The following is a 66668-nucleotide window of genomic DNA, read 5'->3' as shown; positions in this document are numbered from 1 at the left end:
CACTAACACAAAAATTCTATGATACATTTTACCCTTCATTAAATACAGTATTTAACACAATTGAGCGAATTCTATTTGCATTGCTCTGGTTTGGCACCAAGTGAAATTCATTCTGGAAATATTATGTAATAAAAGAGACACAGATTATATCATTTCAAAGAGAATAGAAGAATTCGTAGGTTAAGAAAGAAGTACCTTCAATATGAAGATTACAGGAATTTGTTAGCCCAGAAAAAAGAAGACAAAGTGAAAATGAAAAAAAGTATTGAATAATATATAAATGGAAAATTGTACTAGTTGTGATGGTTAAGAGACTTTATAAGCAGAGACATGGACTTGAATCCTACCTCTTCAGCCCTACTATCCGCAGAAAAGAGAACATGACTTGGTAAGTTACCTCACCCTCTAAATTTCCTGATCTGTAAAATGTAGAAAATAATAATATCTAGGTTTGTAGGGTTCTTATAAGAATAAGCGAAATAATATATTCTGGAGAGTTTACATTGGTCTCATTTTTTTGTTGTTAAGATAATTTAGTTACAGTAATGTTTTTCTATTTTTTTTAAGTTTATTTATTTAATTTGAGAGAGAGCCCACATGAGCAGAGGAGGGGCAGAGAGTATGGAGAGAAAGAACATCCCAAGCAGGCTCTGCACTGACAGAGTGTGGGGTTCTATTGCTATGAACCGTGAGATTATGACCTGAGCTGAAATCAAGAGTCAGACACTTAACTGACTGAGCCATCCAGGTGCCCCTACAGTAATGCTCTTCTAAAGTGAAAAACAGGAAATACTAGACTACATCCCAACTGTGGGTTATTTTAAAACCAAGTCATTTTTTCCCAAAAATAAAGGGAATGATCTAAATCAGATTCCCAAACTTGCAAACAAAGCTTGTTTAAAATATTTTATTGTATTTCACAAGCACCTTTTGTCCTTGGGGCTACAGTTTGCTCTCACTCTTTTTATCTTTTGTGCCTTAAACTTAACTTCTAAGATTTCTAAACTTAATGTGTTATTTCCTACCTAAAACCTTTATATCCTCACTCTTTTCTCATTCTTCATACATATAATTTGAAGTCTACTATTTCCAGTGTCTTTCCCAAAAGGCCTACATTTCTTGTCACTTCCCTAACCACATCGATCAAACGTTGGCTGTCCTGAATTTCATAGGAAATGTGAGGCACTCTATGAGGGGTAGGACATTTGGTGAAAATCTAAATGAATAATTTCTAACACTATAAAAAAATTAACCATTTCATGTATTTTATTGTATATAGTTATCAGAAAGGTTTTCACGTATCTTTAGGAGATTTTACTAAAGAAAGGCATGGTTTTTCTAATTCACTGGACACCTAAGTGCCCACAGGGGAGAGAATATGATACATGGTGGGGGGGGGGGGGGGCGGCAGTGAATATGAAATCAATTCTGATGAGCACTCAGAAGTCTTTCATGATTCACGAATCCTGTCACTGAGACCTAGAATATCTAAGGTGTCAGATGAAGAAAAACTTGGCTCCAATTTCATTAAAATAGATCATTTAGTAATATGGAAGCTGTTATGAAAATGCTTACATAAGAAAAAACAGTTCAGAGACCTCACCTGCATTCTGAAATAAAATTGATTATTCAAACACATATTTTTACATGTGACTTGAGAATTCAGGGTTAGATACAGCAAATATCTTGATGTCAGGCATGAAAATATTGAAGAGATTTTCACTAGGAAGTCTAACAAAAATCTCGAAGCTAATAAATCCAAAACTAAATCCCCCAGACAAAATTTAACTTTACCTGAGCCCTCTGCTTCCACCCTTTTGCATTAAAAAAAAATGGGTAACCACCCTACACTCAAATATTCCAAGATAATTAGGGGTGCCTGAGTGGCCCAGTCGGTAAAGTGTCAGACTTCAGCTCAGGTCATGATCTCATGGTTCATGAGTTCTAGCCCTGCATCAGGCTTTGTGCTGACAGCTCAGAGCCTGGATCCTGCTTCAGATTCTGTCTCCCTCTCTCTCAGCCCCTCCCTGACTCGTGCGCGCGCGCGCGTGCTCTCTCTCTCTCTCTCTCTCTGTCAAAAATAAATAAAAACATTAAAAAAATGTTTTTAATAAAATAAAACAAAAAAATATTCCAAGATAATCACCTCCACCCTTCCTCAAGGACTCAGGTAGCAGTCTTCTCCATCTTTGCTCATGACTCCCATAAGACAACCTGATGATTCCCTTGCCTTACCTGCCTCTCCTTCAAAGCCCCTGTCTTTTCTTTGAGATGGTCCTCATTAATAATCTTTCTCCATATTGCAACAGACTGAATAAAATCTTCTCCCTAATTGTCTGGTGCATTTTCTCTTTCACACACCAAAAACCGGTTCCAACTCTTGGCTCAGTTGATAGTAATCCATCCTGATGGTGGCTCAGGCTACAAGTCTTAGAGTCATCCCTGACTCCTCTCTTTCTCTCAAAGATCCCTGTCTGATTTATCAAGAAATCCTTTTGATTTAAACATCAAAACATATCCAGAATCTAGTCACTTCTGAATAATTTCTTCACTATCATTGATCTGAGCCACCAGCATCTCTTACATAGATTATTAAAATAACCATCCCACTGGACTTTCAGCTTCCACTTTGCCTGGCTATTGTATATTCTCAACCAAACAACATGAGTGAATTCCTGAAATTTAGATCATGTCATGCTCAAAGGTTCTCCAAAGCTTCTTATATTCAGTCAGAATCCTTACAGTGGCCTACAAGTTCTCTGCGAACCAGGCCCCCGTAATATCTCTGACCATTCTCCCCTGCTCACTCCATTCTGACAAAACCGGCCTCTTTTCTCTTTCTTGAATAAGCCAAGCATGCTCCTGCCTCAGAATCTTTGCATTGGCCATTGCATCTGCCTTGAGCTCCCTTCCTTCAGGTAGCTACATAAGCCATTCAGTAGGCTCCTCCAAATGTTTGTGCAAATGTCACTTTCTCAGTGAAGCCCACCTTAACCACCCTTTAAAAATTGTGCAAACAGGGGCGCCTGGTCGGCTTAGTTGGTTAAGCTTCCGACTCTTGATTTTGCCTCAGGTTGTGATCCCATGGTTTGTGGGTTTGAGCCTTGTGTAGGGCTCTGTGCTGGTGGTGTGGAGCCTGCTTGGGATTCTCTGCCTCCCTCTCTCTCTCTCTGCTCCTCCCCTACTCACTCTGTCTCAAAAATAAACATTTTTTTTTTAAGTTTTGCATGCAAACCATCTTTCCACATCTCACTACCATGTTCTGTTTTTCCCAGAGCACTTTACTTCTCTTAATACACTCTAGAATATCTTCATACCTATGTTTATTCTCTCTCTCTCTCTCTCTAGGAAGGAGAAACATTTTTATGTTTTATTCATTGATGTACTTCTTAGTCCCTACCTATTTTCTTTTTCATTGATATATTCCTAATACCTAGAAAAGCATTGGCACATAGTAGGCAGTTCAATAAGTATTTGTTGAAAGATTGATTGGCCAGGTAATTAACTTGACTGATTGAATGAATAAGTGGACATAACAATACTAGCTATCTGTCTATAGTAATAATGAGTGCAGTGATGAAGCTGTGCACTGATGACCTGGATTATTTTCATTATGATTCTGTTTTAAGTTTCCACATCATTACCCCTAGTTCTCTTTCCAGGTTCTGAATGTGGTAAGAAACACTAGTATTACTGTGTATCTGGCAACATGGACACTACTTATGCATTACCATAGCCACACAGTCCTAAATAATAAGGAAATGGCGTAAGCTAAGTTGTGAATCAGGCAAGAGTATGCTCATAAGATAATTCTGTTTGTGAATTCACTAGAAACTTAGAGACCTTGGGGCACCTGGGTGGCTCAGTCAGTTAAGGGTCTGACTCTTGATTTGGGCTCAGGTCATGATCTCATAGTTTGTGAGATCAAGCCCTGAGTGGGGCTCTGGGCGGAGCCTGGAGTCTGCTTAGGATTCTCTCTCTCCCTCTCTCTCTCTCTCTGACACTCCCCCTCCCCTCATCAAAAATAAATAAATAAGCATTAAAAACATAGAGAGAAACATACAGACCTCCCATTAAAGGAATGTGTATCAAAACCTGTACATCCAAGATAAAACCATAGGCTACTGGGCATTTAATCAAGCCAAGAATGTTCATTCAAGTTTTGATAAGAGCTGTACAGAGTGGCAGGATGTGAGGTGGGGAAAAAGAGACTCCAGCTCTCTTCTCTATTTGAGGAGAGAAGGAGAGATTCTTGATTGGGCTGGAAGAGGACCACAGGTTTTATTTAAATTTTTTTAAAAACAGGGGCGCCTGGGTGGCTCAGTCGGTTGAGCACCAGCTTCGGCTCAGGTCACGATCTCGCGGTCCGTGAGTTCAAGCCCCGCATCGGGCCCCTGTGCTGACAGCTCGGAGCCCAGAGCCTGTTTCGGATTCTGTGTCTCCCTCTCTCTGACCCTCCCCCATTCATGCTCTGTCTCTCTCTGTCTCAAAAATAAATAAAACGTTAAAAAAAATTAAAATTTTTTAAAAATAATTCTTAAGGTTTTTTTCCCAGCCAGTTCATTTTCAATTCGCCTATTAACTATACTCATTTTGTCAGTGGCTCCAAAACTTTAGGATCAATCTCTGAAGACTGTCCAGTAAATAATATAGAACAATGAAGTCCAATGGAAACAACTGGCTTTTAGAATCAGAAAGATTCAGTTCAAATCCTGTACCAATCATTCATTACGTATCTTTGGCCACGCTTTTAAATCTTTTAACGTAGTTCCTCATCTAGAAAATGAAAACAATGATCTGTGCTTCAGACAGAGGTTGTGACAGTGCAGTTAGAGCTCCAAATACTAGATGTCGCTCATACTAGTAATTAAATAAACACTATCTCCGGGGCTTTTTTGTTGTTGTTTTTTTGTTTTTGTTTTTGTTTTTTTCTCTTCCTGAGGTTTAGAACCAAACAAGAAATCTCCCTTCATTCAAATGCCAATTGGGAATTAAAGAACTCTGTTTAAATTTCTAAAATTCTCCCAGGTTAAGGTACTTTCTGCCATAGGTTTTTCTGTTCCTTGAACACTCCAAGATTGATCATACCTTGAAACTTTGACCTCTGCCTGGAATCCTTTGCCCCATTTCATTACAGGCCTTCATTACAGGTGTGATATCTTAGAAAGTCCCTTCCCTCAATGGTGGCTCCTTCCCACGTTTATTACTCTATATCACAGCACCCTGTTCCTCAAACTCTACAGCATTATTAAAGCTATTTTGTTTATTAACTTATTTAACCCTTTATTCTCCCTCCACCACCAGAATGTACTTTCTAAAGAGCCTTGTCTGAATTGTTTATAGCAGTATCCAGAGGACTTAGAAGATTGCCAAGCTCATTAGTGAGTGCTCAAAAATCAGCTGCTTAATGGAAGAATTAAAAGGATTTGGGGGCGCCTGGGTGGCGCAGTCGGTTAAGCGTCCGACTTCAGCCAGGTCACGATCTCGCGGTCCGTGAGTTCGAGCCCCGCGTCAGGCTCTGGGCTGATGGCTCGGAGCCTGGAGCCTGTTTCCGATTCTGTGTCTCCCTCTCTCTCTGCCCCTCCCCCGTTCATGCTCTGTCTCTCTCTGTCCCAAAAAAAAAAAAATAAAATTAAAAAGGATTTGTATTTAGTTAGTATCCTTTCTTTAAGGAGGAGCAAGTATCCTGGGTGCTGATTGCTTACCAGGGGGCTGGGGCTTGCATTCCCATCTCCCCCATGGAACCCTCCCCGAGAGGCAGGGGAAAGGGAACTTCATCTATTTCGCATAGATGCCTGTATCACTCATACATTCCTCACATTCTTTGTTGATGGACAGTCCCAACTCGGACAGCTGAAGAGCATATTAACAACTCAGCAGCAAGAGACTGACCTCTGAGAATCCTTTCCTACTCCTAAAGGATCCTCTTCTTTTGAAACAAACCCCACTCCTGAATTCAGCCAGATTTATTTCACTCAAGCTTCTGACAAACATGCAGTTTTCATCCCTGGGTTCATTCTCAGGCTTGAGTCTAGCCTTGTTTCTGGCGCAAACACGACCCGAGCCTCTTTATGTGGCTTGGACAATTTGAAATGATGGGATGATGAAATATGAGAAGAGAAGAAGGAAAAGAATACTTACTATTTTTGTACTTGTGATTATTTGAACAGATTCTTTTGGTCCCATTATTGTTCCAATCTACTAAATTGAATTAAAATGTATGCTTGGGGAATTTTCTCTAATATTGGTAAAGTATAAGCATATATCATCTATTATATTAGAACACAGCACTTAAAATTCTTAATTGGTAGTATTGACTATTAGAATACATGGTATCCAATTTCCCATATATCTTAGATTTCATGGAATTTGAAGGATTGTAGTATATTCCATTCTGTAATGTTTTCATAACCTTCTTGCCACTGTGTATACAGGTGAGTGTCTGAATAGAGATTTTGCCAATGAAAGAAACTATGAATTGCCACCATAGATCTAAACTAGTTCACAGAAGAATAACTTTGCATTTGTTTACCTTTCTAAAAAGACTATTTTCCAACTGCTGGAAGTTTATTTTTTTTATAGAGCAAATGTAATGAAAAAGAGTGAATATTTGGGGGGTATATATATTTAGCCTCTTAAAACTCATATTACAAGACCCAGAAAAGATAGCATGTGTGTATAATGACTGCAAGTGAAATAATCAACAAATACAATAGGAAAAAGGCCAGTCCCTGTAGCTTCATGTCTACTGTTTTACACTGTGCTGAATGGCTAAATGGTTCATGACAAAAGATTTTCTAATGCCAAGCCGACCAAAAAATATGGCTTTTCTCCTGGCACTTCCAGGAGATTATGGTCTATTTGTTTATCACATATTTTTTTCATGAATATTGACTTTATAAATTTAATATGCATTCATTTACCTGTTTTATTATGCACATATGTAGGAGTATTTTAGAACTGCAGGATTTTTCTAGAAAGTTAGGCTTACATTGCTGAAAGAGCAAAATAGTTTTCACATTCTGATATTCTTTTATTTATTCAACAGCTATGTGTCCAGAGGTTCCATTTTTAAAATTTACAATTTACCTGAATTCTTTACCTTAACCATCATATGTGCTGATGGTTCAAGACAGCTGTCTTACATCTTTATATAGAGGGAAAAAGGCATAGCAAATTCTCACCCTTTTAAAAGTAAAAGTAGGTCTTGGATCCTTTATGTTATTACTCAATTTAAACAATGATCCTCCAAAATAAAAAAAAGAGATCTTGAGGAACTTCAATAATATTTAACTACAGAAGGTATTTTTATTAACCACATGTAGAAAGTAGCATTTCTCCTAGCATTATTTTATAAATATTCCGTTTCTTACCAATATTATTATAATTACTATTAATATTTAAAATAGTGTAATTCAATTAGCAATAATAATAATTCTCAAACATGATGAGTACATAAAGGAATTATCAAATTGAGAATCAGTCCGAAACTAGAGAAGACTTTCAACTAAATATGCAAGAAAACCAAAACAAGAAATACTAGAAAACAGATTCATATGCTACTTGATATTTGAGATGATTCCCCCAATTTGCAAAAGGAAAAAATGAGAAATATCAAAAGTAAACAAGCTATGACCTTAACAACTGGAGAGTTGGATGTATACATTAGCTGAACATTTTAAAAGCTGAAGTTCCATCACATTTAAGTGGAAAATCAGAAGGTGGTGCAAATACACATTGCATCATCAGAAGGTTTTTTAACAGCACAGAAATGGTAAGTCGATTTTACTAAAAAGTGATTTCTTGTGCCTTTTCTATTCCCATCTTTGGTGTATTTTGGTTGGTATGAGAAAAAAAAAGGAAGATTAAAGTGAGGTAAGAGAAAAAAAAGTCGTGGAGCATTGAACAAGATAGAATTTGGGGAGAAAAAAAGCTATGTCCTTTTACTAATGGAACATCCAAGGTCCAATCAGAAATATAACCAGTTTTAGCTTGTATGAATGGAACCATGGGCAGGGGTGACTAATACATATGAAAGCAACCAAATTAGATAAGTTCAAAATATTTTTCCACCACTATTGTTTAAAGAACTTTTTTCCCCCAGTGAAGGTATAATAAAGAGTTTTCTTTAGTGGATAATTTTTTAAAGTGTGCATTGCTATGAAAGCTACGCAATTCTGAAATTTTTATGAAATTGAAGAAGCAAGAGATTTTTAGGTCAAGAATTAATACTTCATTATGAAATTTCATTCAAAAGAAATTTCATTTCTTTTGTCTTGGTTTCAGAAAAGATTCCACAGAAAACAAACAGCTAAGGTTGCCCAGAGGGAGAACTAAGGCTCCGTGTTCCAAAGTGGGTAGTGAATCGAAAATCCTGGGAAGTATCATGAAGCTAGAGAAAAGGTATTGATTTAATGAATGCATGTACATGATGATCGACAAGTTAGCATCCAGGTTCACTGCCCAATATTTATGGGAAGGAGTGGGGAGAAGGGGATTCTGGCAGCTTGTGCCTACTATTTCTGTAATGTCTAAAACAACCTTAGCAAGGGAGTGAGCAAGGACTGGGTCTGCATTAGGAAACATTCTCTGGGTTCGTGAGGCTTGCTTTGAACTCTTTTTCACCACTATGTGTCAGCTTGTCTTTGTGTTGGTGGAAGGAAAAGGAAAAAGAAAAACATAAGACTGGCCTTTAGGTTCTAAATCAAAGCTCTATGCTGCTGATTGTTGGTGTGGCTTTTCAAAGGCAAAGCGAGTGGGGGACATTAAAATTCCTTGTTTCTATGAACCAGGAGCTGAGAGGCTTTTTAGTTTTTTGGTTTGGGTTTTATTATTATTATTATTATTATTATTATTATTCTAAGTAGCAATAAAAGGATTTTTCAATGTATCTTACATTTACCTTAAAATATCCCTAATATTTATTTTTCAATTTGATTGGCACTTTGACAGGAAAAAGCAAGGTGAGAAAACTCTTTAAAAGGGAACCTAAACAGAGTGTGAGGAGGCTTCCCTTGTCACGTGATTTAAGAACCAGAGGGACCATTGCCCCTAACACAGTTTCTTGATAGTGACCCCAAGGTTCAAAGACAGATCAGTCGCCCAAGACTCCCACTCAGAAAGTCATGACAGGACCCTCCTCCTTGGATTTTCACTCTGTCCTCTTTATACTGCCCTATGCTGCCTCTAGCGTTAGATCAGGAAACTTTAAGGGATATTGAGGACAGGAGAATAGAAGAAAGCTGGAGAGGGCAAAGGTACTTAAGTGATTTACCTAAGTCAAGATGCTTGAACCTTTGCCTGGACAAGAAGAAGCAGCCTGCTCGTGCCAGGCAGTGAACGCACAGAGCGATAGCTAGCGCTGAACACCTCTGATGCTCATTTTCAACATTGGAAGATCAGCCTAGGGGAAGAAAGCTAATCGCTTCCCTCTTGCCCTCCACACCTTCTACTGGGATTCAAATAACTGTCCTTCCTCAAACATCTTTGTGGGCTTGTTCTCTATAACATAAGTCCTCACCTGTGTCTTAGGTGCCTCTTTAAATTCTCCGTCCCCTCACAATTCGCAAATCATTATCCTGGGTATTCGTAAGCTGTAAACTTTGCCACTTTGGCACCTCAGGTGGACAGGAAAGATCTCTAGATTCCTTATTTCAGCGAAAGTCCAGAGGGCCGTTCCTGCCACTACCCCAACGCCTTACACCAACCCCCGCCCCCGCCCCCACACATACCCACTATTTATACACGCTAGGAAGACCCTCAGAGATCATTTATGGAGAAGAAGGGGTGCATTTTTGTGGCTGCTGGTGCACAGTTACCGAAAATCCTGGAAAGGCGGGCGCGGGACCGCATCCGTGCCTGTGCCGAGGCGCAGAGCGGGAACAGCCTGCACGTGTCCGCTGCCGCCCGGCCCCGAGACGGCTGGCACGATCGCCAACCGGGAATCGGTTGGTGCCGAGGGTGGGCAAAGGCAACACGACCCGGTGGAGGGCGGCGCGGAGGGTGGCGCTGGCGGCATGAAAGGCCTCTTTGTGCGGGACTTGGGGTGAGGAGGCGGTGAGAACGGCGAGAGCTGAGCCCGGGCCTGGAGGCTGGGGCTCGGGGACGCCGCCACCCGCCACTCCTCAGCCGCGCTGGAAAGATCCGGGTAGTGCCGGCAGGGGGCGGTGTGACACCGGAGGGGGTGAGGTGAAGGCCCCCGGGTTTGGTCTTCTTTGAGACCTGAGGGGGGAGAGAGACGCTTGGAGAAAGCGGGACGGAATTGAGAGATTTGTCTCCCCGCCCCCTCCCCTGGGTGGCGGAGACAGCGCGCTGGCTGGAAGGGTGCATCCCCTCTCCGGACGCTCACTCCGCAGTCTAGGAGGCGAGAGAGCGGCCCCCGAGGCGGAGCCTCCCTCCTGCCCCCGGGTATCGCTGCCCCGACCTGGGGGAGAGAGGCGGGCGCCGCGCTGCCCTCCCTCTGCGCCCCCGCCGCGTGGCTTGCGGCTTATTTTCCCAGCTGGCAAGCGTCGCGCTGCAGACAAGGGAATGCCTGTGGTGAGTTGTTTATTTTGTCGAAGTTTGCGGTGGGCCAGGGGGACGTGGGGGGCGAGCGGCAGGCAGCAGCCGGGACTATTTTGTTTAGGTCTTGCTCCACCTGTGTGGTATAAATCTGCCAGCCTCAGGGCGGCAGGGGGCCAGGGTGAGAAAACCCCAGGGCTCCAAAAGGCCTCTTTTTGCCACTTGCAGACCCAGAACTACATTTGAATTTTCCACTCCTGGAATCGGCTAGATCCTAGCTTACACTACGCCCCATACCTCTAATCACTGCTTCACGTACCCGCTGCGGACAGGGCTTGCGCTGTAAAGGACGGTCAGCGCCCATGGCCCAGGGACAGCTGGCCGTAGAAGTTCTTCCCGGGTACCCCTCCCCATTTCTTGAGGATAGGAGAGCTGTTTAATAGGAGGGGCGCTCTTCAAACTAGTGGGAACTTGTTTGGGCTACTTATGGCACGAAGTCCGTTCAGGCGTGTCGGGTCTACTAGTACCGCAAACAGATCCAGGTTGGCCAGAGTTTCCCAGACTTGAGGCTGGGGGTCGGTAAGCGCTTGCCTCCCAGGCGAGCCCAGAGGAATCCCCCAGGGCTGATGATGACAGTCACCACCGCGGCTGCGTTTGCCTGGAAGAAAAGCCTAAATACATTAGCGAGCTGGTAAAGCTTTTAAGGCCTTCTCCGGAGTGAGTGGCTGGCTAATGAGAGGTTAATTTTGTTTGGAAGGGAAGGCTGCGCTGGTTTCCTGAGATAAATGGACAGGAAGCGCATTACCTCCGCGCGCTGGCAAGCGGCTACCAAATGCTTTTTGCACCTGCCGCTTTGAGCGGTGCGATCCGCTGCAGAGCCCGCAGGGATCGTGGGGGCCGGTTGTGTACGCTCGGGTGATGAGCCCCACTCAGGCCCCGGGCCCTCTCCTTCCGGGGGCGCAGCGCTCACGCCAGGCTCTGGGGTCTTCTCTCACACCCAGGTCCTGCGTGCTCAGGAGCTCAGGGGCCCCCTGATCCCGCCAAGCCCCCTCCAGGAGCGGAAGGGTTAAGAATGATGTAAGTACAATCCACTAGCTGCTTTCTGCTGGGCTGTGGGACTCAGGGCTATTTTAGCCCCAGTTTTGCGTCCACCCTGGACTGGGGAGCAGCGAGGGGGCCTTTACTCTAGAATGGGTTGAACAAATGGCTACCCTGGTAGCTCCTCTGTCCTAGGTGATCTGTTAAGCAGAGAGACCCCTCGTGTTAGATTTATGGAAATGGAGATCTATTAATGGGAATAGTTAAGACATCATGTATGGGTTCAGGTAAATAAACCTGTAATTCTCATTTAGAACCCATTAATGTTGCTGGCATGTGTTTTAATTCTATCCATTCGCACGTTCATACCATGGGACGTTTTGCTGTGACCCCTAATTGTGCTGTTCTGGTCTCATCTTTTCTTCCTGAAAAAGATGAAGGGAGAAAGACTAGAGATGGCAAGGAATAGGGTGCGTTTGTGAGTTGTGTGAGCTGTCACTTCACGATTTTTTTTTTCTGATTAAAATGTAAAACTTTTATAAGTCATTGATTTTACGGGGGGGGGGGGAATACCCAGATTTTTCTTTGTGTAATCTTAAAATTCTCCTAACTTGCAGCATTCGAGCTGGAGGAGTGGATGCGCTATAAGCGACCATTCACCACGCTCTTACTTTCCAAGCCAATTCGGGGGATCTTGCTAACCAGTCCGAATTAACCCTGCGAGTGTGTCAACTGACCTTAAGTCTTGAAAACAGGAACCACCTTGCGGTTTAATTGTGAAAATTAACATTTTACTCTAGCCGGCTGAACACTTATGTGGTAATAAAAAATGAATTGTTAGGCGTATAAATCTTGAGCTTGTCAAATTTTACAACAGATGAGCAATAAAGCACCTTAGAGAAAATGAAGTTTTCCTTCTAAAGAACAGTTCCATTCCGATGCCGAATTTGTGGTGACTCGAGGACGCCCTCTATTGATAAGATAGTTTAGAGCAGTGTGTGTCTAAGGAACAGGATATGGAGGTGGGGAAAGTGGAGGCTGGGGGCAGGGTGGAATCATAGCAAGTAATGACAGCGAAAAGACCCCAACTAAACTGAATTTGATCCCTAACTTCTGGTTATGTGTTCTGAAGTATGGTGAATAAATTGCCATGCTTTTTTCATAAGGGTCAAATTAAATCTTGGGTTAAGGAAAAAGAACCATCTTACTGTTAGTAGTCTTTGTTGGCAACATATTTTGCAAAACTGTTCACATTTGATTACTTTAAAAAAATATATGTTGACCAGTATTTCATTAACTTTAGTTCTTTGATTTATGTAGTAATTGCAAGGGAGTAAATTTTTAGTCCCATAGTATTTACTCCATAATATTATCTAAAAATCGTATCAGATAACTCCTCCTGCAAAAAAAGTCATTTCTCCAGGCAACTCTGAAGCTATTATTAAGCATATTATGGATATACACAAGGCTTGGATTATATCTTGGGCAGTGAAAGGTGTGTTTACCACTTGAGTCATCATAGTATGTAATAAGTAATGAAAAGTTACAGTAAAAATAGGCATTCTTCTTTAGGGACCTAGTGGTTTGTACAGTTCATAATGTGTCTAATGAGTAAGCCGGAATGATGTAAGGTTTGCCCTCAATTATCCTAGTCCATTGATTAGCACATTGTAACATGTGGAATATTAACGTGTCCGTGGTTGATACAAAATTACCAATTAGAGATTATGAGTAGCGAGCGGGTAGAATTGCAAGCTACAATTTGACTATAAGTGAATTTAAAATGGCAGCCCTGAGCCCTTTGGAGGAAAAGCAAAGGCAAGGGCAGTCGAAGTAACTCCGAGCCTTTGAAGCCATCTTTTAGATTAGATACCACTTCACACCTACTGATAACAGATTGGAACCTATCATCAACCTCACAACATGCTTTCCTGTGTCTCCACTTGCCAACCTCTTTTGTGGCACACAGTTGGGGTTTCTTCCTCATTTATGGATACATCCAAGTGGCAAAAGTGGAAACCGATCTGCCATTAAATTAATATACTAAGACCACGAAAATGTGTGGAAAAGCCACCAAGCAACAAGAAATCATGGCATAATTACTCTACACTGCATTAAAAACTCACTATCCTCATTAATCTAATTACACTGTAACAACACGTTGAAGTTCGCCCACTCTCAGACTCCTCCCCGCTGCTTTCAGGAAGGGAAATGTCAGAGGAACAATAACGCCAGAGCCTCGAACAGCTGCTAGCGAATTCCACCGGGAGCTGGTGGGTACCTTCCCAGCCCATCCGATCTATTCCGGACCGCGAGTTACAATCGGATTTTCAACGCGGTGGGGTGCTAGTTTTACCAAACGTCCGGAAAGGGCTCGGAACACGGTTCCGCAGAGGTGATTGGCTGCGAAGAGACCTGCCGCCAGGCGCCTGGTAAAAGCGCCCACTTCCTCTCAGGAGCAGGAGCTGGAGCGGGAGTGACAGACTGGGGGTGACTTAAAACACATACGCACACAACACCTTAAAGGGAAGCCGAACCCAATCACATTAATTAAAAGGAAAGCCAAAGGCCGCTTCCTTTGTAACGCCGGCAAGAGAGAGTAGCCGTTGCCAATTTCTGTAGGACAGGAGGAAACAGTAAATCGCGGAAAGGGGTGAAGGGAATAGAAGAGGAGGGAGCGCGAAGGAGGTTGGGCCCGGGCGCGGCGGACAGGACTCTCAACAGGCGGACGCGGAACTCAAATTACAATGAGCAATCTGAGGGTGGGAGCAGGAGCGGGGGCGGGCGCTTTGTCCCCTGCGAGTGGCCAGCTGAGCCCAGTGGACCAGCGCTTGCAGCCAATGGGGTGAGAGGGAGGGGCTAGGTCGGGGGTGGAGACGACGCGGATTGGCGCGCGTGAGGAGGGCGGGGCGGCAGTGCAAGGCTGAGATTGATTGACCGCGGGGTCGCGGCACAGAGATATCCGGGCTGCAGGCGGCTGCTCGCTAGGGCTGGGCGCGCCTCCAGTGGGTCCACGCCCGCTGAACCCACGCTGGCCGGGACCAGGGCGCCCGCGCTTTGGGGGCCGGGCTCGGCACTAAGCTCACCGTCTTTGTGTCTTTTCTCCCGCCCCCTCTGCCCCGCCTGCCGCCGCGATGCCGCTGCGCCCCGTTGCCGCCGCCGCCGCCGCCTCGCTCCGCCCGCGGCGCGCTTTTCGCTGCGGCGGTGGCGGCGGCCCGTATCCGACGCGGGCCTGAAGGAGGAAGAAGAGAAAGCGAGGCACGTCCCCCGGTCCATGCCGCAGCCACGGCCCCGAACCCGCCACGGCGCCCGTGCCGCCGCCCTCGCCGGAGCCCACGAGACCTGCATGGACGGGCATGGGCTTGAGAGCAGCACCTTCCTGCGCCGCCGCCGCCGCCGCCTCCGCCGCTGCCGCCGGGGCTGAGCAGCGCCACCGCCCCCAGCTCTGCCCGCCGCCCCTGGCGTTGCTGCTGCTGCTGCTGCTCAGCCTCGGGCTGCTCCACGCAGGTATGAGGCGCGCGTGCGAGGGTAACCAGCTGCAGGTCCAAGTGCTTTGTTCCCAAACACTCCGGCTCCCGAAGGCACACGTTGGGGCAGAAGGGCGGCGTGGCGTGGTGAGACGGTAGAGGCCTCATGGGCTCCAGCCCTGCACCTCTGCCGGGCTCACGGCGCAGCGGCAGGAACGCACCCGCAGGTCGTGCGGCGCGCCCAGGGCGCAGAGGAGAGGCCTCCTCCCCCTCCCTCTCGCGTTTCCCCGCCTTCAGCTCGGACCGTTGATAAATCTTCCCAACAGTCGCTTATCGAAGATTTAGCGGGCGGGGGCGGCGGGGGCTGTGCCCCCGAGACAAAAGTTCCGGATGCTTTATTGCTCGCTGCATTGGTGTTTACTGAAAGTCAGGCTGGGATCAGGTTTCCACCGCCGCCGCCCCCTTCGAAGCGAGACAAGGAGCCTTGTGCTGCTTCTCTGGAGTTGGGGGTGGCGACGAGGGGAAGAAATCGCACCAGATGTCAAGATTTTCACCGGAATTTGAAAACCTGGGGGGTTAATCTCGAAGTAACTTAAACGTCTTTAAACAGGGATTTCTTCGTATTTGCCAAAACTGCTTTTAGTTCAGTTTTTAACCTCTGTGGAAAAACTGGTGCTTTGTGGTTAAGCCGCGTGTTTTCGGGTTCCCGGAGGGGTTGACACATCTCCCTGCTTTCTGGAGGTCGGCGCTTCCCCTGTGGAAGCGGAGTGAGTTCTCTGTCCTTAGCCAGGTAGACCTACAGATGAGCCTTCTAGCAGGTGATAGTTATTTTTGTTGTGAAATAAGTTTCACTAATAGAGTGTTATGTCGTTTGTATCTCAAGGGAGGGGGTATCTAGGATGCTCTTTATAAATAAGTGCTACGTCTAGGAGTTTGTCTAAAAAATTTCTTTAGTGCCAAATTGAAGCTAAATTCTCTTAATTTGAGAACCAACTAGAGCATTAGATAAGTTTTCCTTTGAGATCTTTTTGTCCTGTATTTTATGACAGCAGTCTCAACGCTGTGATCTGGAGAATCGTGAACTGTAATGCCACCCAACTGTGTGGAGTAGTATTTATTTATTAAGTCATACCAGCCTTTCTAAAAATCTGGGAGGTCTTTTAAGTAATGGAAAAAAAAATGTGGCATTTGAGGAGACTTAATTTACTTTTGGTAACTTTGCATTGTGATGGAACAGCTGCATTTTAACACTCACTTGGGGAAACATAGAGTGTAATAGTAAGTTTTACAATGATTAAGGCTTTAAATGACTGACTTTAGAACCTTAGAAAATAATGTCAATCTGCTTATGGTTCCAAGAAAATTTTCATGATGTGTCAAAAGTTACATTCATAAGTGTTTTGTGTGAACACTATATGTTCATAATGTCAAAGTGTAGGTTTCTTGAAATGGAAATTGAAGTACTGGGTAGGACTGTGTGTCCCTCTTGACTGCTTGGAATATTGTTTCCCTTAGTTGCCAGAGAGTTCTATTACAGACCTGGAATGTGGTCCTTGAAGATTTTTCTGGCCAATAATGAAAGCCCTAAGAAGTTGTTTTAATGTTTTTGAAAATTAAGGTGCCTTATTTCAAAAACTTGGAATGTGAAACTCCTCTCAGTATCTTAATGTGCCCTCACTTAAAGTCACTGCTATATTCTACCTAGAGTTTCTGTGGTGAGTGATATCTATGGACAACTTGTTGGGGTTGGGTGATTAATTTGGTTATGGAAGAAAGGGCTCCTTTTGAAAGATAGCTTTGAAGCATTTTTCTCTTGATCATACAAGGATTGTTTCTCGGAGAAGGGAGCCTAGCCGAGTGCTCTTTGCAGATGGGCTACCATATGTTTTATGCCTGGATCCATATAATTTGCCACAGCACCCCATATGTCCCTGCATTTTACTTAATTCAGCTTCAGCATATCTTATTTCTTTTATTATAAACTGGTGATTGTGTGGCAAGTTCACACGTGCAGTCCTGGCATCAAGGAAATGGGTCTTGAATGGTGAAGTCTTTGAATCATTAACCAGAGCTCTAGACCCACAAATCCTTTAGCACTTTCATTAACTGGAATGAAAATAGTACCACACCAATCATAGATGACCTGGCTCCAAAAATGAAGAGATCTGTAACTGCAGGTTTTGATTTCTGCCCTTAGGAAATGAAAAAAGAACTTTTATATTTTGCTCCCTACCTCCCCCCCCCATCCCCCACTTTAAGCAAATCTCTACAATTCCTGAATGGAGATCCAATATGGGAGTTACTTGCTTACTCATACACTTCATGGCCTTGTTGGCTACATCCTTGAGATTGTTTCTGCTCTGCATTTTCTTGGCATTTTGACAGGAAGCTTACTTTACCTCCTATAACAGGCAAAGTGTGCACTGTCATTATAAATTCATGAAGCCTGGATATTTCTGGGTGTATGCTGCAAATTAGTCATTATACGGGAGCCTGCAGTGGGGCTGAAACTGCTGACCCAGATGCACTCTCTAGTTAGCCCTCCTCTTTCCCATCATCTCTATTTGAAAGGCTGTTAGAAACCTCATCCCAAACAAAAGAACCCAAGGAGTTCTGTTTTATGTGTCATTTCTCAAAAGAATCAGCACCTGCCTGCTATAAAAAAGGGAAGGAGTGGGGGGTGGGCGGCCTGAGGGAGGAAGGAAAAAGGAGGTGGGAATCTAAATTATTTTCTGAACAGTTGCATTTGCATTTCATGCTCTTACTTTGGAATATTTTATGACTATTTGAAATAATTATAAGTAAGTGTATGCTCGGATAGATTTTATAGACCATAAAAAGAACAAATAGGCCCTGGAAGTTTAGCGGAAAGTTCTTGTGCTGTCATTTAAATTGTAGTCCAGGAGCTCTTCATTATTGAGTGATCTTGGCCCAGTTTTCATTTCCTTGCTTTCTGCTTTCTGCTTGACTCTGATTTAAAAAGAAAAACATAATTGATACAGTAGTTGCTCAAGTCTTTAAGCCATCAGCTACTGTTGTGTGAGACTCAGGAATGTGGAGGAGATGTGATATGAGGAAGGAAAACGGGATTTGAGGAAAGGCATTGCGCCCTGGGCTTTGCTCTACCCATTTGTGATCCAGCCAGGACAAGGCCTGTAGTTTCCCTGTGTCCTGAATTTCCTAACTGTAAAATCGCTTTAATGCTTTTGAGTTGATTGGGTTTTTTTGAGTAAAAACAGTTGAAAATGACTTGATCTACTTTGGAGAGAGGAAATGTATAAATACAGGAGCTGCTTTTTACCAACTCTGGAATGAGTAAACATGAAATATGCCAAACACATGAAGGTGTGCTTGTGATTTTTTTTTTTTTTGAGTGTGATTTAGTGATAGCTGTGAGTCCATAGCTCCAAAATATTAAAATACTGTTTTGTTTTGTTTTTTTAATTCAGGTTAAAGTAAATGCCCTATCTAGACTACATTTTTCTCTTCTTGGTCTTTGAAATTTAAAAATGGTGGGGAGGTGGCTTAAGAGGTTGTCATCTTGCAGTCTTTTCTGCTGAATTCAAGCTAGAAACAGATTACAGGCTGTTTCATTCAGGCTTAAAAGTACTTTAATACTGAAAAGATTAAAGTATCTTTCTGGAACGTTACTAGGGTTAGTTTTAAGTCTTCATCAGATGAAGTCCTAAATCTTGATAGTATCCTGAAGTTTGTGTCCATGTCTTAAAATAATTATATACTTAATGATACTCTTTTTCCCCCCCACATCTAGAATAGGAATTGTAAAATATTTTATGCTTGTAAAAGATCATGAAGTTCTTTTTAGAACAGTCTCCTCATTTCTCAGCTGAGGTACCTAAGACTTGAAAGGATTGAAACTTCCTCCAGTGCAATGACCTAAAAAGAATGTGGAAGTAACACAAAATATGTCTTAGTTAGTTTCCATAAAACTTGAGGTGGATGATTAAGAAAAGTACTTTCCTTTTCAGTAATTCTAGAGTTCCCACTTTAAGGACCAGAATATTAAACTGTTTGGCACATACAACTGACCTAGTATTGGCAATTCTTACATCTTTTTATGCTTTGAGAGGTTTTTATTTTTTTATATGAGAAGCTAGTGGCAAAACATCATTTGAAAACTGTGAAATAGTAGGGCAGTAGTAGGTGGTTTTTCATTACTTCATTTTAACTTTGCTTAAATCATTAGGCATATTGGAACTGTCGACCTAAGGAAAAAAGTCATTTATGTATGTTCTAAGAATTCTGTGTGCTATGTTTCCTTGGTTCTGATAAAACACACTTGGTGCAGTCATCTGCCTGTGCAGCATGATTTCAGTGTGGTGTCCTTTTTGATTCAGTGTACCCTTCCTGATGAGCTGCTTGGGATCTGGGATCCAATGGTGACGGGTGTTAAGGGAGAAGTAAATCTGCAGCTTGGTTAAACGATCAACTTTATTTATTTATTTATTTATTTATTTATTTATTTTAACATTTATTCTTTTTTTTTTTTTTTTTTTTTTAATTTTTTTTTTTTCAACATTTTTAATTTATTTTTGGGACAGAGAGAGACAGAGCATGAACGGGGGAGGGGCAGAGACAGAGGGAGACACAGAATCGGAAACAGGCTCCAGGCTCCGAGCCATCAGCCCAGAGCCTGACGCGGGGCTCGAACTCACGGACCGCGAGATCGTGACCTGGCTGAAGTCGGACGCTTAACCGACTGCGCCACCCAGGCGCCCCAACATTTATTCATTTTTGAGAGACAGAGACAGCACAAGTGGGGGAGGAGCAGAGAAGAAAGGGAGACACAGAATCCAAAGCAGGCTCCAGGCTCTGAGCTGTCAGCACAGAGCCTGATGCAGGGCTCGAACTCAGGGGCTAGAACTCCCTGACCGTGAGATCATGACCTGAGCCAAAGTCGAATGCTCAACTGACTGAGTCACTCTGGTGCCCCTTGACTTTATTTTTTTAAGAGAACATTTACACTTTGTAGCATCCAGGAGATTGTAGGTTTATATACAGTTTGTCAATAAACATCCTTAAGGAAATGCAGAATAACTTAGTACCTGGATTTTCTCTTGATATTCTTACCCTATAGCTGTACTAGAATCAAGTAAAGGTGTTTTAACTAATGCTATAAATTTAGGGATCCCTACCTAATGTGTGGAACCTTAATCATGGTTTTGTACTTTGCAAAGCGAATGAGTTATACACTTAGCAAAATCAAAACAAAGTTCACATCTTTAACTTGGCCTTAGAGCAGAGGAATCTTTCTCAAAATCTATAAACAATAGCAAAGTGATCAAATACTCCATTTAATTTTAACATGAGAATACTGGGCTCAGACTCATGTTCCCTCATAGTGGTTCATGATTTAAAATTTTAAGGTAACTGCGTGCACTTTTTCTCCCGGTGGCTTAATTTGTGAGGGAAAAAGAAGCACAATGCAACCCTAGTTCTGAAGGCTTTCTTAAAATAGGAGTGTATGGAATAGAACAAACTGTTCCCAAAGGACAGTGTCATTTTCTCATGTAGCTCAGGAAGTTATGAAGCATTTAAAAAACATTTGGTGTTATCTTTTTTCTCATAGGTGACTGCCAACAGCCGGCCCAATGTCGAATCCAGAAATGTACCACGGACTTTGTGTCCCTCACTTCACACCTGAACTCTGCCATTGACGGCTTTGACTCTGAGTTTTGCAAGGCCCTGCGTGCCTATGCTGGCTGCACCCAGCGAACTTCAAAAGCCTGCCGTGGTAACCTGGTGTACCATTCTGCTGTGTTGGGTATCAGTGACCTCATGAGCCAGAGGAACTGTTCTAAGGATGGACCCACATCCTCTACCAACCCCGAAGTGACCCATGACCCTTGTAACTATCACAGCCATGCAGGAGCCAGAGAACACAGGGGAGGGGACCTGAACCCTCCCAGTTACCTTTTTTGTGGCTTGTTCGGAGATCCTCACCTTAGAACTTTCAAGGATCACTTTCAGACATGCAAAGTGGAAGGAGCCTGGCCACTCATAGATAATAATTATCTTTCAGTTCAAGTGACAAATGTGCCCGTGGTCCCTGGATCCAGTGCTACTGCTACAAATAAGGCAAGTATACTTTTTTCTTTCTTATAACTTGCAGATGTTTGATTCTTCAGACAATTTTTGAAGTATGATACAAAAGACAGTTTAAAAGGAACGTTTTCTTGTTCTTGGCATGCAATTAACAGGGTGAATGAAAGATTAAATGAAAATCATTTAGTAAAGAATTTCTCTGGAATTCTAGGCTTATGTAAAATGTGGGTCTTAGTACAACTAAGCAGTGATATGCAAAAAACAAAACAAAAACAAAAAACACCGAAGTTGAGTTCTCTATAGAAAAGGCAGGCCTGTTTAATGGGAAAATGTATACTTTTTTTTTTTCTGTGAAGTCTTTTGAGTGTGACTCTTGTTGAAGAAATCCATGTTCCTATTTATCAGATGACCAAAGTGGGTGTTCCAAGTAAAGAAAGCTATCAAACCTGGGGCAATAACCCATCAGGAAACATATTTTATTGGAAATTTGGAAGCTATAGTAAAATGTAATGGCTATAAGCCAGCTTCCCAGTGGCAAAGCCACAATTGTGTTTTAGTTATTAATGTTGCCATGACCAAGGAATTTTAGAATTGGCTATTGTGGAGCAGTGATGTATAATCCCTGTTGTAATCTCAGGATAACATTTTAATTAAGCTGAGGGGAAAACTGACAAAATTAAGTTAAGCTTACCCTGCATAGCTGCCCTTGTCTGCGTTTGTGTGTGTGTGTGTGTGTGTGTGTGTGTGTGCGCGCGCACGTGTGTGCGCACGTGTGTGCACGTGTGTACTTGCGTTAAAGAAGCTAATGCCAAATGGAGATCATCTGAACCAACTTTAAGGCACCACTGTCAGTGCAACTAGGTGAAGGGCTATGAACTGGATTCCCAGTTGGCAGTCAGTGCTAATTCAGGCATTAGTAAGTAAATACAGAGGTCAGAAAAGGTTTTCCAGAAAAAAAGGCTGTCCCAAATAACCAGCTCCTTCCCTGTCTCTCCCAACTACAGAATCACACATACAGGCTATCTCATCTTGTTCATTTTCCTTTATCTGTTCATCAGTTGGTTTGGACTGAAAGATAGTTGACAAGGATCAAGCTTTTGTAATAGTTATGACGGCTCTTTTGATTCCAGGACACCCTCCCTTGCCTCTAAACACGTGTGGCATATTTTTAAGTGAATTTAAATGATTTTACTTGGCATTTTGTGGAGGTAATTTTACAACCCCTCCAGAGATAGCTGGAGACACCCAGGGGTGTCACAAATCTAAGATTAGAAGTCATTGCTCTGAACAAAGAAGTCTGTTACATTAGTCCAAACATTTTAGGTGGACTCAAAAATGTTTATGCTTTAACTCCCAATAAAAGCCCAGGCTTGCCTTTCCAAATCCTGCAAGTAAACTTTACCTCCTCTGGTTTTTATAAGCATGCAAATAATTTTTCTTGTCTATATATTAAAATGCTGTAAGTTATGGTAGACAGGTACACAATTATGAACTTACAACACAAATCATGGCCAAAAATCCATCATTGCTGCAGAGTCATAGTGCATAAAACCTGGGGGTAGTCTTTGGGAAAATATGAGGCTGAAGATTCAAGAAGGCACTTCCACTGGGAATGGAGAGAGTCATCATTGATCGTGTAGATAATTGAGGGTTTAGAGGGCCTTCACAATACCTTTGAGATTAGTAAGTGCTTTGTGCACAAGAAAATATTGGTTCTTTTCACAAGCCCTAAATTTAATTTTCCATGCCTTCCATCCAATCACGTGTCACGTCTACTTGTTACTTAGCCTTTCAAAATTCTATACTTTCTACTGATTGTGGTGAAATATTTGGGGACAATGAATTTTGTTATGAGTATTAATATTACATAAATGGAACAATTGACACTGAAGTATTTTAGGTCATTCCATTTCAGTTGTGATTGAATCTGTCATAGTTTTTAGCAAATAAATAAAAAGTACAACTTTGCTTTCTCCCTCAGTTTTGTAATGATCAGAAGTTTCACCCATTCCAAAAAGGATGTGGGAGAAAAACCATCCTCTGACTTAAATTCAAGCAGACAATGAGAACGTGTGGTCTTTACGTGCACTGCTGGAAAGTAGTTCCCCACATCTGGTGACCATGCTTTTCAGCAGCAGATGACTCCATGGCTTTGCGACCTCTGGTAGTTCTGTTGTGTTGTTTTGTTTTGTTTCCCTTCTACTTTTTTCAACTCTCTGCAAAGCCCCCCAAAATATCTGGAAGGTTACTGCTGAAGATCTGTCTCAATGCTGATATGATCTGTGCTGGTGAAACACAACGAAGGGCCTAAAATTTTGCAGCACAACTTCCTTTTACCTACCCAGGGCCAAAATAAAACCTTTAAAAATTTTTAAGCAACGAAAAAATGATGGTAATAAAAATAAAAATGCTCTGAAGCAAAAAGAACATAGGAAATAAGTTCCAAAAAAGATCTGATTGTTTTTTTTTTCCTGATGTCTACTGTAATACTTTCTTAAAAAATCTTTCAGAAGATTTTTTTGCATGAGTCTCAGCTTTACTGAGACCTCAAAGAGGTACATATACCAGCTCCTTAATAACTTAGCACTGCACATTGGAGTTACTGTATCATCCTTGGGGTCAAGCATTTTTAATGACGTATGTGCACAGTGTCACTAGACTTAACAGCTGACCAATGCTATGGTAGAGGCTAGCCAACTGTGCTGCTGAAATTGTTGTATGTAAGCACTCATTCATTTCACTGTCTTCAGCTATGAACTGAAGCACTGACCCCAGTGTTATGCTCAGTGAGGGCCTAAAGATAATTTCCTCAGTCCTGGGAACCTGGCTTCTTAAGCAAGCCATCTGGTAGTCATCTTTTTGATCTCTACCTGCCCCTTAGTACCTTTCCATCCTCACAGAAAGACAATATGTAGGGGGAAAAAATCTAAACGCAATGAAAGTGAAGTCATCTCTATTCAAGGGGTCATTTATTAGCTAAGCCTTTTTCTTTGTCCACATAGCAAGCATTGAGTTTAGGGCAGCTAGACTTGCAGTACTCAACAATGTGGCCTCATCCACCGTCATCTGCTTTCTGTCCTCCTTCCCTGGGAAACTTAGCGTGGTTTTCCAGTTGATCATGATGGGCACAGATATGCCTCCTCCAGGCCACTCTTGTTAGGCCCTCCACCAGCCCGTCTCCCTCTCTTCAGAGGAGTCTTGTGCGGTCGCTACCTTGCCAGGTAGGTGTGTGTGTCGCTAAAGGGGAGGCCAGGGCTAGCTTTTTATCCCCACCCAGGGGCTTGAGGGGTTTCTGGCACAGCTGCATGCCTTGGCTGAGATCCACACCAGCTCAGAGCTGTCTTCCCCACCTTTGGCTGTGAGAGGCGGCTTCAGGCCTGCAGGCCCTGGAGAAGAGAGATGAGAGGGACAGGCTTAGAACTGGCAGAATTGGCTAAATAGGGAGGGGGGAAAAAAAAAAAAAGCAGTTTTTGTTTTGGGGGAAGAGGCGGCCACACTATTTAGGCTCCAAAAAGGACACATGTGCATAGCTCTCCTGGGCCTCAGACAAATACGCCGGATCATCTGGAGAGAATTCTGTTCAGTACCATCTCTTGCCCATTCTCTTTGCCAGCTCCTTCATCTCCTGTTCACTCTGTGTATCTGTGTATCTCTGTTTAAGTGGACTTAGGCTTTGTGCCATGGTTACAGAAGGCAATTTTGGAGTAAATTTGATGAAAAGATTCTTTACTTCACAAATGTATTCCTAGTAGCCTAAACAATGGGAATACTTTTTTAAATGATTTCTTACAAGTACTTTGGATACCTTAGCTCCATTTTTCAATTTAATGTAATCTTGTCTTTGTGCATCACTCTGGCTTTGTCATCCTGTCCTTCAGTCTCAATAAAACAAAATTGTAAGTAGGAGGGGAGATTGGGGATGACGGCAAGTGCCTTTATAGACTGCTACAGAATTTTCCATGTTTCCTCCTTTAGTGAGAGAAGGCAGTTTACCTTAAGGTGTTTGCATTTGGGAAAGAGGTATGTTCTTCGTCTTGGCCAAGCCAGGTGACTGTTGGCCAGGTGGGTGAGCACCCTGAGGTGCCTTGTACGTTCTGTGAGCTTCCAGCTCCTGGTAATCCTGTTGGCAGTAGTACTTAGAGCCTATCCAAAGCATGAGAGGAAGAGGCCATGCCCAGCAGCTACTTATTTATTAAAGTCCATAATTATCCCTAATTCTCAAATTCCAGCTACTTTCTGGGAAATTCCTAAAAACTTCCACTGGTTGATGATACTAGAGATATAGGAAGACTTAGATTGTTGGGTTCATTCTTGCTTTCTGTCTCCTTCAAACTATAACCCAAGGTGCATCATTGAGGTAAAACATACTTGCTTGTGGGGCCCTAGAGCATGGTTTGGGTCCTCTCCTCTCTGACGCCCATTCACATGTAGCTGTTGTTTCACAGCAGTACGTGGGCACGTAAACCAGTGTTCTGGATCATTTTCTGTTGGTTACAAAATCAAAGCGAGATGTGCCTGCATTTCAAAGGCTTTCAACTGTCATGTTAAACATATCTCTGGATCAAGGTCAGGAAGACTGTCCTCTTTTGAGCCCAGGCCTAGTACATCTTTGTAGCCAAGTTTTTGCCCCCGACCCCACCCCATTATGTTTTTAGTATCTTTACAGAGATAGTCTGAGCTAAACAATAATGATCATTCTTATTTTTATTGACTAAGGAAGATGCCTCATACTCCCATAGGCAGGATTGTATTTTGAATATATGGACACTGTTCTTGCATGCTGGCTGCATTATTAGAGGGGACAGTGGCATTTTCTTTGAGAATATAGAAGCCTTTGCTTCCAGAGATGAGAAACTTCCTTGCAGGTGACTAACTTTTAAAGGCTGAAATTGCTCTTTATTTTGTTGTGATTATCTTTTATGCAGGTAATTCTTGCCATCTCTTTAAGATTGCTCCTTGTCCTAGCATTTGCAGAAATGCTGGGGGGTTGGGGAGTAAGAGTGATTGAAGCATATTGGGGAACAGATGGGAAAGAAGTTTGCAGTTGTAGCTCCCTGCTCAGTGTAATCATTTCTCTCCTAAAGTGTATGATTAACTTGGCGCTGCATTTGAACCACCGAGCTTTACGGGGCCTACCATGGGGTGGTGAGGGAGATGCAGAAGTGGTATCAGTCTCTGTCTGGGTGTAAGCACATAGCACATCAGCCGTTGGTGGAGAATTGTGGGGCTTGTGTGTAGAACTAGCCACTCAGGGTTTCTTTCTAGAACATCAGTGGCCCACATTCATAAGCTGGTTGCAGATGTTCCTACTTAGCAAGTTGTCACAGGTGTCAAGAAGGGCCAGAGAGGTGGGCTGCTCGCTGTACCCAGGGCATACCCCTTCCCCTGGTCACTGTCACAGGTCACCGGTTCTACTCCTGGTATTTGGCACAGTCTCCCTTTCCACCCACTATCGTCAACGTGGCCCCTCTCTTGAACCTGCATTTCCTTATTCCCTTATACCCTAGAAGGATCTAGAACCCTGGCTGCCACTTTTGAAGGTTGTTGGTCTTTAATAACCAAAATAACTTTCCAGAGTTTTTTTAATAACTTTCCAGAATTTGACATCAGAGTCACCAATTCTTAAATTCATTTTTCTGGGTCCCATCTCCTCTTTAAAACCCATGAAAGCATATCTTAGATAACCTTCTCCTCCCTGACTTTATTTACTACTTGTAGAAACAAGATTGAAACAGTAAACAGGGTGCCTGGCTGTCAGTTAGATGTCTTATTCTTGATTTGGGCTCAGGTCATGATCTCACGGTTCATGAATTCAAGCCCTGCATCGGGCTCTGCGCTGATAGTGTGGAGCCTGCTTGGGGTCCCCTCCCTCCCTCTCTCTTTCTCTCTGCCCCTGTCTTGCTCTCCATCTCAAAATAAACTTTTTTTTTTTTTTTTTTTTAAGAAGATGAAAACAGTAAATAGTTTTTAGAAGAGAAGTCAGCTATAATTCCAGGTGGTTGTGTTCTTCCTTTGTCCTTTTCTGTTTCCTGCCTAGCTCCTGTTTGTACTGGATTATAAGGTCTTAGGCCCAGGAGCTACTCAACTTTGCTTCATACGGGTTCAGCGAATTTCTTGGAGGGAAACGGATTTCCAAATATATGTAAGGGGGAAAAGAAGAAGGAGAAGAAATTATTAGCTGTATGGTTTATCTTTTAGTGTAAAAGATCATTCTGTAAGATGAATGGGCCTGCCTTGGTGGTTCTTTATGCCATTCTTGCCATACAAGCTACATCATCCTATTGTTATGTGCATTAAAATCCTCTGGGTCCTAATCTTTTACTATCTCTGTTCTGTAGAATGAAGAGACTTAGAAGATGTTAGTAGAAACCATCTAAAATTGTATAAAGTTTGTACCTGCATATCTATTAAGCCCTGTATTTTGAGTCATCCTTCTCTGTGCCCCTCCCTCTGTCCCAGCTGTGGTTTAGGAGGAGCAGACCTTCAAAATATCCTCCATTTGTAAATGAGATGAACACAAGTCCTGTGCTAGCTGGGCAGGACTCCCTGCACTGCTTATGGGCCTCTGCTCCTTTCAAACAGATCCACGATCCTCCACAACTTAAACGAGAGGCCAAGTCTGATACACAACTGACAGAACTTCTTTTACTGTCACATTTCTAGCTGCCCTGTTAAATTTTCTTTGGGTCAACATTTTGAGAGGAAGGGGCGAGAAGGAAACACCGGATGGTTGGTACTTTTTTGTTGGCTTCAATTAATGCTACCCAAACAGTTTCTGCCTATGTGGAATGTGGCACCTAAAAAGAGTTACTCTACAGTGCCGAACAATGAAAAATCTACCTTACCCATCTTGTCTTTATTTGTTTTGACTGCAGTAGAACTTGCTCTTCCACTGTTTTGAATTTTGTGTTCTCCTGGGTGGGGTAACTTCAGGACTTTGTAAAATGCTCAACTTAAGCGATAACTAACAAGCATAGCAGCACACATCTGAGGTACAGAACTGAACTGGACAGGCTTCCAGTGAAAACACAGTGCTGTTGATTGTAGAAAGAGCTTTTGGTGAAACTGGGTTTCTGGCAAGACGAGTTCTTTGTGTCCTAGTGAGCCGGTTATTTTAAGAGTTGAAGCTAAAAGAATGTTTGGCTAATTCTGGTGGGGTTCTGTGAGTGTTAGAACGTTGCATGTGTGCTACGGTAGATTGATAATGATGGCATTTAAACACTAAATGCTCCTCAGCTCTGCATTTCCTCCTGAAATGAGGGGTCAGGGTTTAATCTTTATACCTAAAGGTATGTTCAAGTGTGCCCGCGTGTCCAAGTTTGCGCTCAGTGGTGTTGCTGACTTCCTCTCTCCTGCCTCACGCACATGAAGACCAAGGCTATTGCTTGTAGCATTTCAGTTAACTGACTTCTTGAAATACATGGTCATCACCTCCAGCCACCTCTTTCATGAATGGGCTTTTTCTTTCTTTTTTTTAATAGCCCTGGGAACTTGAAATTGAACCTAGAAGTGGTAGAGAGTGAGTGTATTATAAAAACCTTCAGACCCTTTTAGTTTTCAAACTATTTCTCAGAAGTGAAAAATGATCGGAAGCTGTGATTTCCTAATCCCCATAGGTTTGGGCAATAACTCTGCTGAACCAAGGCCTAGGGCATTGGCCAGAGGTTCTGCTCTAGGGCCTCAGGATCTATGGCACTGCCCCCTCCGCCTCTTTGGAGGGCAATCCCCAAAGGCAAGACCTGCTAGGGCAGATTCCTGCCCCTAGAGTTACGCCTCCAGCCCTGGCTCTCACCTTTCAGAATACTTCTGGCCTCTGGTCTGAAGCACAGTGGCAGTGGAGGCCTGTAACACTGTCCACACATGCTTAACTTCACATCTAGAAACATGACTTCTTACACTTGGTGGCCTCATCATAATGCAAAATCTGAATACAGCAACCAACAAGTGCCATGTTGAGTCCTCTGAGTGGCTAAGACTTGAGGACTAGATGCCCTCCCTCCTCATGCCCAGCCTAGCCTTGCTCTGCTCTGTACCAGGAAGCTGGCCTATTTCACTGTCTAGGAGCCTATTTATACTTAGAGCCTTCCTTGTTTTAAGTACACAGAAGTTACTCTTTGGAAGTCTACATTTTTATGCCTGTCTCTTTTATGTGTCATCCCTGGGCCTGCTTCCCTTTCACCCTTGCGTATTCTTTCCAGCCACTGAGATTAACGCTTCTCCCCTGGACCACCCTAGCAGCCTCGGCTGTGGGTGTCCTTCGCCTCTGGTTTGGTTTCTTCTTTCTCCATCCGCTGCCAAGAACCCCTCCAGCAGCCAAGGCAGCCCTTGTTCCTGCATGTATTACCTGGGGCAACACTGAAGAATAAATAAGTCTGATCCATTCCATTTCTCTGGAATCCTGGAAGTGCGCCTAGAACAGAGCTCTGTGGAAAGAGATTCCGAGGGTAGAGAAACCTATTTTGATACCTCTTTTGAAGGTAAGAGGCCTCATTCCAGCCCTAAAAGAGGAGTCCGCCACCCTCCTCTTATACATGTATACTGTCTTTCTGCTAGTACCTAAAAAAATACACTTTTGTAGGTCTTAGGTTCAGCTTTCTTGTATGTAGATACTTGATGTATAGGTTAAGTCGTCATTTTAGAATTACATATCAGTTACTGACCATCTCAACAGTTTCCCCTAAGTACTGTATATAATACTCTCCTGTGTCTTTTTTAATTCAAGTATACTTCACATACAATGTCATATTGCTTTCAGGTATACAACATAGTGATTTGACAACTCTATACATTATACAGTGCTCACCACGATAAGTATAGTCACTATCTGTAACTGTACGACGTTATTACATCCTTATTGACTGTAATCTCTTTGTTGTACTATTCATCTCCATGAGTTACTTATTTTATAACTGGAAGTTTATACCTCTTAATCTCCTTTATATTTCACCCATCCTTCCACTGCTACCACCACCCCACCCCCAGCAACCACCAGTTTGTTCCTTGTATTTTGAGTCTTTGTTTCTTATATTACAGGTATAAGTGAAGTTACCCAGTGTTTCTTTCTCTGACTTATCTTACTTAGGGTAACACCCTCTTTATCCATTCTACTTTCAGTAGACACTTGGGTCACTTCCAAATCTTGTTTATTGTAAATAATGCTGCAGTAAACATAGGGGTGCATGTATCTCTTTAAATTAGTTTCCATTTTTCTGGAGTAAATACCCAGCAGTGGAATTACCAGATGGTATAATCTTTTAATTTTTTGAGGAACCTTTATACCGTTTTTCCACAGTGGCTGTGGCACCTGGCTCCACCAGTTTACGTTCCCACCCTTTTCTCTCCTACTCACTAATACTTGTTAGCTCTGTCTTTGTGATACTAGCCATTCTACCTGGTGTAAGGTAATCTCTGTGGTTTTCATTTGCATTTGCCTGATGATTAGTGATGTTGAGCATCTTGTTATGTGTCAGTTGGCCATCTGTACGTCGTCTTTGGAAAAATGCATATTCAGGTCGTCTGCCCATTTTTTAATAGGATTTTGTTTTTGGTATTGACTTCTATAAGTTCCTTATATGTTTTTGAAAATTATTCTCTTACTAGATACACCGTTTGCAAATATCTTTTCCCTTACAGTAGATTGCCTTTTCATTTTGTTGGTTTCCTTCACTGTGGAAAACCTTTTTAGTTCGATGGAGTCCCAATAGTTTATTTTGGTTTTGTTTCCTTTGCCCAAGAAGACCTACGGAGAAAAATGTTGCTAAGGCCAACATTCAAGAGATTATGGTCTATGTTTTCTTCTAGGAGCTTTAATGGTTTCCAGGCTCACATGTAGGTCTTCAATCTATTTTGATTTTATTTTTATGGTGTAAAAAGTGGTCCGCTCTTCCCAACACCATTTATTGGAGAGACTGTTTTTTCCATTGTATGTTCTTGTGCCACTTTGTTATACATTAATTGTCCATATAAGCATGGGTTTCTTTCTGAACTTTTTTTTCTGTTCGATTTATTTGCGTGTCTGTTTTTGTGCCAGTGCCATACTGTTTTGATTACTACAGCTCTGTGTTATAGTTTGAAATCAGGGATTGTGATGCCTCCAACTTTGTTCTTTTTCAAGACTGCTTTAGCTACCCAGGGTCTTTTGTGATTTCATACAGATTTTAATCCTAATTCTGTGTAAAATGCTGTTGGTATTTTGGTAGAGATTCCATTTAATCTGTAGATTGCTTTGGGTAGTATAGACATGTTAACAGTATTCTTCTACTCCATGAGCATAGTATATCTTACTGTGTATTTACTTGTTGTCTTCAATTTCTTTCATCATTGTTTTACAGTTTTCAGAATAGAGGTGTGTCACTTACTTGGTTAAATTTATTCCTAGGTATTTTATTAATTTTGATGCAATTACAAATGGGATAGTTTTCTTAATTTCTCATTTTGAGAGCTTCTTAGTAGTATATACAAAGGCAACGGATCTCTGTATATTAATTGTGTATCCTGCAACTTTATTGGATTTAATTATTCTAATAGGTTTTTGGTGAGATCCTTAGGGTTTTCTATACATAGTATCATTGTCATCTGCAAATAGTGACAGTTTTACTTCCACCTTACGAATTAAGAATGACTTATCTTTCTTGTCTGATTGCTGTGGCAAGAGTGGACATCCTTATTTTATTCCTGATCTGAGAGGAAATTAACCCTGAGAAATAAAGAGTAGATATTTTGGACCTAGAGATAGAGCTTGTGAATGTTTTCCTTTGAAGCATGTACCCTTATTGGAGTGGTTTATTTTTGCTCACACCAGAGGACTTAATGTAGAGGCTGTGTGCCAGTTTATCTAAGTAAGGGTAAAAGGGGATGTGAGCAGTGGTTCTCTTATCCTCCCTTATAGGTGCCTTTTTTTTTCCAACCTATAATTGCACCCAGAGGATCTAATGAAGCAGACATATCAGCTGATGATGCGAAATAGAATTAATCTTAGCTTCCTTTAACACAAACAGAATTTTAACCAGGTACTTATCAAAATTGTGTTTCTCTGTGTTCTTTCCTAATTTCTGGGACTATTTCAGTTTCGTTTGTTGGCCCATCTTAATCCAAGAGATAGGAGTCCCTTGATCTGAGAGTCCAGTTCTGGCATTTGAAGATTCTGGTAAGGTCCTGCACTTACAGTGCTGAATAGCCTGACTAAACGCTGATGGTTGTTTCTTCCAAAATACAATAAGCGCAAGTAGTTAAGTGTACAGCCTTAAGGGAATTCTGCTGTTTGAAAACCTATGCACAGCACTTCGCAAAGCTGTTGAGCCTGGTGGAGCTCTTTCTCTATCTTGGCAAAGCTGGGCCTGGGTTTTCCTTTGTTGGTTACCTCATTTTCTTTTAATGCATTTTCTTTTCGTGGTGGAAAAGAGAGGCAGGTGCCCCTAAAGTTCGATTTTTCACAGCAAACCTTAAATCTGTATATCACATGTAGAAAGGTTGATTTGTAGCTGCTATCTCTGTCTTCCTAATAGACCTTGTGGGTGGTAAAGATCTTAGGGAGTGCAACATTAAAAATGAATGAGGAGTACTGGAGTAGTTTGTCTGAGGTAGGGGTTGAGAGGGACTTGGTGGGAAAGGTTTAACAAAAGGCATTGATGTTTTAAATGCACAGAAATGCCATCCATCAATAATAAATGGTGTGGCGTAGAATAGATGTGCCAAATTGAGTTATTACAGCATATGGATCAGTTCATGGATGGGGAAAAGTAAGTACTATAGCTGGTGTTTTTAAATTCTCTGTTTGAGAGCTTTAGAATACAGTTTTGAATATCCTGTTTTCACCCTCTAATAGCTGCTAGTTGGCAGTTGAAAACATTTGGAATGTCCAAAAATTCTGAGGTGTTTTTTTTGTTTTTGTTTTTGTTTTTTGTTTTTTTTTTTTTTAAGAATAAGAATTGGGCGCCTGGGTGGCTCAGTCAGTTTAGTGTCCTACTTGGGCTCAGGTCATGATCTTGCAGTCCATGAGTTCGAGCCCCATGTCAGGCTCTGTGCTCATAGCTCAGAGCCTGGAGCCTGCTCCAAATTCTGTGTCTCCCTGTCTCTCTCTCTGACACTTCCCTGCCCACACTCTGTCTCTCTCAAAAATAAACATTAAAAATATTTTTAAAAAATAAGAATAAACAAATTTTGTTTTTCTAAAAACAAGATAGAATCTGAAAATTAATTTCTGGCTCCTCACAGCTGAGTGCCTTTTTTAAGAGCTTGAGTTGTAATTGTATAAGGAATGAAGTTACATTACAAAATATAAGTCACGTACAACTGTTGCCTGGTGTTTTCTTCACTCACGTTGATTATATCTCTAGGTACCTCTTCATTACATACTCAAACTACAGGGAACCACTCAGGAAACCCCTCTAGAGAGCGAGAGAATGTGAGGTGGGGAGAGGGGCAGAAGGAGAAAGAGAATGAATCTTCAGCAGGGCCCACACTGATTATGGGTCTCAATCCCACAACCCTAGGATCATGACCTGAGCCGAAATCAAAAGTCAGATGTTCAACTGACCGAGCCACCCAGGAGTCCCAAGATTTTGATTCAAGGGCTAATTCTGTACATTTGCGCTGTGAGAATTATTTTGCCCAAAAGAGAAATATCAGTTTTGCTGTCTCATAGAGAAAATGACTCCTAGAAAATTGGACAAAAATCTGTTAGAAAGACTGGGATATCTGGTAAATGTAGATCTTAGTGCAGAAGTCAAGCTTGAGTGTTATTTGATCTAGGGTTATGGGAGTTACTGTTAGTGGAGCAGACATAGCAGAGGACAATACTGCATGAGGTGTTTGAAATGACTCCTGAGTTGGAATTGGTGTGCTTAAAGAAAACACTAGGCTTGGTAAGACATGTGGAATTATTCCACTCCTCTTAATGTTGACTCTTGCTTGCCCGTTTAGGAACTTGACTGGAATTGGGTCTCTGATTGTCTCAACAAAACTAATTCCTCTTTGTTTTTCCTAAGATGAACAAAATGGTACTTGATTCTTGCAAATAATGTTCACTTAAATTTGAGGTTGGTTAGACTAGAAAGACAAATTACTTAGCTCTTGTAGAATCATTGGTTTAGTCCTTGAGTGTGTGAATGCTCCGGGTAAAAATGAGGACAGTGATTATATGAAAAGTTTTACTCACCCTTATTGGAGCCATCTGTATTAGCTTTCAACTCTGTGAGGTGCAGAATTTACTTGAATTAATCTTTTCACCTCCAAAGGATCCTGGCTTGTGTTAAAAAAGGCACTTGTCAAGCTGTCTTCAGAGCCACCAAATAAATCTATTTTATAGTCCCATTAGATATCTAGCTCAGAATCCCATTCACTCTGGAAGGTCCTATGGTTGGATGCACAACAAATTTCCTGCAGTCATCTCTGGTACACCTCCTTTGGGTTGTTAAGAAGGTGTTGAAATGTGAGAAGGCCGGTAGTGAAATTAAATTGTGGGTCAGGGTAATTAGGAAGGGAGAACACCAAGCATTTTCATAGTACATTGTCTGGCTTTTAGTTGCAGCTGCAAACAACGGATATGAGTTTAACCAGTTGCTACGGTGCAGCTGGTTCAGATCTGGCTTTATAACTAACTGGCTGAAGTAAAATGAAATGGCTGGAAAATTCCAGTCAAGTAACACCAGTGGGAACATGTGGAATTAAATAGTGTGAGTAAATGCTGGCCAGGTTGAGGAAAAAAAATTCAGACAAACTAGAGGGTGGTGGTGAGGATGTGTAGAAGAGAGGTGGGGAGGGGGGCAAGCAGGGCATTTTCTGGCCCTTGTAACAAGGATCTGTTGTTTGCATTAGCTCCCTTGCAGGAGAGGGGAGTTTTCCTCTCTCCAGAGAAGTTTGTAGTGTGGCCGGTCTACCTTCCTCCTGGACTGAGGTCACCTGTTTTTGTTTGTGTTTTCTTCTTCAAGAAGAAAGAAAAATACGCCATTACTTCAGGTCCTGACAACAGAAATGGCAGGCTATTGTCTTTCCTTTTCTTCAGGAAGCTTTTCCTACCTTGTGTGACCCAGAAGGCCCTGTCTCTCTTGATAGTCCTCTTCTTACACCACGTGTACCAGACATGCTGAGTGTGTTGGAGGTGAAGGTTCAGTGTCTTGTAATTGTTCTAAATAAGGAAGGAAAATGGGTTTACTAAAGGAAAGCTTTTGTATTATCCATTTTGTCTGCTTAATTTGGAGAATTTAGACTTGGCTCCAGAAAAAATTTCTGAGAAGTTCAAGGGCCATTGTGCTGTTTGGGGAAAACATTTGCTGTAACTAGGTTGAGGGTATTTATTCTCTGCCAGTGCCCGGGACCTGTGTTTGCCAAGTGATTTCCCAGTCCCAGGGATTAGCCAGTCATGTGAAACATTTGATTAAGAGACTTAAAGAAATCTTAGCTGAGGCACGATTGGTGGCTCTTGGCAGGATGGCCCCATCCTCAACTCTGCTTTGTCTCTTGAGTGTAAGAATGTTTGTAATGATGAGCCATGGGGGCTGGATTTATGATCCAGTGAGGAATCTTTTTAGAAATCAAAGTTCTGGTGGGTATATTATTAATTAAGCCCCATAAGTTTCTACATAACTTAGAAAGGAGTCTTTTTTTTCTCAGAGCTATACCACCAGTCAGCTGTTTGGGGAAGAAGATACCAAGTTATCAGAAAAAATTACCTGTATCCGAACAGCAACATGGTTCTGTCTGAGGAAAGTAAAGTTTTTCTTGATGCACATTTCCTGGATTTGCATTAAATTTTTCTACTTAAGCCTAGAGGACTTTTTCTCCCCCTTAACAGTGGCACCTTTCATTTGTGAGGCAGGAGCACTTGGGCCTGAGTCTGGAGATCCTGTCTCCAGCCATTCAACTCCAGCCTAGAAGAGAACACTTCTGTTTCCCTTCCACCCTGTTTAAATTTGTATGCGTTCCTCCCCACAGATAACCATCATCTTCAAAGCTCACCGTGAGTGCACAGATCAGAAAGTGTACCAAGCTGTGACAGATGACCTGCCGTCCGCCTTTGTGGATGGCAGCACCAGCGGTGGGGATGGCGACACCAAGAGCCTGCTTATCGTGGAGAGGGAGAGCGGCCGCTACGTGGAAATGCACGCCCGCTACATAGGGACCACGGTATTTGTGCGGCAGCTGGGTCGCTACCTGACCCTCGCCATCCGCATGCCTGAAGACCTGGCCATGTCCTATGAGGAAAGCCAGGACCTGCAGCTGTGTGTGAATGGCTGCCCCCTGAGCGAGCGCATTGATGATGGGCAGGGCCAGGTGTCTGCCATCCTGGGGCACAGCGTGCCTCGCACCTCATTGGCGCAGGCCTGGCCTGGCTACACACTGGAGGCTGCCAATGCTCAGTGCCACGAGAAGATGCCAGTGAAGGACATCTACTTCCAGTCCTGTGTCTTCGACCTGCTCACCACTGGGGATGCCAACTTCACCGCCGCTGCTCACAGTGCCTTGGAGGACGTGGAGGCGCTGCACCCGAGGAAGGAACGCTGGCACATCTTCCCGAGCAGTAGCCACGGGACACCCCGTGGAGGTGGCCATTTGTCTGTCAGTCTGGGACTCACATGCTTGATCTTTACTGTGTTTTTGTAGGGATTGTCTTTTGTTTTTTTATTTTTTGTCTATAACAGAATTTTAAAATATATATTGTCATAATATATTGAGTAAAAGAGTATATATGTATATACCATGTATATGACAGGATGTTTGTCCCGGGGCACCCACCAGACTGTACATAGTGTGCGTGACTGTTCCAAGTATGTTGGATGTAGTGTTCTTCGACTGTATTGATTTTGTTTTGCAGTTTTGTGAAATATTTTATAATGTCCCTGCCGGGGGACCTGTTAGAAAGCACTTTATTTTTTATATATTAAATATTTATGTGTGTACCTGGTTAGTACGTATAGTACATATACACAGACGCCATCGCAGCGTTCCCGCTGAAGAGGACCAGTGACGGTGCTCGTGGCTGTCCCTGGCTGTCCGTCCCTGCCTTCTCCCTTTGCTACTGATCTGCCACATTAGGTGCGCAGCATTCACTGGCCTCCTGTTGGCGGAGCTGCGTCCCTTGAGCGAGGAGGTCCTTACTCTCACTCCGTGTGGAAGGACAGCTAACTAACTAGCTAACTAACTCCCCGACAGGCACTTTGGCTCTTGTGAAACACGCATCTCTAAGAAACCCTCGCCCTCCTTCACAACTGTCACTTTTTCAAAGGGCAGGGAGTGTATTACTACAGTTTTCATTAATCAGGATTGTTCTGAGCACTTAGGGAATGTGAGGTTGAGCCATATGAAACTGCTGTTTCTATTAGGTCAGAAGGGGCTGGTGATGGCAATTTCATAGATAAATACCAGGCATTTTACTAGACGCCAGGAGCTCTCAGACATTTCCTCCTCCCGTGTTCCTGTTTAAACCGTATCACGCCTTGCTCTTCTCTGTATCATTTGTGCAAGCCCAAGTTCTAAGCCTTCTTTCCTTGGCTGTTTATGCCCAGAGACAACTGCTCCCTGTCTCCACCCCCCGTAAACCCTCCTCAACCTCACCTGATGAACCCAGAGACTAGGCCTTGTTAGATTCTCTCTTCATGTCGAGGCCCAGATCCCATCACAAGGTGTGCCACTCTTCCTTGCCGCCCACACCGTGACCTTCACAGTCGCTGGCCCTGACGTGTCTGTATGCATGAGGGAAAGGATAGGGTGTTAAATGACAGGAAAACTTTGAGGGCCTGAGCCAGTAAGTGGCAAAATGGGCTCTGGTGAACCCAGACCTTCTCACTGAGCAACGTTGCTTCCCAGGTGGTCTCTCTTTCTTTAATTAGATATGCTCCTTTGTAACATCTATAGTGATAATATACTAGTGAGTGCTCATGTAACTTGGTAAAATTCCTATAAAGTAAAATACCTCCTTCCATTTCACCTGTTGGCACGCCCTTGCAAAAGGAAAGCACCACCCACAAAATGCAAGAACAATGAGGAAGTGAGTTCTACCTAGGGCAGGTGGATTTCTATTGTATCTATGTAAATGTTTGGTTCCAAGGAGAAACGAAAGAATTTGTACCTTACCTTACTCAGATTTACATAAATGCAAGAAGAAAGTTAATTTTATATACCACAGCAATTAGGATCCAACTTGTGCTAAATTTTAGATAGCCAGGTATCTAAACCTGGGGCCTGCCTTTTGCCATGCCCCATTGATTAGGGTCACGGCCAGAGGCCCAAACTGGCAGGAGAAGAGGATTTTGGTTCGTGAAATTCTATTTCTTAGTGAACTGATGATCCAATTACAGCATGGAGCTGTGGGTTCATCTAGAGGTGGGAAACCGCTCTTTTTCTGATCTAGGAGAGGATAGTCTTGGGAAGTCTGGGAAAATCACAAAGGCACCCTACTTCTTACTTGATAAAAAGACGCAATACCAGAGAAGTGAAACTGAACTTGTTACCCTTCTATAAAGACGCGGGGGCCTACCTACCATGAGCTCTGAACTGTGGCTATTTCTTTTCACCTACAGAACATGTACCAGTTCAGAAGCTATAGTTAGCTAGTAATTTTGTTAGGTAATTGAGTAGAACAAAGGAGGAAAAATATTTAGAGTATAACCACTATTCTTGTGTGAACAGTATAAAAGTGAGGTAAAAGCAATAGAAGTTTCTACAGTGTCTGGCTTTAGAGTGTATATGGTTGATATTACCTTTGTCCTCTTTAGGGAAAGCAAAATCACCACCTCTACTAATAGTTGGGGAAAGAAACAGGTTGCTCTGCCATATCCTAGCTGGGAAGGATGCCTCTAAGCATTCTGTTTCACTAGCATTTGTGCCAGTGTGTTTGGCTATTTTCCCTTTATAATCAGTGTCCTCCTACAACATTTACAGTCCCCACAGATGACTAAGAAATACAGATGCTTCTCTAGAGAAGGGCCAGCTTATTTTCCATTTCTTTTCTAGGACTTTTAGAGAAAATAGTACTTGTACATTTTGGTTCTTGGAATCTTCCTTAACCAAGAGTTTCAGGTGATCCCACCACATGGATAAGATGTAGCTATTCAAAGGTCTCCTGGGGGAGGTTAAAACTTGAGGGAAAACACTGGTTTTCAACAGATGCTCCACATGGCTGTCTTTAAAAGACTCAAAACATTTTTTTGTCCTTTTCTTCCCTTTGTTAATGCTTGGAAATTCCCACAGTGTGTCGAGTCTTTGCAAAGAAACCTTTAGATGTGGTTCATAGGTATATGGATAAGTATCTGTGTAAAACAGTGAGTGTGCAGTGTGTAAATACTTTAAATTATTATGCTAGAAAAATAAAGTTACATACCATGCTGTGGAATGTTTGTTCTGTGATTATAGTGACACCTGCTGGAAGAGCTGCAGAACACAGGAGGGGAAGAAAGGGAGTGAGGGGGTGCTTGTGCAAAATCCTCTGATTACTGACAATCCAAAACTGTCCACAAACTTGCGTGTTTTCTAAACTACATCTTTACTGTAGCTTTTCATTTTTCAATTTTAAGCAATTTCAAGTAAGAATCTGTAAAACTAGGCCACTGGTATGATCCTAAAGGTCTGTCTTTAGTAATAGTTTTGGTCCCTTGGCAGACATGGGACCTGCCCTGTGGTGCTTTTAAGATAGCATGGATGGGAACTTCTGGTGGGAAGGACTTGGGGGCAGGATTTTTTGGCTTTGGGAACTTGTAAATCCCTATTTCTTGGATGTTCTAAAAAGAGATCACAAGATCTCAACTTGTTCTTTGTTCAAGAAACATGCCGAAGGGTAGAAAAACTTGAAAAAGAGATTAAACCCAAACTGAAAGCAAAGGAAATCAATTACTAAGTCAAATACTAAATGGGACAAATTCCAACTCAGGGAAACCTACATAATCATTTCTTAAATAGAAGACTCAATCTTTATACGTAGTGTTTAAGTGTAGTTCAGAACAACAACAAAAATCCTCTGAAACACAAAATAAGATGACCGTGATACAGCCACTGAGAACCTAATACATAAGCCTACACTAAATGAACACTAAGAAATAAACCACATCACAATGAAGTCTATACTTACAAGTCAAAATTTCTCTTTCTGTATACTCTAAATCCAGACCCCGAGCTTTTCAGGAATTGAAATTTAAGGAACTGTCCAAAAACCTAACAAGGAGGTCTTTATTGTTTTACACAGGAAACCGTGACTTTAACAAACATTAAGCATCCTGTTAGTTACTGGAATTTTGTTGTCTTTTTGGGGTTGGTTTGTTTTTGTAGCCACATTTAGTATTCTATTGCCTGAGATCAGCTGGAATACCAGAGTCTTGGATTGCTGCGGTCCTTTCTGAGCAAATATACTTTAGGGGAACAGCAAGAAAAAATCTAGCAGTTTCTTTGTATGTGTCTTAAGGACTATCTCCCTGCCTCAGAGAATCTAAGACATTAAAAAAAAAGAGGAAGCAGTTCACAGTTCGTTATTACTTGACTGCCTAAGCTCACCATATTTTTCTCCTTCCATTCCCTTTCTGTCTTCCAAATGGATAAGCCATATCACAATACTATTATTTCAAGAATATTTGTCTCAACTTATTACTCTACCTTCACCAAATAAGCAAATGTTTGACACTATCAACTAAATAACATCAACTAAATAGTATCAACTAAATACTTAGTCCTTTGTACCCAAAATATGAAGTATGTGCTGGGAGTGCAGAAGTTTGTGTTTCCTCTCTCTTGTGAGCAGTGTGTATATTTATAAACAGAGTGGGGCAGCCACAGCCTAGGAAATACACTAACAGATCCAACACAGATGGAATGTGCACCCTGCCTGGTTACAGTGTTGTTCAAACCAAGTGAACCCACCAGGCTGGTCAGCTAAAATATATTACAGTCAGTATACCAAACTCCAGCAAGAAGAAAGCAACAGGGCCAAGTTTTCTAACTGACAGCTCATCATGGATGACAGTTCTATGACACTTATTATTACAGTAATGAAAAGTCCAACTACCGAAAAAGAAAAAAAAAGTAAGCACTGCTACCAAATGGAATACACAAGACTGAACCATACACAAATTAATCAAGTAGGAATTGCACTTGCCATAAATGACATAATTTTTAAAACATGATTATCTCAATCACTAATGTAGCCCTTGCACCTAAATATATAAAGCAAATATTAACAGATGTCAGTGGAAACTTGACAGTAGTATAGTAATATTAGGGGACTTTAATACCCACTTACATCAATGGATAAATCACCCAGACAGGAAATTAGTAAGGAAATATTGACCTTAAATGACACATTTGACCAGATGAATTTAACTGATACATATAGAACACTGCATCCCAAACTGCAGAATAGACAGTACTTTTCAAGTGCATATGGAACACGCTCCAGAACAGATTACATGTTAGGCCACAAAACAAGTCTCAATGCATTCAAGAAGATTGAAATCATGTCAAGAATCTTTTCTGACCGTAACAGTATGAAACCAGAAATCAATTACAAGATAGAAACCGGCAAAAAACACAAATACATGGATACTGAACAACGTGTAACTGAACAACCAAAGTGTCAGTGAAGAAATCAAAGAGGAAATTGATACCTTGAGATAAATGAAAATGGAAACAACTTACCAAAATCTATGGAATGTAGTAAAAGCAATTCTAAGTTCATAGTAATACAGGCCCACCCAACAATCAAGAAAAATCTCAAATTATCTAACTTTATACCTAAAGGAACTAGGAAAAGAGTAAAGCTCAAAGTTAGTAAAAGGAAGGAAATCATAGGGGCGCCTGGGTGGCTCAGTCGGTTAAGCGTTCGACTTCTGCTCAGGCCATGACCTCACAGTTTGTGGGTTTGAGCCCAACGTTGAGCTCTGTGCTAACAGCTCAGAGCGTGGAGCCTACAACCTGCTTTGGATTCTGTGTCTCCCTCTCTCTCTGTCCCTCCACTACTCGCTCTCTGTCTCTCTCTCAAAATAAATAAACATTAATTTAAAAAAAAAAAAAAAAACTTTAAAAAAAGGAAGAAAGTCATAAAGATCAGCGTGGAAATAAATAAAATATAGATTTAAAAAATAGAAATATCAATGAAACTAAAAGCTCGTTCATTGAAAAGATAAACAAAATTGATAAACCTCTAGCCAGACTCATCAAGAAAAAAAGAGAGGGCCCAAATAAATAAAATAAAAATGAAAGAAGTTACAACTGATACAGAGGATCATGAAAGATTACTACAATTATTAATTACATACCAGAAAACTGGAAAATCTAGAAACAAATGGTTCATTTCTACAAAACTTCCAAGAATGAATCACAAAAAAAATAGGAATAAACTCATGCAAGAAATGAAATTAAATCACTACTTTTAAAACTTCTGGGGCACCTGGATGGCTCAGTCAGTTGAGAAATCTGACTCTTAATTTCAGCTTAGGTCATGATCTCATGGTCATGAGGTCAAACCACATGTCAGGCTCTGCAATGGGTATGGATCCTGCTTAGGATTCTCTGTCTCTGTCTCTGTCTCTGTCTCTCTCTCTTTCTCTCTCTTTATCTCTCTCTCTGCCTCCTACCTCATGCCCCTCTCCCCCACTCATGCTTTCTCTGCTTCTAAAAAAAAATAGAAATAAAACTCCTAAAAAATAACATTTTAGGACCAGACAGCTTCACAGGTGAATTCTACCAAATATTTAAGTAAGTGTTAGTACCTATCATTCTCAAATTATTCCCCAAAAAAAAGTGAATAGGGAAAAATGCTTCCAAACTCATTTTGCAAGACTAGCATTATCCTGATACCAAAACCAGGCAAAGACACCACAAAATAGAAAACTGTAGGACAATATTCCTGATGAACATAGATGTAAAATACCGAACAAAATATTACTAAACCAAATTCAACGATACATTAAAAGAGTCATATACCACGATCAAGTGGGATTTATCTCAGGGATGCAAGGATGGTTCAGCATCTGCAAATCAACATGATACTCCACAATAACAAAAAGAATAAAAATTCTATGACCATCTCAATAGATGCAGAAAAAAATGTTTCAAAATTCAACATTCATTTGTGATAAATACTCTCAACAAAGTTGTTATAAAAGTAATGTACCTCAACAAAACGAAGGCCATTTATGAGAAACCCATAGCTAACATCATACTAAATAATAAAAAGCTGAAATCTTTTCCTCTAAGATCAGGAACTTTCATTCTAGCCATAGCAATTAATCAAGAAAAAGAAATAAAAGGAAAATTGGCAAGGAAAAAGAAAAAGTACCACTATTTACAGATGACATGATAATATATACAGGAAACACTAAAGACCCCACCAAAAAAAAAAAAAAAAAACTATTAGAAAAAACAAATCCAGTAAAGTCACAGGAAAAAAATGGACAAACAGAAAATGGCTGCATTTCTATACACTAATAATGAGCTATCAGAAAAAAAAAAAATTAAGAAAATCCCATTTACAATTCCACCAAAAAGAATAAAAAATCTAGGAATAAACTTAACCAAGGAAGTGAAAGACCTGTAATCTGAAAACTATAAAACAACAATGAAAGATATTGAAGATGACACACAAAATAATGGAAAGATATTCCATGCTCCTGGATAGGAAGACTATTGTTAAAATGTGCATGCTATCTAAAGCAATCTATGGAGTCAATGCACTCACTATCAAAATACCAACGCACGTTTCACAGAACTAGAACACATGATTCTGAAATGTGTATGAAACCACAAAAGATCCTGAATAGCCAAAGCAATCTTGAGGAAGAAAAACAAATCTAGAGGTCTCACCATCCCTGATTTCAACATATACTGCAAAGCTAGTAATCAAAACTGTATGGCACTGTCACAAAAAGAGACACATAGGGGGCGCCGGGGTGGCTCAGCTGTTAAGTGTCTGGCTTCGGCTTAGATCATGATCTCACGGCTCCTGAGTATAAGCCCCGTGTGGGGCTCTGGGCTGTTGGGTCAGAGCCTGGAACCTGCTTCAGATTCTGTCTTTGTCTCTCTGCCCCTCCCCTGCTCACGCACTGCCTTTCTCTCTCTCTCTCTCTCTCTCTCTCTCTCTCTCTCTCTCTCTCTCTCTCTCTCTCTCTCTCTCTCTCTCTCATGTAAATAAACATTAAAAAAAGTTTTTTAGGGGCGCCTGGGTGGCTCAGTTGGTTAGGCGTCTGACTTCAGCTCAGGTCATGATCTCGCGGTCTGTGAGTTCGAGCCCCGCGTCTGGCTCTGTGCTGACAGCTCAGAGCCTGGAGCCTGCTTCAGATTCCGTGTCTCCCTCTCTCTCTGACCCTCCCCCGTTCATGCTCTGTCTCTCTCTGTTTCAAAAATAAATAAACGTTAAAAAATTAAAAAAAAAAATTTTTTTAATGGACACACAGAACCAAAGAACAGAATACAAAGCCTTAATAAGAAATCCACACTTAATGTGGTCAATTAATCTACAACAAAGGAGGCAGCAATATACAATAGGACAAAGGCTCTTCAACAAATGGTGCCAGAAAAACTGTAGAGCTGCATGCAAAAGAATGAAACTGGACCACTTTCTAACACCATGCACAAAAATAAATTCAAAATGGACTAAAGAGCTAAATGTGAAACTGGAAACTATAAAACTCCTAGAAGAAAACACTTATTTGACATTGGCCATAACAATATTTTTCTAGATATCCCTCCTCAGACAAAGGAAACAAAAGCAAAAATAAACTACTGGGACTATACCATAATAAAAAGGTTTTGCATAACAATGTGAACAATTGAAAAAATGTAAAGGCAACCTACCAAATGGGAAAAGATAGGTGCAGATGATATATTCAATAAGAGATTAATATCCAAAATATGTAAAGAACTAATACAGCTCAACACACACAAAAAAACACAAATAATCCAATTAAAAATCCCACAACTGATAACATCTGCTACTTACTGGAACCAACGCGATTTGTTTGACTAAATAAATGTGTGACCGCAGGGAAATCCACTCTGGCAATTTACTGATATTGCCATGGTGTTTCAGTAATAAACCTGGAGACCAACTTATCTTAAAATATTGGTGGCTGCCACAGGATTAAGCCACAGTAGGCTCTAGGGCAAAAGAAAACAGGCAGAGGACCTGAATAGATGTTTTTCTAAAGAAGGCACCCAGATGGCCAACAGATGCATGAAAAGATGCTTAACATCACTAACCATGAAAGAAAAGCAAATCAAAATCACAGAGATATCACATTACACCTATCTTAATGACTAAACTCAAAAGACAAGAAATTATAAGTTTTGGTAAGGTAGTAAAGAAAAAGGAACTCTCATGCACCACTGGTAAGAATGTAAGTTGATTCAGCCTCTATGGAAAACAGTATGGAGGTTTCTCAAAAATTTTTAAATGGGAAAAAAAATTAAAAATGGAAATACCACATGATCCGATAATTCCACTACTATTTACCTAAAGATAGAAACAACACTAATTCAAAAAGATAGATGCACTGCTAGGTTTATTGCAGCATTATTTATTTACAATAGCCACAATATGGAAGTGACCCAAGTGTTCATCCACAGATGAATAAAGAATATGTGGTATATATACACAATAGAGTATTACTCAGCTGTAAAAAAGAATGAGATCTTCACATTTCACAACAACATGGATGAACCTAGCAGCTATTATTCTAAATGAAATAAGTCAGAAAAAGACAAATACCATATGGCTTCACTCACACATGGAATATATGAAACAAAACAAAGAAGAAAGAGGCAAACAAAACAAAATAAAAAAACACCAGACTCTTAAATAAAAGAAAAAAACTGGTTGTCACAGGAGGGGAGATAGGTGGCAGGACGGGTAAAATAAAGAGGTTTCAGAGGTGCAAACTTCAGTTATCAAATAAGGAGATCACAGAGATGAAAAGTGCAGCATCAAGAATATAGTCAATAATATTGTAATAACTTTGAATGGTGACAGATGTCAACACCCTTATTGTGGTGAGAACTAATGTATAGAATTATTGATTCATTATGCTGTACACATGAAACTGATATAAAACTGTTAATTGTACTTAAACAAAATAAAACATGAGCTACCAAAAAATAAAGATGAACCTCATAACAAATTAAACCACAAACTTGAAAGTCTTATATGCTAAAAACTGTAAGACATTGATGAGAGCAGTTGAAGGACAACACAGATAAATGGAAAGATATTCTGTGTTCATGGACTGAAAGGATATTGTTAAACATTCATCCTAACCAAAGCAATCTACAGATTCAATGCATTTTAAAGCAATTTATCAGTGGCAATTTTCACAAAACTAGAACAAATAATCTTAAAACGTGTACGGAACCACACAACACCCCAAATATCCAAAGCAATCTTGGAGAAGAAGAACAAACCTGGAGGTATCACAATCCCTGATTTCAAACTATAACACAAAGCTATAGTGATCAAAACAGTGTGGTATTGGCATAAAAGTAGACCCATGGATCAATGGAACAAATTAGAGAGCCCCAAAACAAACCCATGCATGTATGGTCAATTAATCTATGAGAAGTGAAGCAAAAATATACAATGGGGGAGAAAGAGTCTCTCCAATAAATGATGTTGAGAAAACTGAACACCTACATGCCAAAAAAAAAAAAAAAAAAGAATTAGGACACTATCTTAAAGCATAGAGAAAAATAATACCAAAATAGATTAAAGACTACGAATTTAACACCTGAAGCCATAACACTCCTAGAAGAAAACCTAGGCAGTAAGTTCTGTGAGGAGAGCTTTTTTTTTTCTCCCAAATTTTTATTTAAATTCTACTTAGTTAACATATAATATTATTTTAGTTTCAGGAGAATTTAGTGATTTATCACTTACATATACACCCAGTGCTCATCATAATAAGTGCCCTCCTTAATACCCTTCAGCCATTTAGCCTATCTCCCACCCACCTCCCTCCATCAACCCTCAGTTTGTTCTCTACAGTTGAGTTTCATGGTTTGCTTCCCTCTCTCTTTGTCCCCCTTCCCTTATATTAATCTGTTTTGTTTTTTAAATTCTACATATGAGTGAAATCATATGGTATTTGTCCTCTGACTTATTTGGTCTAGCACCTCTAGCTCCATCCACATCATTGCAAATGGCAAGATTTCATTCTTTTTGATGACTGAGTAATATTCCATTGTGTGTGTGTGTGTGTGTGTGTGTGTGTGTGTGTGTGTGTGTGTATATATATATATATATATATATATATATATATATATATATATATATGTACTTACACCACATCTTCTTTATCCATTCATCAGTTCATGTACATTTGGGCTCTTTCCATAGTTTGGCTATTATTGATAATGCTGCTATAAACATCAGGTGCATGTACCCCTTCAAATCTGTATTTTTGTATCCTTTGGGTAAAAACCTAATAGTGCAATTGCTGGATCTTAGAGTATCTCTATTTTTAACTTTTTGAGGAATGTCCATAATGTTTTCCAGAGTGGCTGCACCAGTTTGCATTCCACTAACAGTGTAAGAGTTTCCCCCTTTCTCTTTGACATCAGTCTTAGCAGTATTTTTTTGGACAAGTATCCTCAGTCAAAGGCAACCAACGCTAAAATGAAGAAATGGAAGTACATCAAATTAAAAAATTTTTGCATAGCAAAAGACACCATGAATAAAACAAAAAGGCAACCCACTAAATAGGAGAAGATTTTGCAAATAATACACCTGATAAAGAGTTAATATCCAAAATACAGAAATAACTCACTCATCTTAATATTTAATTTTTTTAATTGTTTTAAGTTTATTTTTTTGAGAGAGATAAAGAGTGAGTGGAAGAGGAGCAGAGAGAGAGGGAGAGAGAGACAGAATCCCAAGAAAGCCCCACACTGTCAGCGCAGAGCCAGATACAGGGGCTTCAACTCACAAACCTTGGTATCATGACCTGAGCTGAAACCAAGAGTCTGATGCCCAACCGAGTCACCCAGGACCCCCTAAAAAAAAAATAAAAATGAACAGAAAACTTTTTCAAAGAAGACATATAGATGACCAAGAGGTACATGAAAAGTGCTCAACATCACTGACCATCATAAAAATGTAAATGAAAACCACCACGAGATACAGCATTGCACCTATCAAACTGGCTGTTGCAAAAAAAAAAAAAAAAAAGTGTTGGCCAAGATGCACAGAAAAGGGAACCTTTATACACTATTGGTGGGAATATAAATTGGTGCAGCCACTATGGAAAACAATATAGAAGTTCCTCAAAAAAATTAAAGTGGTTTCTGAGTGGCTCAGTCAGTTAAGTGTCTGACACTTAGTTTTGGCTCAGGTCATAATCCCATAGTAGTAGGATGAGCCCCACATCAGGTGCCATATTGAGCATGGATCCTGTTTAAGATCCTTTCTCTCTCTCTCTCTCTCTCTCTCTCTCTCTCTCTCTCTCTGCCCTTCTCCTCCAAATCTATCTTTCTCTAAAATAACTAAAATGAAAAAAAATAATTGAAAATAGAACCACCACAAGATCCAGAAATTCCACTTCTATTTATCTGAACAAAAACAAAAACACCAATTCAAAGAGATATATGCACCCCTATGTTCAGTGCACCATTATTTACAATAGCAATGACGTGGAAGCAACCCAAGTGCTCATCAATAAATGAGCAGATCAAGTAGAATGTGGTATATACATACATACAAGAGAGCATTACTTAGTCATACAAAGAATGAAACCTTGTGATTTGTGACAGCATGTATGAACCTAGTGGTTATTATGCTAAATGAAGTAAGTCACGTAGAGAAAGACAAATATCATAAGATTTCTTACATGGAAACTAAAATACAAAATAAAATCAGACTTACAGATACAGGAAACTAACTGTTGGTTACCAGAGAGGGGAAGGGGCTGGGAGGGCAGGCAAAATAGGTGAGGGAGATTGAGAGTCACAAAGAGTCATAGGGATGAAATATACAGCATAGGGAATATAGTCAATAATACTGTAATAACTTTATATGGTGAGAGATGGTAACTAGACTTATGGGGATCATTTCATAACGTAAAAATTTTGAATTGCTATCATGCACACCTCAAACTAATAGAATATTATATGTCAATTATACATCAATAAAAAATAAAATAATTTGGCAATGCCAAGGGAAATAGTGCTACTTGATGGCACAAAAGGCTTTCAAAGCCTTTACACAGGAAGCAGCAAGGTAGTAACCACTGCCAAGGACAATAAATTTATTTTCTAGCAAGATTTTCTTCTGAGCTGTCAAATAACAATGCCATTAATCCATTGTTGGTGATTTCTGCAGTAAGGACTATGGAGAGATCTATTCATTTGCTCATTCTAAGTACAAGGGATACATTCTGAGCCATGAATGTTCATCCTCCATCTTGGGAATAAAAAGGAAAGAGTAGTCAAATAACTTGGGATGGCACAAAATATAAGATTCTGAGTTTTCTGTCAAATTGGAAATTTTGTTGACATTTGGAGGTTGGGAAATAGGTGAAAGTTTATTTGGGGAGCTGGGAGGAAAGGAAGATATGTTCATTTTGGGGAAGTGGCAAACCCTTGAGATATTCCTAGAACTAAATTTGCATCTATGCCCCTCTGAACATTCCAGAATCTAGGTCTGGGTCAAAGTTCCAAAGACACCTAAGTTAGACATATCCATAAGGGGATGAACTTGGTACCAGGGCTTCTAGAAAAATGAGTGAGACCAAATGCAAAAGTTGTGCATACCACATGACTCCTGGTTGCCTCCTCATGGTAATGCCCCAGAAATCTCAGCATAAACTCTGTAAGGCCCTAACTCAGAGTAATGCTGACCTGCAAACAACTATTTGCCCTGGACAGAACCTTAGGGATGAAGAGTGGCCTGGGGACAGGAAGAACTCTGAAGAAAAGCTGCTACCAGAGAAATTATTGCAGATTTCTGGTCATGTATTATGTACTTCAGCAAATAAGAGTCCCAGTAGAGTATCCAGCTTTGGGAAAGGACACTCTAAAATGTTTTCATTGACTGGGTTGCACATAGAGTGTTTGGAGACAGGTCCCTGCAGTGCTTACAATGTAACCTTAGCTCTTGTCTGCAGATCCCTTCCAATTGTTCAGACTAGGCCAGGGATAGCATTCTGAACTCTTCAGAACTGCTTGCAGTAGAAAATGGCAAAAGGAAGGCAGCCTAGCCTGGTGGTTGAACAAGTCTTTCCACTCTCTGATCTTACAATTTTTTCAAAGGTAATAAGTGAGAGGAGACAAATGTGAGAAATTGCACACAGACGCTCAATAAAAAAGCAACATGGACAAAAGTTAATGAAAAGATGTTGAAAAGGACTATAAAAATAACAGAACTGGGAAGAAGAAAGTGACAAAGAAGTAAACAGTGAAGGAGGGACAAGTGAAAAAAATTGTACATAGCTAATAAAAACACAGAATGGAGTTATAAAAATGCAGGGCAATGCTGGAGATATTTACAAAGAAAAGTAGTGGTGTAGAGTAATCCCATATCCTCTGTATCAGTCAAGGTTCTCCCTGAAATAGAACCAATGGAATATATAATATATAACAACATGTACATATATAAATATAGATAGGTACAGATACACTGTGTATATAACCAAATGTGTATGTATATACATGTGTCTGTGTATACACACATATATATGTAGATGTATATGTAAAAACACAACAGTTGACCTTTAAACAACACAGGTTTGAACACAGTAGTACATGGGTCTACTTAGGATTTTCTTAATATTTTCTCTAGCTTACTTTAAGAAAATGGAATATAATACATATACAAAATATGTGTTCACAACTGCCTATGTTATTAGCAAAGCTTTCAGTCAATAGTAAGCTATTAGTAGTTAAGTTTTGGGACAAAGTTATATGTGGATTTTTTACTGTGTTGGCAGTTGGGACCTCCAGGCCCCATGTTGTTCAAATGTCAGGGATGTGGGGTGAGGGAAGGGAATTTGTAATAGAAATTTTTTCATGCAGTTATGGAATTTGAAAGGCCCACAATCTGCCATCTGCAAGCTAGAAAACTAGGAGAGCCAGTGGTGGAATTTAGTCTGAGTCCAAAGGTCTGAGAAATGGGGAACAGCTGGTATAAGTCCAAGACTCTGAAGGCCTAAGAAGCAGCAGCCCCAATATGCAAGGGCAGGAGAAGATGAATGTCTCAGCTCTTGAAGAGAGAGAGAATTCACCTTTCCTCCACCTTTTCATTCTATTCAGGTCCCCAGTAGATTAGATAAAGCCTACACACATCGGTGAGGACAGATGTCTACTCATTCTACTGAATCCAATGCTAATTTCTTCCAGATACACCCACACAGACATATCCAGAAGTAATGTTGTACAGTCTGGACATCTTTAGTCCACTCAAGTTGACATATGAAATTAAACATCACATCCTCCTTTCATATATTTGCTTTTAAAATTTATTATACATCTCTTAGGCATTGGAAGGGATAATAACTGATCAAGACTCTATGATGTCCTCAACACAATCCAATTTGAACTACCTCAAGCACAAAAGCATGAGGGATTTATTGTAAGGTTTCAGAAGTATCTTATGCAACCCCAAGGGCAGGAATGGAGCCAGACCCACAAGGCTGGAAACTGCCTGGAAAGCTGTTAGGGTCTCATTTCTGCTTTTGAATCTACAAGTACTTTTTATTCTCTCACTCTGCAAGCCGGTTTCTCTACTTCACAGGAACTCTTACTGGAACGTGGCCAACTGTCGTTCCAACTACCTGCAGAGAGTTTACATTCTTGGGAGCAATCTCTTTGTTAGGTGAACATAACACAAAATGGGCAGTGAGCCTCTCCCTCACTTCACCACAGACCTTCATGAAATTTTGGCACTTTGGTGCTCTACAACTTTGGTGTTGCCCACTTTATTCAGTTTCTGAGAGGAAGGAAGGGAGGAAGGAATAATTCAACTTAGTAATGCCACAAGAGTAGAACTAGTACTGAAATTAGAAGAAACAAAGAAGGAAAGAGTCAAGAATAAGTTGACAGATGTAACTGAGATCATTGTAAAGACTCCAAGCTCATGGTAGCCACTTTTTTTTGACCCTAACCTATTAAGAATACCAACATGGAGGCTGTGTGAAAGGGAAAAATACTAGAACTGGACTGATCCTACACCAACAGAGGGAAGCAAAGGGATTTTTTTGATCATCTATCATGTCAATGCAGGCACTTTGCAAACTCTATGAGATTTGAAGAAAATGAGCAGAGAGGTTGACTAATTAGGGTGTGATCACCAAGCAGTAAGGGGTGGAGCTTGTTTACATTAGCATCCAGGCTCACTGAGATTATCAAGTCAATGCTTGCCATGTAAAACCATGCTCAGTCCAATAATGTTTTATTGTTGTATATGATTTAAAGTATAGTTACCTACCTGAAAGAAAATGCTAAGACAGTCTATTAAAAATCATTTTTTTATGAATTAGTAAATACTACAAATTATCATTTTGTTAGTTAACAATGCATCTAAAATATTTGAGAATATTATCATAAGAAGATGAATCACACACCCATAATCTTAGTTAAATACTTTATTTAGTTACTATAAAAAATGAACTTCACCATCCTGTTTGAATCAATAGGGTCAAAAAATTTTAAATATTTAGACTGCTTTATATATAAATACTGATATAAACTCATGTGTATGTATATAACATCAATAAAATCTTATATAAATATCAACATTACTAATCACCTCACAAAAATGTGCTGGAACTTGTCAACTCATCAGAATCACATTCTTTGGCAATCATGGGATAGGACTTTAAATTCACTATATAAAATAACTCACTGCAATTGAAGACATATATTAATGAGTAGAAGAATTGGATTGAGGGTAATATTAAAGGGAAGAGTTATTCGGTTAACAAATGTTTGTTGAATACCTACTAAATACAAAACACTGTTGAATGCTAGAGAGTCAAAGCTAAATAGTCTTTTTTTTTTTAAAGCTAAATAGTCTTACTTCCTTACCTAGAGAAACTTACAATCTAGGATACACATTTCTATAATGTGTATCCACGGTTTCAATAAAGTAAAGTACCTTGTCTCATGGTTCTATGGATTAGCTGGGTTCAGTGGGGTGGTTCTTCCTTGGGATCTCTCATTCAGTGGTAGTTAGAGATCAACTGAGGATACTGTGATCTAAATGCTCACTTGGGCTGGACATCCAAGATGGTACACTCAAATGGCTGATAGCGACTTCACTGGCACACTCAAATGGCTGATAGCGACTTCACTGGGGGATCAGCTGGGGCTGCTAACTAGAGTACCTGCACATGGCTTTTCTATGTTGACTTTGCCTTGGGCTTACATACATAGCATGGCAGCTCTAAGAGGGAGATAGTATAAAAGCAGAGAAGATAAATAAAATGGAGTTAATGGCTATACCAGGACTAGCACAGTGTCACTTCCACTGTATACCATATGTCAGAGCAATCACAGGGCTTATCCAAATACTGTATAAGAAAATAGAGAAATAAACCACCTCTTGGTAAGAAAGTATAAAAATAATATTGTAGAAGATAATGTAGGACTAGAGTTATCTTTAGACATCTTTGGAAAACACCATCTGACACAGATACAAAAGCATTGTTTTGGCAAATGATTTATTTCAAATCATTTTAACTTACTATTAAAACGTTGTATGTTTTAATACATTTACGATAGTAAATTACTATCTATCTAGCAAATGAAATTATCCTATCTATACTTTCCTGAGGGAAAGAAAGAAATGCCTCATTTAGGGAAAGAACCCCCTACAAATAGTAAGATAATACTAGTTTGTGTCTAACATGTGTATCACACACACACACCCCACATAGAACAAAAACAAGTCTTTAATACGCAGGGCAAGATAATAAATCCAAACACAACCTTCACTGATAATGAATCCAAGTGCTTATCTTAGAGTGTTGTATCTTTTCAGCTCTTCATCAATTCAAACTGAAATTAATCTATCGAAATCATCTATATGATACTGTTACATGTTTTAGAATATATAATCATGTCTTCTTGGCATTTACAACCTATGTCCAAGAGGAGAAAAATGTTCTCTCTCCTTCATGAAGAGTCTTAACAATGGTTAATGTGTCTATTACTGAGTGTTTAGTTTTTGGCTCTTTCCCCCCACCCCCAATGGCTACCAAAAAAAGTTACACAAAATACAGAATTGAGTGAACTGCCTCTTAACCTGCATTAATTTTGAAACAGGTTCAAGCATCTCTTCTTGCTCATCAATAGACATGAGATCACTGTAAAAGTCTCAAAATTTTTCCTATAATGCTCTGTATAAAATAGAAATGTGAATCATAAATTTGGTGAAACTTCTATCAACTCTTCATTTTTGAATAGGGTCATTAGATAGGCATGGAAAACCCAAAAATATTCCTCTGCTTAAAAATGTCTTCCTAGGTCTCTACATATTTTAGTCTTCTTATAAAGGCAACTTACTTAAGTGGAGACTTAGAAAATCCAAGATGGTAAATATATAGGTTCTTCCATGGCCAGAAGAAAGAAAAGTATATTAAAATACTGCAGTTTTTCTGAGAAGAACCACCTCCTCCCTCACCTTTTGGTACAGCGGAGAGAAGTCTTTCTTTCACCTCATGTTCTCCATGAGCAAAAATTCAGTCCTCTTTCCTAGCTCTCATCCCCAGTGTAAGCCTTGCTGCCATTTATCAGTGAAGACAGTCTTGATAGCTTCCAAGCTCTCTGAATGATGAGGTTAGAAAAAAGTAGAAGGCGGCTGATTCACTGGAGGGCATGTTGAATCGATACCCAGCATGTGTTGGGTATGCAAGTCAATGAATTCTGGGAGTGGGCTCAGGTGGCTCACTGAAGAAGGTTTCTTCCTTGGGCTACCTTTGACCTCAATTTAAGCAATTTATTTATAGTTGGGATAATGTAGTGATTATATGACCTCAAAGTAAATTGAACAAGCCCATTAACAATGCAATAATCACCCATTATGAAGCCCATTTTTTACAAGAAAGATGCATTTATCTCTTGGATAGAACTTGATAGGGACCAAGATGGTAGAAGCGTGGGGAAAAATTTCAGAAACAAACATAAACGGTTTTCTGAGGAATACATAGGTCAGGGTTCCAAACACTCCATTTCATTAATCAACTTGGCAGGAGCATCAACAAGCTCAATTGTAAATTATTGAAATGGGAAAATAATACGCCCAAAGAGGTGGGAAGAGTGGTCTAAATTTTGTAACATTTTAAAATACTCTTAATAAATTCTTCACTGACTGTGCAAGTAATATGTTGGGTAACACTTTTTTTGGCCAAAAAAAAAAATGTCAAGGATTTATTTCTTCATTACAGACTATATATCCCTGATTATCTGGAGAATCTTACTTCACTTCTCAAGTGTACTGAACTACATTGATCCACTTATAAAACTAAACTGATCTCAGTTATCCTTGTTCATGATGCTAAAAATGAATTCCTTAAGGTCATATTGTGTTATATTGTCCATGCATTTTGTTGTGCCATTCTCAAAAATATCTAGGTTACTAAAAATAATTTTGGTAAAACAATTAAATCACTTAATGAAAATTGGATATAATATGCAAAACATTCAGAGAATAAAGGAACATTCTTGTTACTCTACCCACAAAATATGAAAACGATGAAGAGAGGCAATGACTAACCCCAAACTCTTGCTCCAAGGACAGGCAAGCGATGTTTCAAATGGGTACAGATGGATATCTAGGACATTCCATTTCCAAGCCCTGAGCCTTCAACACCTCTGTCTCCTACGTTAGATGACTCAATGCTACAGTCTGGTTTATCTAGTCCCCACTCACCTGGAGCTCTTGCTTAACTAATCTATTATGTACAATAAGAGGACTTTCCCAGAAACACTTCTACAACCTCCTCCTCATGCAATATTTTACATGAAAGCTCTCCCTTCGACCCCTTACTCAGCATAATACTGTATCCTGTGTAGATTAATATTGCATTTGTCTGAGGATCAGTTATCTGCAAAACTCTGCTATCCAGAACACAACTATGATTAAGTAGGAAGACAAGAGGTCAGGTGAACCAAAAAAGGAATCTTACAGAGCATGTACACAAAATTGTGCATTTTACCCACCCTCTGGTCATCGCTCGGGGCTTATTTACTTCTATGTTAGGTACAATTCTTACATCCCAATAAGCCAACTTCTTATTCACCATCAGAAGGAAAATAACAGATATACAAAGGGAAAAGAGAAGGCTAAGAGAAGCGGCACACACACAGTAATAAAAAAGAAACCGGACAACTACTTTGGATGCAGAAGTGAGAACTTCAAAACATACATCAGAATAAAAGACACATCATTGTGAAGCAGAGTGCAGGAGCAGACAAGCTTGTGCATCTCACCACCCCCTGAGGCCATTGGTGATGTTCACTGTGGTGGAACTGAGTCATCCAAAAGAGGTTAAGTTATATTTTGAATTTACCCAAATAAGAAGGCAAAATGTGTATCACCCATTATATAATGTTTTTCAATAAAATGGCTGAAATTACTCATTAAGTGGATTTTTAGTGTTTATCATGTGCCAGGCTCTGCTCCCAACGCTGCCTTTTGTTTTTAATTTTAGGTAACTGAGTCCTGGAAGATAAGCTGCCTTCCTAAGGACATTCTCCAAGTCAGTCCTAGACTAAGCCAGGCCATAAAGATAGTCTGTAACCAACCCAGCGGTCCACCTTCTGTAGTTTGCTGCAGACCCAGATTGCTCTCAATGGTATATTTATGATGTGACTGAAAAGGATAATGACACATAGGCCAATAAAACCTGTTGCTTCAATAACTGCAAGAAACTTTGGGGAAACAATAGATATTAGGACCCAGGGATGTATTTATCTCTGCTCTTCATATAAGGAACAATACTAGCTCTTGTTTGTAAGTTATGGGCTCTATGAATCATATAACTGATTGCCTTTCTATTTTCTCTTGGAAGCATAAAGCTCAAAGCTAAGACTGTGATTCTGCTTCCTATTAACGTAAAGGATTTCATGGGCATGTTTTTGTGCACTGCATTTTGTCTTCAAACCTTTTGTTTTCCATATGTCTCATCCTCCTCACTTATTTTGACTTTATATCTTTTTTTGTTATGTTGTTTTATTTTTAAAAACTTGTATGGGATTTGCCATGTGCTGGACACTGTTCTAAGCACTTTACAAATATTAACTCAATGATTTCTCATAATTATGCCATGTAGTAGTGCCTATTATATTCACTTAGAGGTGATTAAAAACTGAGGTACTGAAAGATTAGTGAAACATCAGTGATTTGATGTTTCAGAGTATACTTCTTCCTGGACTTCTGAGAGATATGTTTCTTTATTTAGAAATCTATAGTATCTATAAGTGCTCTAGTGAATGTCCTCCGTCATTCATCTTATTGCTTTATTAAGCAATTAAGCAATTAAGTCCTGTTAGCTGCCTGAAACTAAGTATTCCACATCTTCAAAAATCCTGAGAACTCGGGAACAGGATTTCCGTGAGTATTTTAAGGATTCTTTTTGAGGATTTTAGTGCAACATGCTATGAATACTTTCTTGAATTATTAAGAATCATGGGACATCTGGATTAATTAGCAGGGCAAATCTGAATGAGCCTTTTACTCCCAAAGTACAGTGCTCTTCTCCTCCTGGGTTGATATTATGCCCTTGACTTTGGCTGTGGACAATTCAGCAGCTGAAGGAGGAATTAACAGTTCAGACAAGACTAATCCCACTACCAAGAACAGAATGGCAAAGAAAATACCTTTTGATCCCTTATTCACTTTAAAATCAGCCCAAAAATGAGAATAAAAGAAAGTCAATTTTAGATGATCCTAAAATAAATCCACATTCCCTAAACCATGTTTAAATCAGAAGTGAATAGGGGAATGGGAATGCATTTACCAGACAAAGAAACACCCAATGCAGGTAAAGGTAGATACCAGTGGAAAACAAGTCAATTTGCCCTGAATCATTTCTGAAAACCTCAGGAAAAGGAGATACCAGGTACCAAGAAAGGTATGGGTGATTCCAGAAGTGAACGCAATAAGAATCCAGGTCTCCCCTGAAAAACTGGTCCAGAGAAACAACCTGTAGATAACTACTCCTGGAGGAGACCAATAAAGAGTGACAAATGAACACACTACTGAACCTACAGTGAAGCTTGTCAGTAAGTGGGTCAGTAAGACCCACTACTCACAGGGAGTTTTCAGTGAGCCTCTGAATGTCCATGCTTACACATGAATGGGAAACCTAGGGTCACCAAGAGGTCAAGGGACACCCCTTCCTGAATGAGAAAAAACCCTCACCTCTAACCCACCCAGCCCTGCCATGAGCTTAAAAGGTGTCAGGGAAGGGAGAGAAGCAGGGGAAAAACAAACTGCAGAGAAGAGATTTTCAGATGTACAAGATTTCACAACCACAACCAAAGAATTGGATCCTATTTTTTTTAATCTTGAGAACAAATGAGGAATTCTGGAAGACTAAAAATATTATAGCAGAATTAAACATACCCCTAGGAGACATGGAAAATAAGTCTAGGAAATCTCTAAGAAGGTAGGACAGAAAAACTAAGTAATGAACAAGAGGAGAGAAAAGGTTTGTTTGGTTTGGCTTTGAGTATCAAACCTGGATGTGAACATTGACTCTTGAGAGTTGCAGAAAGATTGAACTAAAAAATCATTTGGAAAAGACAAAGAGGATTGAAGAATGACAAGCAAATGAAACCATGAAACAACTCCTGGTGGGGGAGTGGGGCACTACTTGGTCCACTGAAGAAAAATACTTGAATATACTAACGGAAATACTACATGAATTTAACTAAAAAATTATGTTGTGGTTGTACCATATTGAAAAAAAGAGGTGGACAAACTATGTAAGAGGGCAAAAATTATTATTTGCTATAAACACAGAAAATTCTTAGAATTGATGAATTAAGAGAAAGCAATAAATATATAGAGATACAAAGGTAAATACAGAGGACAAAATCTAACAATTTAAAGTGGTTGCTTTGTTGTTGTTGTTGTTGTTGTTGTTGTTGTTGTTGTTTAGCCTTTATTTCATGATCATAAACTTCACTCTGCAATCCAGCTAAACTTAGAGGGGAGTAAGGAGGACACGGGACCCATAGAACTGCGGCGGGAGCATAGCGACTCTAGATTTCGAGCAGATGGGGGCAGAGGGGCGCACTCCCGAGCTACAGAAGGAATGGTCTGGTAGTTAAGATAAAACACGAGTCAAATTTATTGGATTTTTCCACAGTCAGCATTGGTGATCTTCCTGCTGGTCTTGCCATTCCGGGACCCAAAGGGCTCCATGGCTTCCACGATGTTTGTGCCCTCCTTCACCTTGCCAAACACCACGTGCTTGCCGTCCAAACACTCGGTCTTGGTGGTGCAGATGAAAAACTGGGAACCGTTCGTGTTGGGTCCAGCATTTGCCATGGACAGGATGCCAGGACCTGTGTGGTTCAGGATGAATTTCTCATCGTCAAACTTCTCCCCGTAGATGGACTTGCCTCCGGTGCCATTATGGCGTGTGAAGTCACCACCTTGGCACATAAATCCCGAGATGATCCTGTGAAAGCAGGAACTCTGTAACCAAATCCTTTCTCCCCAGTGCTCAGAGCACGGAAGTTCTCTGCTGTTTGGGGGACTTTGTCTTCAAACAAGTCGAAGGAGACGTGGCCCAAAGGCTCGCCGTCCACGGCTATGTCAAAGAACATGGTGGGGTTGACCATCGCTGAGCTGCGCGGGTGATTCCAGGGCGTCAGCGTCTTCCTAAAGTGCTTGCTTTTAAAGAGTGGGATTTGGGGGTGAGGGACATGGATACTGTATGGGGTTTTTTAAAGCCTTTTCATACTTAAGTTTTTTAAATTTTATTCTGAGAGAGAGAGAGAATGCATGTAAGCATGGGAGGGGCAGAGAGAGGGGGAGACAGAATCCCAAGCAGGTTCCACGCTGTCAGTGTAGAGCCCAACATGCTGCTCGATCCCATGAAGAACCGTGATATCAAGACCTAAGCCAAAGTCAAGAGTTGGACACTCAACTGACTGAGCCACCCAGATGGCCCCATACTTAAAAATTTTTTAATCTGGGGCATGATTACCATAAAGAATTAAAAATACAATTACAACATCTACATAAACATTCCAGATCACAAAAATGACTATCCTTTGATAAATAACTATGTTCACTGGAAGCATATGGACAGTATGATGATCTATCATAGGGGATTTTCTGGGTAACAAGATGAAATTTAAGGTAATACTTGCTAGAATATAGGTCTGGCTGCATTTGAAGCTGTTAGTACAAGTCTCTTGTCAACTCACAGGTCTTTAGGTTGTTTGAGTTTTACTTTTCTGAACACAGTATAGAGCTTTTAAACTGTGAAGTAAATGCTTTAGGACAGTGTGCTTCAAAGTGTTTTCCTCAGTCCCTGGATGGTTCCTCATAGTCTACGAAGGATCCTCAGTCTGGCAATTGTAACCTTTTTTTTTAATGTTACATTTTTTTTTCCATTTATTTCATAAATTTGACACTTAAGGTGAATTTTAATTTTTGCTAAGATCTCATTAGATCTTAACAATGTCTAAGCTTTTAGAGTTGTACATGTGCTTTTTGGACTGTACTCATCACAAAATCTTGTATAACATTCAACTATATGAAAATACTGTCTGTTCACAGTGTTTTCAAGTCTACTGAATACTATCATTTCAATTTGTTAAATATGTATTTTTCATCGTCCAAATTTAAAGAAAATATATCCATAGTATAAAGTAGTTCACTAAAGATTAAAAGGAGTGACGAAAATGATAATGTACATACTGTGACTCATAATAAAAGCAGAAAAATAAATAGGGTGCAAAACATCAGTATAAATATAGAAAGTGAATCTGCATAAGTGAAAGCAAGAAAATCTAAACATGTAATGCTATTCCACAAGCAACCAATAAAGAAAATTATATACAGTGAAAAATATAAGATAAATGAACTTTATTGGAAAATTGATCCACTGCCTCCAGCCCTAGTGCATTATCTGTTAAAATACTTGTCTACAGTAGCATATAGCCTTAGAGGGTCTTATGCATAGTGACTATTCTTGTAAACTTAATCACATTTTTGTAAAACTATGCAAAATAATGTTATTCAATATACAGTTGCTTAAATTTTTTTTCTGAGCAGATGAATGACCAAACTACATACTAGTATTTATACACCTGCTACCCTTTATAGCTGTGAAGATTTAAAAACCAAAAAAAGGGGGCACCTGGGTGGCTCAGTCGGTTGAGCGCTTTGGCTCAGGTCATGATCTCGCAGTCTGTGGGTTCAAGCCCCGCATCAGGCTCTGTGCTGACAGCTCAGAGCCTGGAGCCTGTTTCAGATTCTATGTCTCCCTCTTCCTCTGACCCTCCCCTGTTCATGCTCTCTCTCTCTCTGTCTCAAAAATAAATAAATGTTAAAAAAATTTAAAAAATTTAAAAAAAAATAAAAACCAAAAAAGGTCAACGTCTTGTTATATCAAAAACAATGTCTTGGGGTGCCTGGGTGGCGCAGTCGGTTAAGCGTCCGACTTCAGCCAGGTCACGATCTCGCGGTCTGTGAGTTCGAGCCCCGCGTCAGGCTCTGGGCTGATGGCTCAGAGCCTGGAGCCTGTTTCCGATTCTGTGTCTCCCTCTCTCTCTGCCCCTCCCCCGTTCATGCTCTGTCTCTCTCTGTCCCAAAAATAAGTAAAAAAAAAAACGTTGAAAAAAAAAATTAAAAAAAAAAACAATGTCTTGTTTTCTTGTTATATGTTTCAAGAAAAACATCTTCAAACAACATGTCTTACCATGTATCAATAATTTATATAACGTCAAAACAATAAAACAATGTGATACTGCCTCAGAATGAGAAAAATAAGCCAGTGAACAGAAAAGAGGTAAGAAGTTGACCTAAGCATACATAGGAACTTGATATATTATGGGGATCTGTTGAAAAGTTTTCCAAGGATGAAAGCACTAGCAGGCACCGTTTTTTTGGCCCTTCCCTTCTACCTAGCTGGCCTGGCTCTCATGGAGCTCTGATACTCTCTCCATCTACTTACTCACTCCAGCATTTCCTGCAGACTCAATGGCCCATGCCACCCACGTGGCCCAGAGCCCCTTCCAAACAGCTCACCACCCTGCCACACCTGACAGGCCCCCATGGCCATCACCAGAGCCCTTTTCAAGGGGCTCACCACCCCCACCACTCCCAACAGGTGGCCTCAGCCAGCACCAGAATTCTTCCTGGGCACCTCTGTCTGAGGGGATCAGCCCAGTACACTAAAACATCTACAAAAGTTGCAGCCAGACCTCACAGCAAGTCTCACTGGAGGCCTATCTTGCCCAATGGTATGCTATCACTGTCACAGCCAAGCCTGTAGCCAGCTATACCAAGAACTGACAGCACACCCAGTGGGCCCATAACAGTCATATCCAGGCCTCTCAGTGAGAGATGCCAGGGGCCAGCCCTGATTACTGGTATGCCAACAGCAGTCACAACAAGACCTCACAGCAGACAGATGCACCGGGGGACAGTCCTGCAAAACAGTGAGTCTGCACCAATCACAACCTAGCCACAAAAGGAAGGTACATGCAGCCCACACAGGGGGTACTTCTAGGGCAGCTGGCTCAGGTTACCAAGGTTACCCATAGGACTCCTTCTGCACAAAGCCACTCCTTTATGATGGGGAGACATAAATGATCTACCTAACACAAAGAAACAGGAAGTTAGGCGAAATGAGGGGACAGAGGGATATGTTCTCAAGAAAAGAGCAAGAAAAACACCTTAGAAAAAGAATTAAAAGAAAGCTATCTGTCACATTAAGAATTCAAAGTAATAATCATAAAGATATTCACTGAACTCAGCAAAAGAATTAATGAACACAGTGATAACAGTGATAGGAACTACAAAAAAGAACCAATCAGAGGTGAAGAATATAAAAACTGAAATGAAAAATGCACTAGAGGCAATCAATAGCAGATCAGATGACACAGAAGAATCAATCAGTGATCTGAAAGATGGGATGATGAAAATCACCCAGCCAAAACAACAAAAAGAAAAAGAAGAGGGGGAAAAAAAGATAGCTTAAGGAAACTCTGGGAGAACATCTAGCATAATAACATTCACATAGTAGCGGTCCCAGAAAACGGGAGAGAAAAAGGCTGAGGAAAACTAGATGAGGCAATATTGGATGAAAACTTCCCTAATTTGGTGAAAAAAACAGATATCCAGGGGCACCTGGCTGGCTCAGTCCATGGAAGAAGCAACTCTTAATCTTGGGGTTGTAAGTTCGAACCCTATGTTGGGTATAGAGATTACTTAAAAATAAAATCTTAAGGAAAAGAAAAAAGAAAGAGACATCCAAATCCAGAAAGCACTAACAGTCCCAAATAAAACGAACCCAAAGAGACCCACACTAAGACTCATTATAATCAAAGAATCAACAGTTAAAGATAAAGAGAGAATCTTAAAAGCACCAAGAGAAAAACAAGTAGTTATTAATAAGGAAACTTCCAGAAGAATATTAGCTGATTTTTCAGCAGAAAATTCATAGACCAGAAGGAGTGGCATAATATATTAAAAATGCTGAAAAGAGGGCACATGTGTTGCTCAATTAAGCATCCAACTCTTGATTTTGGATCAGGTCATGATTTCATGGTCATGAGACTGAACCTCACATCAGTCTTGGGATTCTCTCTGTCCCTCTCCCTCTGCCCATCCCCTGCTTGTGTGTGCCCTCTCTCTCTCAAAAAATAAAAAGTTTAAAGAGTACTGAAAGGGGAACACCTGGGTGGCTCAGTAGGTTAAGTGTCCAACTTCGGCTCAGGTCATGATCTCATGGTTTGTGAGTTTGAACCCCGCATAAGGCTCTGTGCTGACAGCTCGGAGCCTGGAGCCTGCTTCGGATTCTGTGTCCCCCTTCCTCTCTGCCCCGCCCCCACTGGCACTCTGTTTCTCTCTCCTTCAAAAATAAACATAAAAAAAAAAAGTACTGAAAGGAAAAAAATACCACCAAGAATATTCTACGGGACAAAGTCATCACACAAAATTGAAGAAGGGATAAGGAGATTCTCCAACAAACAAAAGCTAAAGATTGTCAACACCAAACCGGCCTTACAAAAAATGTTCAAGGGACTTCTTAAAATGAAAAAGAAAAGGTCCTAACTAGAAAGAAGAAAATTATGAAGGAAAAAATATCTCACTGGCAAAGATAAACATATAGTAAAAGTAATAGATCTACCACCTATATAACTAGTATGGAGATTAAAAGAATAAAATAGTAAAATCATCTAGACCTAAAGTAATTAGTCAAGGGGTACGCAAAATAATAAGATGCAAATTATAACATCAAAAACATAAAATATGGTGAGGGAGAGTAAAAATGTACTGTATGTATGTATGTATTTTTATATTTGAGAGAGAGAGAGACCAGGGAAGGGGCAGAGAAAGAGAGAGACACAGAATCCAAAGCAGGCTCCAGTCTCTGAGGTGTCAGCACAGAGCCTGACATGGGCGTGAACTCACAATCAGTGAGATCATGACCTGAGCCAAAGTCAGATGTTCAACCGACTGAGCTACCCAGGTGCCCCCCAGAAATGTAGTGCTTTTACAATTCATGAACTTAAGTGACCATCAAATTAGACTGCTATATACATAAGATGTTATATATGAACCTCATGCTAACCACAAACCAAATACATTTGATACACAAAAAATAAAGAGGAAGGAGTCCAAGAATAACACTAAAGAAACTCACCAAATCACAAGGAAAGAGAACAAAAGAAGGATAAAAGAACAGAGAAGAACTACAAAACCACAAGAAAGCAATCGACAAAATGGCAATAAGTATGTATCTATCAATAATTACTTTATTTTTTAATTTTTTATTTTTTTTAAATATTTTTGACATTTATTTATTTTTGAGACAGAGAGAGAGAGAGCATGAACAGGGGAGGGTCAGAGACAGAGGGAGACACAGAATCTGAAACAGGCTCCAGGCTCTGAGCTGTCAGCACAGAGCCCGATGCGGGGCTCGAACTCATGGACCGCGAGATCATGACCTGAGCCGAAGTCGACGCTTAACCGACTGAACCACCCAGGTGCCCCTCAATAATTACTTTAAATGTAAATGGACTAAATGTTCCAATCAAAATACATAGGGTGGCTGAATGGCTAAAAAAAACAGACCCGCATACCTGTTGCCTACAAGAGATTCATTTCAGAGTTAACAACACACACAAGGTGAAGTGAAAGTGAAAGGATGGAAAAGTTATCTCATTCAAATATAAACAAAAACATAAGGCAGGATACCAATACTTACATCAGACAAAACAGACTCTTTTTAAAAATTATTTCTTATGTTTTATTTTTTATATTTGAGAGAGAGAGAGAGAGAGAGCAAGCAGGGGAGGGGCAGAGAGATGGAGACAGAATCCAAAGCAGGCTCCAGGCTCTGAGCTATTAGCACAGAGCCTGATGCGGGGCTTGAACTCTTGAGTGGTGAGATCATGACCTGAACCGAAGTCAGACCCCCAACTGACTGAACCACCCAAGTGGCCCCAAAATAGACTTTAAAATAAAGACTGCAACAAAAGACAGAAAAGGGCGTATGTAATAATCTAAGTAGGGGATATACAACTTATGAATATCTATGCACCCAACATAGGGGCAACTAAATGCATATAGCAAGTATTGACAGACATAAACAGAAAAAACTGACTGTAAAACAAGAGTAGAAGACTTTAATATCCCACTTACATTAATGGATAGATTATCCAGACAGAATGTCAATAAGAAAACATTGGTCTTAAATGACAACATTAGACGAGATGGACTTAATAGATGTATACAGAACATTCATCCAAAACCAGCAGAATTCACATTCTCTCCAGTACACACAGGGCATTCTCCAGGACAGATCACATATCAGGCCACAAAACAACCCTCAATAAATTTAAAAAAAAGAAATTTTCAACCACAAGGGTATGAAACCAGAAATCAGTTACAAGAAGAAAACTGGAAAAACACAAACATGTGAGGCTAAAAAGCATTCTACTAAACAACGAATGTGTCAATGAAGAAATCTAAGAGGAAATAAGAAGAAATACCTATTTACAAATGAAAATGGAAACACAGCTTTCCAAAACTATGGGACTCAGCAAATTAGTTGTAAGGGGCAAGTTTATAGCACTATAGGCCCAAGTAAACAAACAAGAAAAATCTCAAACAATCTTAAACTTGCACCTAAAGGAACTAGAAAAAGAACATAGTAGAAGGAATGAAATAATAAAGATCAGAAAAAATAAATGAAATAGAGACTAAAAACAATAGAAAAGATCAATGAAACTAAAATGGTCCTTTGAAAAGATAAATACAACTGATAAACCTTCAGGCAGACTAATCATGAAAAAAAGAGAAATGATTCAAATAATTAAATCAGAAGTGAAAGAGAAATTTCAACCATACTATAGACATACAAAAGATCATACAAGACTTCTATAAACAATCCTATGCCAACAAATGGGACAGCCTAGAAGAAATGGATGAATTCCTAGAAA

General features: G+C 40.5%; 1 protein-coding gene and 1 pseudogene across 3 annotated transcripts; one reads left to right on the top strand and one right to left on the bottom strand.

Moving 5' to 3' along the window:
* The first annotated feature begins 10311 nt into the window (after positions 1-10311).
* Positions 10312-39399, top strand: RGMB (repulsive guidance molecule BMP co-receptor b). Of its 3 annotated transcripts, XM_058726329.1 has the most exons (5): positions 10312-10536; positions 11502-11577; positions 14777-15045; positions 20596-21104; positions 36003-39399. In XM_058726329.1, exons 2-5 carry the CDS (start codon positions 11573-11575, stop codon positions 36669-36671), a joined length of 1452 nt encoding a protein of 483 aa, XP_058582312.1. In that variant the 5' UTR covers positions 10312-10536; positions 11502-11572; the 3' UTR covers positions 36672-39399. The 3 variants fall into 3 exon arrangements, with proteins under 3 accessions (XP_058582312.1, XP_058582321.1, XP_058582302.1); XM_058726338.1 differs by lacking the exon at positions 11502-11577 and having other exon boundaries at positions 10373-10536; XM_058726319.1 differs by lacking the exons at positions 10312-10536; positions 11502-11577 and adding an exon at positions 13793-13811.
* A 19906-nt stretch (positions 39400-59305) lies between these two features.
* LOC131510856 (peptidyl-prolyl cis-trans isomerase A-like) lies at positions 59306-59825 on the bottom strand (annotated as a pseudogene).
* Between the last annotated feature and the right edge of the window lie 6843 nt (positions 59826-66668).

Source organism: Neofelis nebulosa, chromosome 1 (assembly GCF_028018385.1).
Source record: "Neofelis nebulosa isolate mNeoNeb1 chromosome 1, mNeoNeb1.pri, whole genome shotgun sequence".
In the NCBI taxonomy this organism is placed as follows: Eukaryota; Metazoa; Chordata; class Mammalia; order Carnivora; family Felidae; genus Neofelis; species Neofelis nebulosa.
This window is presented reverse-complemented; position numbering and strand designations above follow the sequence as displayed.

What these genes read in the sequence shown, in the direction of transcription:
- RGMB (XM_058726329.1), top strand. An exon ending in CCTCGGGCTGCTCCACGCAG is followed by an intron (nt 15,046 to 20,595) that starts GTATGAGGCGCG and finishes TTTTTCTCATAG; the next exon opens with GTGACTGCCAACAGCCGGCC. An exon ending in GTGCTACTGCTACAAATAAG is followed by an intron (nt 21,105 to 36,002) that starts GCAAGTATACTT and finishes TCCTCCCCACAG; the next exon opens with ATAACCATCATCTTCAAAGC.